The following is a 64,652-nucleotide window of genomic DNA, read 5'->3' as shown; positions in this document are numbered from 1 at the left end:
TGGACAGAGCCACTGCTGCTTTTCCTGGAGCTTTTAGGTCAGGTCGTCTTGTCCTAAAGACTTTTATTTTCTACCTGGAAAAGCTAAAGCTGGGTCCGAAACCCATCAGTGAATGCTGACACGGGTGCCAGTGTGTGCAGAGCCCCTTGGAATGTCACCTGTGTCCGCAGAGGCATGAAGAGAACAACTGAGGATGAATTTACTTCCCAAAAAAACCATCTTTTCCATGTAGCTTTTAACAGAAATGGCAGATTTTTCTGTTTTGCTGAGCTAAGATTGAGGGAAGGGAAGAAATTTTTTGTCATTGCTGCTTGTTTCAATTCTACTTTTGTTTCCCGAAGTCGTGCTTGTGGGTGAAACACACCCTTTTCTCTAGTGGGTGTTGGAAAAACCGTGTTTGGCTATTTAAAAATATTCCTGGTATTGTAACCACGTAGCTGCTATGATGAAATTTTGATGGGAAACACCCCTTTTTTACTTGTTTTCCCTGTTTCCTCAGTGCTAGCTCACCTGTTCTGCTCCTCAGCAGCTCCCTGCTCCTCTGGTAGCCTGGGTGTCTCTAGGCACGTTGCCAGGGCCGACTGCTTTGAAGTTGAGGCTCCCAGATGCCATGAGCTCCCTGGCTCTCTGCCTGCCTTGCTTGTCGGGGCTCCAGGTGTCTTGGGGTGGCTCATAAACACTTGTGACAGTTGAAATGTCAATTCAGCCTTGCTAAACTAAGCTCTTGAATTCCCAGTCCAGAAGTTTAGAGGCTTAGTTTTTCCTTCTCTTTCAGAATGAAAATAGTTTTCAGGCTGGATGTTCCCAAGCTTCTGTCTGAGGGGGAGAGGTAGCTGTGGATGGTTTTGCTTCAGGTGTGGGTTTTGAGGTCTTGTTTTTCTTCTCCAGCATTGGTATCCTGACACTATGGCCATCTTATAGAATCATAGAATCCTTTAGGTTGGAAGGGACCTCCAAGATCATCAAGTCCAACCATGAGCCACTAGGGCTCTAAAGTCCTCTGCTAAAACAGATCAGAATCTGTCAGGGTTGGAAGGGACCACAAGGATCACCCAGTTCCAACCCCTCTGCCATGAGCAGGGACACCTCCCACTAGATCAGGCTGCCCAGAGCCTCATCCAGCCTGGCCTTAAAGACCCCCAGGGATGGGGCCTCAACCACCTCCCTGGGCATCCCATTCCAGGGTCTCACCACTCTCATGGGGAAGAACTTCTTCCTCACACCCAGCCTGAATCTGCCCACTGCCAGCTTTGCCCCATTCCCCCTAGTCCTGTTGTTACTCGATAGCCTAAAAAGTCCCTCCCCAGCTTTCTTGTCGGCCCCCCTAAGATACTGGAAGGCCACAATACTGATGTTATGTGTTGTCTTAAAATTAAAGTTGCTGTAAAATACAAAATTCTCTGAATTAAGTTCATGAGAATGTGTCTACACCTTTGTGTTGTGGATGGTTTTCACAGTAGATGAATATGAACAGAACAGGCCCAGTGAAGGAGTGTGTACTGAGAAAGTACAAGAGCCAAGTTGTGGTAAACTTAAAACTAAAGCTTTATTTACAGCTCAGCAGCTTCAGCAGTAGTGAGGGATTTGTAAAGCAGTAGTGTCATGGAAAATGTTTTTCAAAGGGCATAAGGGAGAAAATAAGAGCAAGAACTTCTAATACTTCAAGCAAAACTCTCCCTCAGTAGTAACTGCAGTAACTGTGGTGAAGAATGAAGGGGTGTTCTTCCCGTGTTTTCTAGAAGCCTTTCCTGGCCAGGATGGCTCTGAGTGTGCCTGCTGCCAGCCCTGTTTTGGCCGGGGACCCGTGGCCCTGGGCACAGCCTGAGCTCCGCTGACCCCCGTTGCGTAACGCGGGGCGGTGCCTGCGCTCTGCCGCACGGGCTGGCGCTGGGGAGAGGGGTCACTGCTCCGGGCCAGCCTGCACACGGGCTGAGGAACGGCTCGGAACATGGACCAAAATCGAAGGCGACCACAGGGCAGCCTCATCAGCTTGTCAGGATAAGTGATGGATGATAGTCAGGCTGATGTCTGCTCGTTTGACAGTAAGTTGGGTTAGCCGTCCCGCTCTGTCCCCAGCTTTTCTAGCTATAGTTTTAGAACGATGTTTATCTGTGAATGTAGTAATGTTTTGAGCTGTTCTTCAGGTTAAGTTGTCTCATCTAAATAACAAAATCAATAATATCAATGTTCTTTTTGAAAAAAAATTATTACTCTATTCTTCACACTCAGAGCCTGTTCCTGTTCCAGCATCTTTTTTGGTGGGTGTGTGTTTATAAGTTTTTCTTACCAATTTCCTGGGGGGTGTCCTCTTGTTTTTATTTTTTTTTTTAAATCTTAGTGTTTTTTCTCCATTCTTCTGATTGAAGCTGATATCAAAGAATTCAGTAGCTTGGAGCAACCTGTTTCAGTTATGGCTGTGTTACTGAAACATCTAGGTTATGACATGAAGCTCATACATACTCTTTTCAACTTCAGTGGTTTCACTGATGCATTTGACTTAAACAGGTTTTCTTTTGAACTTCCCTGTGTATGGAAAAGCAGCAGTTGCTTCTCAAGCTTTACTTGTGAAGTCTTTTATAAATACTGGCTTACTTTTCGTTCCATCAGACTGATTTCTTTCCTAGTCCCAACCCAAACTTGCTGCAGTTGTATAAAATCATGCATTCTAGCATGCTTTGGTATGCAATATCTGTGTCACTTCCCAGAAACTTGTTTACTTTAATTTCATTGAGATTTATTTTTTAGTACTTTTAGTATCACCCTTTCCCTGTGATTTGGAGGTGGAGGGTGTTGGGCAAATCCTTTTAATTCTTGCATACCTAATAGAGGAGTAAACATTAAAGAGTGACACCCTGAAAAGATGGAAAGTAAAAACCTACTTTCCAAAAGGGCAATCTGTTACACTGCCAGCAGAAAAAAAAAAAAAAGGCCGTTGCTAACTTTTGACAGTTATAAAAATTTTAATGTAATTTGTTTTCTGGATGAGAAGAATAGAAATAGTGATCAGTGTGTAGACTTTGGACTCCTAGCTATGTAAATATTATGGTTGGCTTAGTTTCAGAACTGAAGTGTGGAAATCAAATGAAGTAGTACTTGTAAGAGACTTTTGAATAAAAATGAAGCAATTCTAGAATGTTACTTTGAATTCTTCAGTGTTTCCTATGCAAGTCTCCTGAGACTATTCATAAAAACATTTTGTCCTTCACCCATACAGCACTTCTAATGGGCAGACTTTCCTGTCTGCTACTTCTCTTTTCATCCTGTAAAAAAACAACAACAAAATAAAAGTGCTCTCAATTCTTGACTCTTTGCTTTCAAAGGAATAGAGCTCATTTAACGTTAAACCAGGAGTGGGTGTGATTATGCTTGGAAATCTTAAATCAAGACTTGGTCTAATATTTATGCTGACTTCAGTTTAATGTTTTCTGTGGAGCAGAGTGCTTCTGTGGAGACCCACCTTTTTTGGGCTGACAGAGAAATACAAATGGTTGAATTTTGCTGCTGTGTGAGCCTGTATAGTAAAGCTACTAGGTGGAAGCTGTTCCTGAGAACATCTGCCCAGCCTGTGCTCTGTAAGGCATGAGAACTCGAGCAAGTCATTGTAAGACAGATGAGTCAGGGCTGAATTTGCTGCCAGGCAGGTGCTGTGCTGTTCCTGACTGCATGGGTGCTTTCCCTGTTAGTTACACTTACTGTGTTAATTGGATCCATTTCTGTAGCAGGCATGAAGCAGAAGCAAACCAAAGGCTAGTTGGGTGAAGAGGAGTTTGGGAGTATAGCACCAACAGTCTTCACTAGGCAAGGTTTCTGGCTGAAGAACCCTAAAAAGGCACACGGCAGGAGCAGCGTTCAGGCACTTTGTTGTCTCACATCTCTCTTTATTCCACCTTCTTCATACTCCTCTTTTTCTCACGATAACTGTTTTGCCTGTATTTCCCTAGAATTGTTCCTCATAATGCTGCCAAAAGTGACTTGCCCAACCCCTTGTGGAAATATTTGTTTGCTCCTCAAACCCAGCAGTGAAATCTGCATTTACCCATGTATTTAAAATGCAGCTGTATTCAAAAATGCTTATTCCCAGTGTGGTGTCTCAACTGGATTGTTTGGGGTGGGAACAGTCTTTGTTCTCTGTTCCATATAGCCCAAACCTACACGTGGAGTTCAGATGAGGCAGTGACTTTAGCTGTCCTGGACTGGATAGTTCTGTTAGGAAGTACACCCTCTGCTCTGACTTAGTGGGGGCTTTGTTTTGGGTGGGTGCTGTGAAGCTGTGGTGGTGTGCCAAACCAGCAAGGCAGTCTGGGAGTAAGGTGCTAACCCTTCTGCTGTGGCTGCTCTTGGAACTGAGCTGGGTGTGGCTGGGTCAGAAATCCTCCCTGAAAAGAGTGAGGTACAAACTCTTCTGTGAAGACAACATGGAGTGGCTTGCACAGGAAGGTGCACTTGGGAAGCTCAGAGGAAAATCAGGCAGTGATGGGCAATGCTCATTTAAGTGCCTCCAATTCTTCCCTGGGTCGTTTCTTATCTGGAAAACAAGTATTACTGCTAGAGGGGGGACTGTAATGCAGACCAAAAAAAGTTGCCCAGAAGCCCAACTGCAGTTGAAGATGGAAAGAATTGCATCAGCCTTAAGGTCAAGGAAGCTGCTGGTCCCACCCGAGTCTTGTAAAATTAACACTTCTGCTGGGAAGGTGTATTCCAAAAACTACAAGTCTGGATCAAAGCTTATTCACCTGCATGCGAGGACCCAGGTCTCCCACAAAGTTGCATAATTCATTAATCTGAACTACTTTTTTTTTTTTTTTTTTTAATTTTACTTAAATCATTATGCTGTCATGCTAGAACTCTGAGGAATTTGTTTTTCTCTGTAATTGGACCCTGAAGAAATATCCAGGCTCTGAGCTGGCAGGTTTTCTGGGTTTATTTTCGGTAAATAAAGTACAAATTCAAGTGCTGGCCTTTAATTTTAGAGGAGGTTATTGTAGTGGAAGTGGGCTGCTTCCATTTTTTTTGGCCAGTTTGTTGGTGTGATCTGAAACTGCAGAACATTCACTTCAAATCTTTGAGCTAAAGTTACTAAATGTGATTTTCTCTCTTTCTTGTAGTAATGAATGTTATAACAATAGAAGATTATAAGAACAGATATTGGCCAAAGTTGGACAGTGCCATAGATCAGCTTTTAACTCAGAGTCCTGGTGACTACATCCCTATCTCCTATGAACAAATATACAGGTAAGAAAATCTTCTAAGTGCTTTTTTCTTTAAATGTTTATCTTTCAGCCTATGCATATATTGTATTTTATATTTATGAAGAATGTCAAAAGGTTACACAAAGTACAATATTATTTAGTTGGTTGGAATAGACATGTATCTTGACATCCCATGTTAACAGGAATAAAGGCTAAAGAATTACAGTGCAGAGTGCTGAAAACATTAACATTAAAGTCAGCTACACCACAGGTGCTTAGTGTAATTTAGTAAGAAATGTATTGGTCTCAACATCCCTTTCCTCAAAGGGGGAGAGGAGATTGGCAGGGTAGGTGTTTGACGCAAAGCTTCAAAAGGCTTCTCTGTCATGTCTAGTAGGAACCAATCTGGTGCAGTAGAGATGCACAAGTAAATAGAAGCAGCTAGTGCCAATGTCCATCCATATAAACTGCCATTAGTGTTCTGCATCAGGTAGATTTGGACTGATTTCCCCCTCGCCCAGCCATCCCACTGCATGTGCAGTTAGAGGCTGTCTGAAGGACTAATGCAAGATTCAGTCCTTTGTGTCTCCATTCTTGTCTGGAGAACATCTAATTCAGACCTGGCCTGGAGCTGCAGTTTACTTTGCTTTGAAAGGGATCTGGTAGCACAGCAGGACTGTCCTGCAGACTGAGCTAGTGCACAGTAGTGGGGACAGAAGGGGATTTGCTTCAAAAACCACACTGCTGCTCCAAACCAAAATGCTAAGTGCTTTAGAGACCTGTCAGTTTAAGAGATTGACTAAAATGAAGACTTTTGTTCTGCAGGTGACAGGTATCAAGGGTGTTGGTAAATAGGATAGAAACTGGGTAGCTGCTGCTGCCTTAACTGGCCAAGATGTTATTAGAGCTAGTGGCCCTTGCCAGCAACACAAGTAGTAGCACTGCTGTCTTTTTTTTTTAACAATACTCTATGAAATGACACTGGCAGCACAATCACTGATTGCTGGTTTTAAAGACTTTCCGCTCTTTTCTCTCCTGCCCACTTGCTCTTAGCCACTTTGTCTCTCCAGTTTGAAACTTTGGATGAGGGAACCAGATCCAAGAACAGCAGGTGTTCAGTTTTCCCTCTTCACTAAACTAAAAAACTTTTAAATAAATTTCTTCATTCCTCCCCAAACTTTTGGAACTGCTCTTATCAGGATTCGACGTGTGTAGAAATAATTGAGATGGTAAATTTGAACTGAGGGACATTTTGTGGCTTTAGTGTAAGTAACCAAAATCCTTTTCCTAGCTTGAAATCCCCAATTGCAAACAGGCATCAGTTAAGAGTTAAGCCAACATCTCCCCATAGTCACCTCTGATAAAGAGTAGGTGTGCAAAATCAGTGCTTTAATACCTAGAGTAGGTCTGTACCTAGTTAGGATTTTCAGATTACTGCAGTTTTCTTTGCTATCTTTTTACCCCTCAAGTTTTATTTATGAAAAGGAATAATGGGTTTAAAGTTTCTCCTAGATGACCCTTATACATCAGGGTGACACTTGATGCAGCATCATGATGATGCACAGATGTCTGTTGCATGTATTTGACCCAAACAAAAGATTGTCTGTAGTTCAGTGTTACTGATACAGGTACTGTATCAGCTCTTTAAATTTTCTTTTATGTCTGTGGGTGTAGTTATTTTGGATGCAGCCTCTTCCAACTAGGACATTTTTTTAATTTTTGTTTTTTTTAGGGGGTATCCCTTTACTTGACTTACAATGTAGACAAAATAAATTGAGGATGGAATTAAAATTGTTTTTTTTTTTTTTATTGAATTTAATGATGATGCTTACTTGGAATACTGCAGAAGGTCTGTAGCAGACTTGAGGTTTAGATCATCCCTGCCTCCCTAGGCTAGTTCTTTAGTCTGCAAGTGGGGTGTTTTTTGAAGTGGTTCAAACAGCTACATATCTCTTATATTTACAGTGAAGCTGAGCTGAAAATACAGTGGTCTTTTTGATTGTCTTTGTGCTGACTAAAGGAATCGGGGTTTCCATAATGCAAACTCAAAATACATTAGATACTCAAACTACTGTATTTGACCTGACCAGTGGTCACTGTAGGTGTCTGCTCCACAGCAGTGAAAGCTGGGAGATAACTTCAGAGGTGTGTATGCAGGTACTTACTACAGATGAGTTTACCCATAAGGTATCAACGTGTCATTAGTGACTGTTTTCATCTGTGAGTCCAAAGCCTGCCTCTGCATAGTCACTTCCTATTAAAAGGGTTAAATATATTGACAGGGAAGGAAACTTGGAGGTGAAGGAAACTTTGAGAAGAGGAAAATGCAAACAGCTAAATTATATTTCTGATAATGTTATGCAAGCCTCCCAGGTACAATGTGATTAGATTTCTGTTCTTCAAAACAACTTACAGGTCTCAGATCTTCATTCCTCTCACCAAATGTTTACCTTTTAGTGTCCTGCTTGAGTCTTCCTTTTGCTAGTGTGTTTGGTTATGCTAAAGGACCAACAAGCTGCTGACTTCTTTTGGGTAATAGCAGGGCAAGGGTGATTCACAGAGCCAGCCCACAACTGGGAACCGAAAACAGGATCTGAAAATGGGGAAGGAACCTCTAAATAGAAGTGTTAAAATGAAGTGTGAACACACTCTGCACATACCTACGAGGACTAGTGTTTGACTACAGAACGTGTTGCAGGAGCAGGTCTAGAGATGCTGTATGTAGCACTAAGCAGAGATACACGTTAAGATTTGGTGTAGTTAGATCACTGCCAATGGCACAGTCAGCTTGTGGAAGTGGCCATGGACTGGTTAGTTCTGGAGCAAACCCTGTCTGTTGTTACCTAGCTGTCTGGTTTCTAAGACATGAAGATCAGTCTGGCTTAACTTACCAGTGTTTCTCACTTTGATTGAAATTAGGTTGGTGTTTTTGCTGTCACGGCATCATACCAAGATGCCTTCGTTCTAAAACAGGATCCGCTGTTAGTAGAGTTCATGTGGGAGGAGGATGACTGTTATTTAAATAAATATCAAACTACAGATACACAATTATTTTTAATATAGAGTAGTAGGAGTGGTGGGAGTCTTTTGGTTCTTAAGAAATAACATGGTTTTCCAAATGAGCAGGCTTTGCATAGGGATGAACACTGTACTTTGGGGGCTTTAGAAGCTGTCAGAGGGAATAAATACAAACTTCTAGAACTTACTGATAATTCACTGGTAAAACCTTCCTCAGCAGACTTTGAGGGTGGCAGTTACTGAGTGGGAGCACTACCTTGGAGTTGGTGCTTAGTCTCTCACTTGCACTAGAAAATTCCAATAGCCCATAGTCCCCAGCTGTTTTAATCCCATTATTGCAGTTTGTCCTTGTGCCACCTTCTCAGTATAGAACTGGAAGACCCTGATTCCCCTACGGAGATACAGTGCTGCTGTACCTTAGCTTTAGGCTCTGTTCAAAGCCTGCAGAATTCAGGTCTGGGATCTGGACCTTGCTGGTTGGTTTGCACGTGTCCTTGATTTTTGGCAACTAGCGTTTGAAATACTGACTTTAAGGAATGGAAGCACTCAAGAGAAGTAACAGCTGCATGGTACAGATAATGTCAGTGTTAGTCCTGATGGTGATGACTACATTAATGTAACTACTTGCTGAAAGTAATGTATATATTTGTTTTACAACTGTGGTAAATGTTTTCAATACATAGCCTTACTTTGCAGATGTATGTTACTGCAGTATGAGAGCAATAAAATGTTTTTAAAAGCAAAGGTGACACTAAAGAGCAGAGTTAACTCAGCTAAGCCATGGAATGTAGCATCAACATTTTGTTGCTCTTTCTCTGCTTCTTTGTTATCAAAATTTAGGGTTTTCTTAGAATTTAAGTAACAAAGGATGGGGTAACATGCTTGAGTCTGTAACTTCAGAACTTCTGCCTTTTCTTTTTAAAACGCTAGTTTTTGGTGCAACTTCCATGACTGCTTGTCAGTGTTGCTCTTCTTTTAATAAGGGTTTTGCTCTAGAACAGGCATATAATCATTAAACCTCCTTATTTTAGTGGAGACTTAATTCACACAGGAGAGACAAAAGCCAGAATTAGAAGTGTGCTGTTGACAGAATTATCCTGGCTGTTCTGAAGTGCACTGTTAAGAGGACCCGTAAATTAAAGTGGGGCTGGGGAGGGGGAGTGGGATGGACACACTGGGGCCTCCAGGGGAGACTTAAGTGTCTGCTGGAGCTCATTCCAAGTGTAGGGCTGTATTTAAAAGTTCATCAGTCGTTCAATTAACTCTATTATCCTCTAAATTGAGACTTGAACAAAATATTTTGAAGTCTGTTACCCTTCATTGCAAACTGTTGTGAGTTCATTGTTTGTTCCTATATTTGTTTCTGCAGTTGTGTGTATAAGTGTGTATGCCAGCAGCATTCGGAACAGATGTATAGTGACCTAATAAAAAAGATAACTAACCACTTAGAGAGAGTCTCAAAGGAGCTGCAGGTAAGAAGCTGCACAATCTCATTCTGTCTTTCCCGGGATCTGTGGTTATACCAGAGCAGCATGTAGATGGCCCATGGAGGGGATTGCCATTAAGACTGGTTTATGTTGCCTTAATAAATTGTGGGCTACTTCATTCACAAACTGGCTGTTGGACAGAATACCAGCTGCTAGATCCAATTGCATGGTACTGACTAGCCTTAGAGATCTGAACCATGTGGAGAGCAGTGGCTTTATATTATATAGAGTAAAAGATCAGAGAATGGGAAATCTACAGTATAATCTAGGATGTAAATGCTTCAGTCAAACATGATCTGAGCACATGATGTGGATGCTGCCATCAAGGTCTTAATCCATATGAATGGTTTGTGGGCCTTGTGCATCACAAGCAACACAAAAAGGAAAAAATGCAAGTGAATAAAATATAAATTGTGAAGTATAAATTAGGAGTTATATTGCATATGAAACTTGTGCTATAGTTTATTCTGCATTTTTCTTGCCTATCTCTAGATGTCAGTGGTTTCCAGCAATCCTAATACAGTTTGTGTATCTCTATCCTCTGCATTTTATTTGTGCATCCATGTTTGTTCTCATGTGTGTCCCTTGTTGAAAATTCCTCTCAGGCTAGAACCTCCACACATGTTCTTGAAATTGTCATTGCTGTAGCTGCAACACTGTTTTATTTCTCTGCAGCTTTTGTCACTTCCATAACTGATGTTTGAGTTCTGTACTGACTTGCAGTGCATCAGGTAGAGATGCCTGAAATACAGCAGTGCTTCTATAACAATTGGTAACTCATTTCTGTCCGTCAAAAGCAGTCTTACTACTCTTAACTGCGTCAGGTACTTCTGGCTACTTGTGCTTTGCCATCAGAATCCAGCACTGTGACCGCTCTGACACCCTTCTTGTTGTACTCTTTTCCTCTTGATGCTTTTCCTTACAAGGAAAAACAACCACCCTGCATTTAATGGGCTTTGACAATCAAATAACAAGGTCACCTTGAGCTAGATTCTTTGCTTCTTTTCTCTATTACAATTCCTTTATTCCTTGTGGAGTGACATCTTCACCGTTCTGTAAAAATTTGTTAGAATAGATGGACATAGTGTTTGAAATAAAGCCTTCACTTGGTTCTGCTGAGCTGATGCAGCCTGTACATTTTTCTTCTGCTTGTGAGAACTAAGAGCTGTTGCAGCTATACAGGTTTGGCCAGTTTTTCTGACATATCCCATGGTGGTGCACTGCATTGCTTTGCTTTGAATTCAGCGATACCCCAAATCCTTTACTCTGTAGTAGTCCCTGATTATTTTCTCTGAAGTTCCAAAAGTGACTGAGGCAGCTACTTTTCAAGTTTGCTTTAGCCCACATGTGCATTAAATGCTTCTGCCTGAAAAACAAGGCTGTGTACTGAACATCAGCTGTTGAAAGAACAATTGAGAAAACTATTTAATGCAATCTTTGTCTTGCAAAAGTTTCCTTATGTAGGTTAGACACACCTTGTGACAGGTGGCAAGAGGACTATAATATATCATGATACAATCTTTGAGTGTACTAAGTTTTATCTGTCACGAGCATGAGTTTGGTTTTGAATGGTAAATTGTATCTTTTTGAGATGCTTGAAGTAAAACTCGTATGCCTTAGAAAATTGTTTTAGCTGTGAATTGTGAAACTTGCTCTTAAGAAATTACTTTACTACAATATATATTATTATCCTGATAGTTCCTTGATCTTAATACATTTTGGTGACACTCAGTCATGGGTTTTATGTTGAAAATGTGCTGCTAGATATTTACCCCAACAACAACAAATTACTTTGTAAATGCTGGTTACTTGGAAGGTTCTGGTTCATGTGGGCAAACAATAAAAAAACCTCATATGTGTGAATCGTTTTAATGCACAATATGAGGTGTTTTGCTTTCTCTGACAAACTCATTCCTCCTGCCAACAATATTTAATGTAATTGCAGAGTTGTGTTTAATTGTCAAGGTGTGACTTGATGCAAGATAATTTATTTTTTTTTATGTGCAGAGATGCAAATGTAGCCCAACATAAGCAGGAGTGTTGGTTTGTGTTAGAAAGCAGTTAATCATGAAAACTGAAGTGGCAAGTGCAGTGTCTCATTCTGGATAAGTCAAGCAACATCTTTGTGTGGAAGTGCAACAGTTCAGTTGCAGAATATTGGTGGATTGCAGAATATCTGCATGTAACCAGCATGCCAGAGCAATCTGTTTCCTACAAGAACCACGCATCGACAGCAGAAGCGATAGAACTGTCAGATACCAGCTGGAAGTGGGAACACACTCCCTGTGAACACACTCCCTGGTCATTCCCTGTGTGACTTGTACTCTTCAGACTGCAAGACACCTTGTGTGGCATTGGTGTTTGTCACCATGTGTTCTCCTGAAGGTCTGCTTCTCAGGTCTTCAGCTAAAAAAGCCAATATAATTTTCAGTGGTGGCAGAGGGATTATGAAAATGTGGGTGGCCTGATGTATTCTGTGTGTTAGACGTTGGGTGAAAAGCAGTGAGCGTTGCCTGCTGAGTAATAGTACATTTAGATGAGATGAATTGCTTGTGATCAGACCATCAGCTCTTTCATATGGGGCCTACTCCATCCATAGACTTTTCTAACTCCCTCCTTAATAGGTGTGTAAGCAAATGATCCTCTCTTCAGGCTGTTTTAGTTATGGAGAGACTCTGAGCAAGGATTACCTTCCTTGCTTGCAATTGACGTCTGACAAGCTTCTCTGCATTAGTAAGAGTGGGTTTTGCCATGTGGAGCTTCCAGTAACTGAGAATTAATTTTCCTTAATTCTTGAGTTGATCATAATTTTGGATTTTTCTCTGCTGAAAAAAAGTGTCTGCAGAAAACAAATGAACATGTTTCCTGTTGCCTTGAGGTCTGTGAAGCTTTTTGTATACCGATATTTTTCCGAGATTCTTTATTTAGAAACGTTTTATTGGTAATGGACATAGCCCATTATGTTGTGGTTTAAAATAATGACAGCTGTTTTTGTGGGTCAGTGCTGAGTTGTTCAGATGTGTGAGATGGGGTGCGTGCACAGGCATATGCTTTCAAATCAAATACATCTCTTAAAATGAATAAAGCTGTTTGGCACTAGTGTTTCTGGCTCACCTTGTTGCACTCTGATAAAGTAATTTAAAATCAAGTACTGTGCCTATTATGCATCTCCTCAGCAAAAGATACTGGAAAGTACTTTGTGCATTGACAATTAAAATGCACTTACCCACAACAAAAGCAGCTTTCTTGTGCAGGTGTAGTAGAACGTTTTCATTTTAGTTAAAATAATGTAATTCCTTTAGGAAATGACTGAGAGCTGATAAGCACTTCTTGGTCACGTTGCACCTTCTTATTTAGGGAAAAGAGAAAAAGGGATCTTTGAGTTTTGTGTTGGATTTTGGTTTTTTTTTGGTTTTGACCAGAAACAGTTGAATTTGGTAACATAATTTTTATGTTCTTTGAAGTTAATAAGTGAGGATCAGTCTTTCTCTGAGTAAATAAACACTTGTTTGTCTGCATTATTTCTATTTTAAATGAAATAGAAGTGGTAGAGCTAAATTACCAGAATTTTTTGCTTAAATTCCCTCTGTCTGAAGGCTTTGGATAAATTTGGAGCCATTTGATGATAGTGTACTTTGGCTCTTGAACATAGGGCTTGGGGTTTTTCTTCCCTATTATGTCTTGAGATACGTATGAGTGGGTGTGTGTAACTTTATCATGAACAATATATTTTTTGTTTATAATGAACATGGCTGAACTGAGCAGTTCCTGGTGTTGGTAGATAATTTGCCTGGCGGCTGGGTGACCCCCAGGACCTGCACGTTGAGAGCTTTCACTGTGCAATGCCAGAAAGCTGTCCTGCCTCATATTAATCCTTACAACTTCTCAGCCTTCTGTCTCGTCAGCTCTCAAACCAGTCTGTGCAGCCTACAAAAATACCTTCTCACCTATTGCTTCCTTGGAAGGGTATACATTGGAGACAGCTTACTGTAAAAGCCATTCCACTCTTTTGAGGACTGCCAAACCTTGGTAACTGAGTGCCTCATATCACGTCGCTGTTGGTTGCCATCTGTTCTTAGTTATGTCTGTTGTGGACAACCTGTTCCTTCCTTGCCTTCTCCTTTCTTCCCTTCTGGCTTACGTTTAACCTTCCACTCGTCCCTGGTGGTTGTCTGGAGTTCAGCCATGCCGTGGTGAGGAGCCTGTCATTTCCTGCCCCAGCTCCTTCTGAAACGTTAATCTGATTAATACAGATGCCTTATGCCAAACTTCAGATTAGGTTCTGAACTTGCTTGTTTGTCTTTTAGAAACAGTTGTGTAACTTCCAGTATTACTCCTGATTACAGGAGTAAAGGCATGAAGCTTAAATAGCTTGTTATGTTTACCCTGTGAGCTTCGCCTGTAGTCAGGGTGGTATAAAAATGCATCCAAGTAATGCTTTGAGGGACTGGTTAAACTGAACTTCTGACTGAGGGCAGAGCTATCTAGAGTACCAGCTCCACAGCAATTCTTTATATTTACACTTTAAGGTTATTTTACTCCAGATTTTTTTGCAGATACATTTTACTTTCCTTCCAAGGGACACTAATGATTACATTACCTCTATATAGTGCTATACTGCAGTTGAGTAGTTATGCCACTCTCTAAAATAGAACTTTTGACAATATCATCTGTGGATGTTTTTTGTGTAAACTTAGTAAATCAGGTTGCTACTAAGCTATGATGAGACTTTAGTGATGTACTTGTGGGACATAGTTGCAGTAGCTTCTCAAACAGTTCAGTAGATACCAAATGTGCCTCCTTTATATTCTGCCTATAGAAAAGGTCAGAAAGAAGTGAAAAATGGAAATTGAGAGCTTGCATTTCCCAACTCTCTTCTAAGTATGTTAAATCACTAGTGTTTCTTAAAGTCCATTTGGATCACTTCATGGTCAGTCTGTTTTTTAAAGAGGAGACTCAGACTGGTCATTTGTCTGGTCTGTAATATTGAAAAGGGAAAAAAAAAAAAGACTCAAAAAAACCAACCCACAAAACATCCAGTGGTGTAGGCATTTATCCATCAGTTATGCTGGGGAAACGTTGCTTAATTTTGTGTTGAATGAGTCTTTACAGCTGTGAATTACACTGAATTGAATCAAATCAAATGACTGATCAGTGTTAGGACTCAGATGGCCGAACCCAGAAGTGTTAGAAATGCGTTTATCTTCGTGTGTGAACATCAAAAAATGGTGGGTTTTGACTTGAGGTAGAGGATGGGGTCACCATAGTGCCAGAAATGTCATTTCTAATGGCTAACCTGAGAAAGGCATCCTTCCCTGCAGCTTTTTGAAAAGGCTTCTATTCCTGTAGCCATTTTTAGTTCCTCGCCACACTACACTGGGTGCTTCAGAGCCTGATACAATTACAGCAAGATATAAATAAACACAGCACAAATGAATATGTATTAACTAGATGGGAAAGGTGCTGAAGGTTTCTCACTACTAAGCAGAGTTTTGATGGCCCTTGAATACAATAGCATTTTGCTTTACAAACATGTAGAATGGAAATGGAAACACGGCCTGTGTCTGCTCTCTTGCTCTGAGACAATTATATGAGAATATATCACCCTGCTGCACAGCTCTGATCAGTTCTGAGTGCAGGCTTGAGTAGGAAGACAGTCAGTCTTTGAATGAGTTGTACTTTGATTTGATGTCTGTTTTTTTTCCTGTAAAACATTTTAATAGTACCCTTTCGTAGTGAGCTAGACGTGGGCCATCGCATAAATTGCCTGCCAGACAAAGTAAACAAATTACATTTTCTTGAGAAAGAACAAAAAGTGTTTTGAAAGATTCAGACCACTTACATGAATAGCAGGTTAATTTGGGTAGCTGTAGCCATTCTCTCTTTCCACTTGGCAGGCGTGGGAGGGATGCTGCAGCATGTATGCTGGCGTTTGGACAGTGAGCAGGTTCCCAGGAAAATAGAGCTGCCTGTTCACCATAGGAGCGTAAGCTTTACCGACTGTTTCACTGATTGTGCCAGACAACTGTTCATAAACAGGTTAACTTTGTGTTCCTCAAGCAAAGAACAGTTGTCACCGTTTGTTTCTGGAAAGCTATGTCTGAGTTGTCATGAACCAGCAGCACGTCCCCTGGTTCTGTTTGTATGTTCAGTTAAAGAATGATATTCAAAGTGGTTTTCAAACTGAAAAAAAACACATCTTTTTAATGTCTATGGTTCCTTGCCCACAGGTTCATTGAAATGCCTAGATATTAGATCTCAAATGAGGAAGGGTAATTTAGTTACTATACTTGGGTCTCTGATTGCTTGTTTTGCTTGAAGTTATCTGTCTTACATGTCATCCTTTCTCAAATGTGTTTTCTTGTTGCTTCTCATTTCACTTGGTGCTGAGATGTCCACTATGGTGTGTAAGGAGATTAAGTTCTTTAGGATCATTTTTTTTGCAGCAGCAGCCATAGTATTTAGTGCCAGGAAGCAGTTGTCTCAGAACCAAGTAGCTGATGTTAAGCAAGTGTGACTGCATCACAGTTTGAGCGACCTGGCCAAACATTCGGCGCTCCCATAGATTGACACACTAGATAGTTGCTACTGAAAAACTGTTCTTAACCTTGGCAGTGGTAGGTGAGAGCAGATGTAGGAGAGGTTTAAAGCTGTCTCTCCATATAGTGTCTTAATAAAAACCTAAACCAAACTGAATTGACAGTTTGATAGGATTTAGGATGGGTAATAAAGGATCCTTTCCCTTCCTGGGAAACCTTAGGCTAGCAGTATATTTTTCTTTTAATAGCTTCTGTAATACTTCCCTCAGGTAAGACAGGAGTGGATTTAAAGACTTAATACTTTCTGGGGGGTTGTAAGAAGTAAGTGTCATGATTAATTCCACCCCTCACCCTGTAATTAAAATAGCTGAATGTATGTGCTATCTTTTTTCAAACAGGACCAAGAGTGAAAAATGTCAGCCTAAGCAGTTTCTTTGTTTTTAATAGTTATAGCTGAATAAATACAGACTTTAAATGTAAGTTCTACTCTAGCCATTCAATAGAAAAATCTTAGCAAAGTCTATTTGACATCAAGCTGGGTGCCATGCACTGGGTTTTACTTTATAAAATTGTCTTTTATATAAAGCTAATCCCACTGCAGTTGCTGTCTTACTCATGTGAATGTGGAGATGTGGGGAAAGTGGCTGTGCTCAGACAAGGAATTGATGTCCATCTAGGAGCTTTGAGTAGCCATACAGTAACACCTTGATGAATAGAAAAGAGATTGTTCTGTTTTCCACACACAGATCACAATGATTCATCGATGAGCTGTGAAAATACTGTCATTGATTTCTGTTTGGCTTGAGGTTTTTGTTATTTAAAAAGCAAGCAATAATTGAGGAGAGTTTGGTTGACAAGCTTGGGTTTTTTTTTTTTTGGCACCAGGCAGAGTCGGGTAGCGTGTGCTTTTCTGTTAGTGTCTGGGCTGTTGAGTCTTGACATGAAACACTGGCAGAAGAATAAAACAAAGGAAACATCTCATGCTGATAAAGCAGTTAAGACCATGATTTTGCATTTCAGAGATTAAGGCCTGGTATTTGCCTGACACTAGTGAGTGCTTCATTTGATGCTGTCAGGACTTTTCTTGGCTTTTTTCGGTCTTTATCTACAGCAGTAGTTTTCCTCTTGGTTGCAAGGTGGTGGTGATCAACAGGTATCCTTCCATGAAAGGTCTCTTGAGGTTGTTATCAGGAGACAGCTGGATGTGCAGTTGTTCCCTCTTAAAATGTCTCTCTTAGTGTGACATAGGCTTTGTGAGGTGAGCTGGCAGAGTTTCCATCCTCAGTGGAGGAAGAAGATGGTAATCCTTAATGTCCCCTGTAAAAAGTGGCAGACTGGCTGTTACACCATCACCTCGAGTCTGTTTATGGGATTAAATCACATTTTCCAGACAACTTCTGTCTTTGTGTTTGGGTTTTTTTTTTTAATGAAAAGTATAAACTGTCAGTGTGAGAAAAGTGGTGCCCTGTGTCAGGCTATGATCTCCTTTTGTCTGACACGTCCTTTGAAGTAGAATTTTTCTTTAATCTTAGAAGCTTTATACCAAGTCTTTACAAATCAGAGATTATAACCACATGTAAAGCTGAGGTTAAAAAGGAGTGAAGCAGGAATACATACTGCTTAGAAATGCAGATTTCATTGCATGTTATTTGCAACAAATTATACCTGTAACTGTATATGAAAGGGAGTCCTTGGCGTTCGTAGCTACTTTTATACATTGTTGGCATTTAGAACTAAAATTTATTTGGCCACCCCTGAGAACTGCATCTGCAATAAGATTAAAAACTTATGATCAAAATAAGGAATAACCATATATAACCTTTGGCAACAGCATGTGGAATAACACTTTTATTCCTTTGCCAGTTTTGCTTTCCTTGCTGAAACGTCTGCTTTGTATCGGTGTTTGCTGTGAAAACTATCTGTGTGTCCATTAAGCATATTAAGGAGGGATGCAAAAGAAACTAGAGGAAAAAACTTGCATAAATTTAGAATATGTAATAGAGCAGAAAGTCAACATAAATTCTAACTGTCCTCTTAGAGCCCCTGGTGAATGTCCATACACAGGTTGAGATATCTACTTCATAAAGATAAGAGCTTTAAGTTCCAACAAGGTGGTCAAGGTGCAGCTAGCCTTGAGTGTTCCTCATTATGCAGATGATTTGACTTTAGAAAAATCTTTAAGCTTTTTTTCTTGCAAGGTCCCAGTAAAAACATAGTAAAACATAAAAACTGTGTCCCCCATTAAAACAGTAGGGACAGCAGGAGGGGTTGGGCCTGTGGCAGAGCACTGTATCTGAGTGGGTTTGGATGGAGAGGGGGATAGTGGAGGAACATGTTACCCCAGCTCCACGTCCGTCCCTGGGTGTGTAAGTGCACTCCTGAACACTGTCTTCCCCTCCATCCCTCCAGATAAATATTTATGAAAGAAACAGTGGTTATTGCTTCCCATTTTTGTGGTTCCCTTCTCAATTTAACTTGCCTTGCTGCAGAAGAGAGCTTTTCAGCTTCCTGGTTTCCTTCTTTGGGAAAGATGGTGTAGTACACAAACTAGCAGTGCTGTCACTGTGGGCTCTACAAGGCTTACTATAAAGTTGGGACATACAGGTTTTGTGTAGCTGTTTTGTTTGGGGCTACAGGGGGTGATGCTGTGTAGATTTGTGGGTCTGGAGTGCAGGGTGCCAGATGTGGAGTTTTATCTGACGACATTGCTTTGTAGTCCCTCCAACTCAACACCCTAGATACTTAGGTGGCCTTAGGTGACCCAGCAAAAACTTAAAAATGTTTTCTGTGAAGGACAGTGCTCCCTGGAGCTGGGAGATGTGCCACTTGCCAGCTCAGATGCAAAGCAGCAGCTTAAATTCCACCCTGCTGTCTTGGGATAGAAGCCTGCAGGGGGGTTGGAGCACATACCTCAGCACTGCTGAGATCGAATTGTGGATTCTAGGAGTGACAGTTCTTTCAAAACGAAGGTCTTTCATAAGTGTTTTTATTTGCATATGCTAAATGCTAGTTTGTTACAGGCACGTTGTATTTCTTACTGAATGGACCTTTTGCTGGGCACTGACACATAGTCCTAGGCAAGAACCAGTTACTGAAGAAAACTGCTTTTGCTGGAGGGAGTTAGAGCAGAAACTCTGGAATGATGTGTGGCTTGCTTTGTGTGGAACTAGTGTATCAAATACTTTGTAGCTTTTTGAGTTTGCTATGAAAGCATAGCCCATGCTGTTCCAGATCTTTCTCTTGTTCAAATTACAACCTGACTTTTACGGTTTCTTGCAGGCCAGCCCTCCAGATCTCTATATTGAAAGATTTAACGTAGCTCTTGGACAGTATATGGGAGCATTGCAGAGCATTGTGCCTCTTTTCATATATATGGTAAGTTTTAGAAAATTCTTTTCAAATAAAGTATGTCCATACACAAGATGCTGACTTAAATGAAAAAAATATAATGCATCTATAATTATTTTTAACTTGTAGGACTTAAAATTCATGCCTGGTTTTGCTACCACAGTGTTGATCAAATTGTGTGGGGAGAGGAAGGAGAAGCTGTGCTTTTAAATGCAGAGTTTTGCAATGGGTTTCTGCCCTAATATTTCTTTCCTGGGAGTGGGGGAAATGATTTTTATTTGGGTTATAAAAAAGCCTTCCCAAATAATTGGGTCATTATATCTTTTTGAACAGGGATAGTTTGGTACTTAGTTTGGGCAGGCTACAAAGATGATTATATCTTGCTTTTAAATGACAGAAATTCAGACAAGACAGAAAGAAATGACTCTTGGAAATGTCTGTGTCACTAAAGCAGTTTAGAACATTGGCTGCAGACAAACTTAGGTTCCTAGCACTGTCAGGCATACTTGCAGGGATTCAGAAACTGCTGGCTAAAGGTCATGCTGATGTTGTAATTTATGAAGTCTTCAATAACTCTGAAGAAGTCTATAATTTGCATCATTCTTGTCAAACTTTTTTTTTTTATGGTAATGAATTTAACTTAAGCTTGAAATTCTTCTACCAGAATCCATCCTTGCATTCCTTGCACTTGCATCACTTAGAAATAAAAAAAGAAAAAAGGAAGTATTTGTTGGGAAAAAACTTTTTCTTTTTTTAGTGAAAAAAAAAAATACTCAAAGCTGATTAGATTGAATCTTTTCAAAGTTCTCCTTAATGGTAGCTTTTAGAAGGCTCTTCTGTGTTTCAGTGAATGTATCTGAAACCAGGTAACTTGCTGCAGTCTTTTAGTGTCATGTTACCATACAGGTTTGTTTCATTAAAAGAGGAACTTGCCTTTCTTGAACTGGGTATCTTCTAGCCTGTTCTTTCATCTAGTTATTACAAAATGGAACCCAGTTGTTCCAGCTTCACGTGTAAGCTAAGGGATATATTCCTAGTGATCATCTTTTTCTCCTGGCTTCTGTCATGAAGTGCTGGGGAAAAAAAATAGGAAGAGGCTTTTCCCCCTGTTGCATTCAGATATTTTTAGATGCTAGCCATTTTTTTTCCACCTATGTGTACTTAACTTGTTTATTACAGGCAGGAGTTGAAGCAGTCTCATAATTTAATATCCATTTACAAATAGAGATAAGCTGTTGAAGTGTGTACTTTTATTGAATGCTCAGTTCCATCACAGAGTTCAAAGTCTATACTTAACAATTAAGACTGCAGTAGCTAACATTGAAAAAATGCTCCTGATAGACATATGAACAAGCAAATTTTATCAGTATAAGCCTTGTCTGTATGACCAGACAAGGTATAATTGCTAAATAGATTTCCAAATCATTCTTTGTACACAGTGATGCTGTGGTGGTTGTATTTTCAAATGAGCAGTGCTTAATATCCCATTTTTTTCCTTTCAGAGTCTAAGTCTAACTTATACCTGAACATAGTACAAATGGTTAATGAGTAATAAACACACCTGGAAAATCAATAGTTACATAGTAATTTTTTTTTTTTAGGACAAAAAAGTGAAGTACTCTATCATGTTAAAGGAGAAGCTTCTTTAAAGCATGGCTAGTGATTTGTTCAGGCAGTAAGACTCTGTTCCTGCAAATGCTTCCTCATTTAAGTGGCTTAATTGAAATTAGGCCTGAGAGTTAGTGACTTGTGTTGGTTCCTCCTGCTGCCAAATGCAATGCTGATTTGGCTCAGCTACATAGTTGATTTTGAAGGCTAATGTCAAATTAAGTCTCATACTTTTTCTTTGAAATAATTTATTAATCAGTGTTGTGCATGGTGTGGAAAATATCTCTAGAGAAGTCAGGATGAAAAATATTTTCTTATCTTAATTTTTTTTCTGTATGAATTTGAAAGTACTTGTATGTACAGCCACTCCTGCAGTTTTGCATTGTAGCATCTAATCAAGTTTTCTCTTGCAGTTTCCTTTATTTAACGAAGAAAATACAATTAAAAAACAATTACAAGAGGTGAAAGCCTAATTATTCCACAGTATAAATTAGAGCTTTGGAGTTTCTTTAATAGGTACTTTCAATGTATTTTTAAATGAAGAGGATTAAGTTGTTGAATTCTGCCTTTATATCAGAGGTGGCAGGGCTTTCCCTTTTTGGTAGTGTTGTGATGGCTTTAATTAGGAGTTTCCAAAGCTCTTAAGTTACAGTGGTAAACTTTGTTCTGACAGGATAATTACATTGCTGCTTAGGAAAACTTTTAATATACATTTAAATATTTTTTAAAAATCTCTGAAGCGAAGGGAAACCCAAAGGGTTTCTTAAAAACTTACTTTTAAAATTTTGCCTTAGGCTTAGTCCTGTGTGTTTATATGTCAGCAGCAGCACTTTTCTTCTTTCTACTGATGTGTGCCAAACCACGTTCTTGTCTGTGAATGGTGGGAATACAGGAAAGGTGCTTTCTTAACCTGCTTGTATATGGTGACCAAGGTAAGCTATGTTTCTGAGCTCACCCTGAGTGATGCCTGAGAGGGCTGACTTTGCAATTGAAGGAGTTTTATTTTTCCTTCTCTTGCTAGGAGCACTAGTGGTTTTCTTTTTCATGTGGTGATGGATTTTTTCAGTCTTGTGCTGCTTCAGCGGACTTCTAGAGAAATCGTGGAGGCCCAAAGCACTTCTGTCACCAAAAAATTCTGTGGGTTTAAGCTCCTTCAAGAGTTCCAGGATGTAACTGCAGATAAAGCAAATTAAACTGGAAGTCAGCATAGCACATAGTACTTTATTCTGAAGAATAATTCCTTGTGAATAAATGTTTGCTTTGTAAATCTAAATGAGATTATTCTGGATGCTTATAGATTGTACTTCTTACAGTATGCTACACACATGAATAATAATCATATTTCCACTTCAAGAAAAATTAAAATCAGCATTGAGATGATATACTTCTTTATAATGCATTCTCAATTGTTAATTATGCATAGAGATGTAGCTGAAAATCTGTTATCTTTTGGCATTAAATGAACTGAACGTTTGTGAGCACTGTGGTTTTAGGATAGTTCAGAATATTTTCATTGCCTCTAAAATATTACTGTCCTTATTGGGTGGAATTGCTTTTCAATGCTTATCAGCTAGAGGGCATTTTGTGTGTCTGTATACAGAAATATCTGTATACAGAAATATCCACATATATATACACTTGCATATGATACACTGTTTTCTTTTTCAAGTATGTATTGCTCTCCTCTGAATGTTGACACAATTATGTGTCTTAACATTTGCCAGATTGCTTTATGATATGGTGGTTTGTAGAAGTGCTTCTGTCATGTCTGACTTTCTCAGTTGTTGGTATCTGCTTACCATTAATTTCCCTGCTAGTTAGACCTGTAGGTGATTTGACACTTGTCACTAGGCTGTACCAATATTTCTTGAAATCTTACACAGAAAATTTTCCTGTTTTTCCACTAATGTAAGAATAGGGAATGTAGCAGCCCTTCTGCTATTTCCTTTCAGCACTGTGGATTGGAAATGAAGTACTTATACTAGGTGATTTTTTTTACTTTTATATTTTAAATATTCTCTATTTAAATTTTGCATGTGTAACATCTGTTTGGGAAGATGTTTTCAAGTGGACAAATGTGAAGAGTATTTTACAGTTCTAGGTATAACTACTGTCTTGTAACTCTTCTCCTCATAACTTTTGGGATTTTTTGTTGCTTGTCTAGTTATGAAACTTAAGGTGTAGGCTTTTCAGCTCCTAAACAGAAGAAAAGCATTACAGTTTGCACGTGTTGTTGCCAGCTGCTTTCAGTGTAAGAAAGTCTGGGGGCTGGGAAAGGAACAGCCTGAGTTGTTCCCTTAGCTGTGTGTGTCTCATCTGTCAGCTCAGAAGAGCAGTTTGATGTTGCCAGGCTTGGTTCTTGTCGTGCTGAGATGCTCTGCTCATTCCTGTGGGTCTTCCACCAGTGGGCACGTGGTGCTATGTGGTCAGAAAGCTCAAGGTGGAAGTGGTTTGGGAAGTTAGGTCTGATGAAAGACTAGTATGGGGTGTGGTTGAACACTTACTAGAAGATGTGTATGTTCTGTTGTGTTAATTTTTTTACAATGGCAATTCACTATTGACCCAAAACACTGTAAGTGAAGTTAATCTGTTTCTTGTAAAACAGGTTATTCTGTCTGTAGAGCCTTTCTCTGTCTGTTGAAAGAACAGGACTGGGTGAGAGGGGAACAGCTGAGTAATAGCCCTTGATAAAACCTCTACAGGTAGGACAGCTTCAGGGAGAGAGTTGGCAGAGGGAAGTTGCTAAATTTTTATTTTTAAGATTGTTCATCACTGCAACAAGCCTAAAGTTCAACAAGGACATGTGTCCAGCCCTCAGATTGCCTTTGTTCCAACAGGTTCAGTTTTCATTGCTGAAGGCTTGTCTTGAAAATTTAAGTGATTGCTGCATGAACAGTTTATTATGGTATGTGTAGAGGTTTGGTAGTGACCAAGAGAGTGGGTTTCACAAAAAAATGTGAAGATTGCTCGCATTGTGTTCTGAGAGTTTGTTCCAATTATGTTAAATACTGTAGCAAATAGGAGAACAACTTTAAATAAAGTGTAGAAAACCTTTCTCCCTTAAGAGATTCCTTCCCCCAATAAATCTGTCAGATTACTGTTCCACTGTGTGATTCTTAAATTGATATTCTGTTACAGTATAACTCTTTTACACAAGTTGTCCAGATGAAAACAGTTGTTCTACTTCCATGCTAGTGTTGTAACAACAGGAGATTGATCTTGAAACAATTATTTTTTCCAGCTTTTGAAACCCACCTATAAATAAAATACAGACAAGAGATCTTACTGTTATTTGCAGGCTGGGAACTAAGGAATAACACCAAACAGTCCATTAGGTATAGAGGCCCTCAAGGAACCCATGAATACATTTTCCTTTGAGGGTTGAAGAGGTAAATGTATTATTAATGCTGAAGTGGACAAGATAATAGAATCCTGAAGATTTTAATGCAGTTCAGTTTTGTATAGATTTGTATGTATCACTTACTTCCACTGTTGATTAATTCAGAGATTATCATTGAACCACAGAGGTGAATAGCTGTACTGATGTGTCTTTATTGTAACATACCTATTTTAGTGGCTTAATCACCTTTAGACATTGATAAATTTTTTTTGTTGCTGTTATAAATGTTATGTCCAGCCCTATTTTGATGTTAGAGCATTTATGAAGTTCTAAAATAGAATGGCTTTTTCTAGAAACTCCCCAGTCTGGCTTGATACAGAACGATATATGTAGATAAAGGGAAAAATCATGCATGCCTGTATGGAAGGAGGTTTGCTACCAGTAGTACCACATGCATTCTTAACCCTAATACATGGTTTTTTTGTTGTACAGGAATGTTCTATTTAGTATAAATGCAGTCACCAAGGAAGCACTTCACAGGCCACATACTCCACAGCTTTAAAGTTATGAACTATTTTTATTCAGGGGAAAAAGTAAGTTTACTTTATTTGCTGTTATGGAAAAAAAAAAAAACAACTTTGAAAACTTTTGTCTTATTTTGCAGAATAAATTTTACATAGAAACCAAGCTTAACAGAAACTTAAAAGATGACCTTATAAAGCTGTTTACGGAACACGTTGCAGAGAAGCACATTTACAACCTGATGCGTAAGTAAACTGATTGAATTTTTCTTAAAATGGGAGCCTGGAAGACAGCAGTACTTTCAGATACTGCAAACATCCACAGCAAACAGGGAGAAAATGGCAAATGCTTAGTGAACTTCAATACAAATGCCTTTTTAAGGCACCCATGTGAAGATGTGTGGCACCCTAACTTGCTTTTTTAAAAAATGTGGCTTTCTATGAAGTCATGATTTTCTTGAGTGTCTGGAGGAACCAATATATATTTTCCTTTATGACTTGTGATTATGACATAACAAATGTTTTATTGTCCTGTGGCTTATGCTGTTACTCTTTAGTTTCACTATCAAAATGCTGACAGGTATCATTAGAAATGTGTTGTGGTCAAAGACTTGTCATACTGCTGGGATTGCTGTCATGATGTACTCAAGTGCTCCTTGCTTGTTAGGGAACTGCATAATGCTGATGGTGGTTTCTCTGTTAAGCTAATGGGTTAATGCAAATTGAATCTGCTTCAAGTGATATGCTTCCCATTAAGTGCTCCTGTGGTGAACTGCTGAGTTTGCATTCAACCTGCCACCATTGATGTGTGTTTGTGGGAACATAGGGACCTTGCTCTTGTCCTGGTTAGTTCCTTGAGAGGGCAGTTAGTACAGGCAGAGGTGGACAGAGTGCTGGGAGGATCACAACTGTAGGTGCTTTGTGCAGCTGGATAGTTCCCGTGCCCAGTGTTGAGTTCAGTATCTAGCCTGGTGTATTCTTTTCTGTGACCCAGACCTGCTGCAGTGTGTGTTTTCATATCTGTGCTCCTCTCCTCTTTTCTGAGGTAGTCCCTATCTGTATGCTAAATGGAGACCAAATGGTGGAGATCAGAGCTGAGTACGTTCCTCCTTTTGCCTTTACTCGAGTAGTAAGGGCTGAGGGAAAGGAGCTTTGCTGTGTTCTTTAGAGTCACTGAGTTGGCTTCCTGGCAGAAGGGTGGGTGAAGAAGGTGACTCCACTAAGGTCAGGGAACATGGTAGCCTATAATAATGGGAGATCATCAGCTCTGATGCAGTCTTGTTCTTGCCATCTGGAAAAGTCTACCTAAGAAGAGCTTCTAGCCTTAGAATCATAGAATCCTTAGGGTTGGAAAAGACCTCCGAGATCGAGTCCGACCATCAACCCAACGCTGCCTTGACCATTAAACCATGTCCTGAAGTACCACATCCATGCATTTTTTTTGAACACCTCTAGGGATGGTGACTGTACGGCCTCCCTGGGCAATCTGTTCCAATGCATCACCAATCTTTCAGTAAAGAAATTCTTCCTAATATTCAATCTGAACCTCCCCTGGTGCTTGGGTTTCATTTCAGTCTTACTATCAGTTTATTAAAACAACACTATATTTCTTAATTTACTCCTGAGTAATATAATATAGACTCACACATATAAACTTCTAACTGTGATCTGACTTGGTTACATGTTGGAGAAGAAATCTAAATTGAATTAAAATATCCATAAATAAATTTCTAAATTTGCTAACAGATGCCTGGGAAATAATTGACGATGCATGGCATGTGATATGGTACTATAAAGGTACTGAAAAAGTTCTAATCTTATGTCATTTTCTGCTGTTCTTTCTAGTTTGCTGAAATTCAGACTGTAATATCTAAGAATATTACCTTCATTTTTATAACTATAAGAGCTCTATCAAAATAGGATTTAAGTCAGTGCTTGTTAACTACTTCCTGATGTCACTGCGAGTGTCTGATATTGTTTCCTGATACTTGATGTAGATTTGTTTCAACAGAAAAATGATTTTTTTTATTATGAGGGGAGAGAAAATAAGGTTTTGAGTGGACATGCCTAGGACATTCAAGTCAATTAAATTGCGGTCTATGTAGAGAAATGGAGTCCTGGGGTTGTATTTTGAAGAGATGGTGCAGTTGCCACTTTGGTGAGAAGCAGCATGCCTTCCCTCTGGTTCAGGAAACAAACAACAAAATCAGTTTAGGTTTTGATCTAGACTTGGAGGACAAGAATAACATCTGCACTTGCTCTTGAAATTCGTTGCTATATTTCTCGTACAAAGGGGGTTTTGTTTGTAGTCTCTTGTCATTCTAGCAGATCCTGGAAGCTGGTGTTTCTATTTGAAGTTGTGTTCAGGAAGGACTGTAAGTATATTTCAGGTTTATTTGATTTAAGAAAATGTTCTTGCTCAACTTCAAAAGATGAGAAAAAAAAAAATTGACAAGCATTGTGGCACAGATCTCTTCCTTCGTGTTTGATCTCTCTCAAACTCCCACTGGCTGAGTCGGCTGTAGTCCTGGTGATGTGTGGGTGAAGGCAGGAAGATGCAAAATGAACTCCTGGTACCATGCTCTCTGTGGCAGAAGCACTTATCTGAGCACTTAGTTGCAGGAAATAAAGAGATTAAGATGTGAAGTCATTATTTACAGAAGACGTATTGCCTCAGTGAACTTTATTTCAACAAATTTTGCCTGCCCAATCACACACTCGTTTCCTTTTTGAGAAAGGAAATTTAAAAAAAAAAAAACAAACCAAAACAAAACCAAAAAAACCCTACAAACCCTCTACTATCTAGAGCACTTCTGAGCAGCTAAAATACATAGTTATCTAATACACAGATCCATGAACACTGTTGTATTTGTGAAACACTCTTACACCCACATATTAAGGCAATGCTCTTCAAACTAAGGTGGATGTGTTTGAGCTTGGTCAATTTAACCTGAGTGGTTTTTTTCTTACAAAGGCAAAGCTGGCTCCTGCTGATAAGGCTGCTGTATTAAATGGCTTGGGAGAAATTGCTGTGTGCAGAACTACTTAACTGACTGTAGCAAGCCAAAGATACAGCATCTTATTTGCAAGAAGCGTCAGAAATGGGGTGGGGGAAGATGCAGCTGATACCCCACTGTCACTAGTGAAGGGAGGGTGGAGAATGCTGTCTTTGTGCCCGTTGGAGTCCCGCATGAGATGACTGTAAGCAGGAAAGAGCAGGAGTGTGTTTTCTCTCTTTATGCAGCCACTGTCTCTTGGTGAGTTTGACCTGGGTTTCCTGGGCTGTAATTTGAGTGCCCTGGAAGCATCCTGCGTGTTTGTTCATGGGTCTAGAAGAATGGCAACTGCTGCAGATTTTAACTGTCTTCAGTGGTGAAGGTGAATAACAGCTTCTGAAACTTTCTGCTTCCAGTACTTGCAAATACTCTCTGCCATTGAGTTTTACCTACCACAAGTAACTGCTGCTGTTCTCTTTTTGGATATTGGCAGCACAGTCCCCAGAACAAACTTGCTGTTGAATCTAACAAAAGGGAAAAGCTAGTAAGAGTATACTGTTGTTTTGGCTTGGTGGATAGATGCCTGGTTTCCTGTTACAAGCTTGCAGCTGTCCTGCTATCTGCCCAGAAACTAAAGGAAGGCAGGTAAGTGCTAGGCTGGAGCCCTGCTCTGGGAGGGTTGATGAGGTTCTCGACATCTCAATACCGAGAAGAAAAACAACAATAACTTAAACTGGTCGTATAGATGGAACCAGGTTTAGGCAGCAGTCTGAGGAAAATAATTGTCCTTAATCTTTGCTTACAGTGGTGTTTGTGGGCAGAATAGGGTGTGTCAGATTGATGACAGCACTTCCAAATAAGTGTCAGCCTTAGCCTATCACTGTAGTGTTTCAGCCAGTTATACCTCTGTGTACCTCTTCCTTCCATGTCAGCGTTTTGTGTTCAGGAAGTGCTTTCTAGTCCTGTAAGAGCAGTGTACTGGTAGGTATCATTCAATACAAGCTGGTTCTTCACAAAGAAACATTGACCTGTACTTCTGGACAGAAGTTACCCAACTAGGGATTCAGGTGAACTCTGTCAGAGGGAAAACTGCTTTCTTCAACACTTCTGGTTTGTGCTTATTGACGAGGGTGAGCGGTGAATATTTGCATGTTCCCGTCTTTGATCTACTGCATCAGGAACAGATCATAGAGACATCTCCTTTTAATCCAGATGAAAGGAAACCTCTTGGGCCATGGCCAGAATGCTATGGGATAAATAGGACCCAAGACTTCATGAGTCTTAAAAGTGTTATCAGAATCCAAGGTGATAACATGGGTCTGTGAGTGAGGCAATTCCTTGAAATTTACTGATTCAGAACTAGGGTGTGGGCTTGAAAATACATGAAATACAGGCAAAATGGTTGCTGAGGATTAAAGCATTAGAACTCAGCTTCTTGCTGTCTCAGGCTTTTAGTTCATGATGTGTGTCAATAAAATTACAGAATTAGATCCTGAAGCTGAACATAACCATGTGGTTGTCTGTCTGTACATTCAAATAGTATGTAGGCAATTGTTGAATGTAGTTCTCCATGTCAGTGCTTGAGTGAATTCAGAGCTAAAACCAAGTCCAAAAACGTATTGTATAGAAGCAGCAGCTTTTTGTCATGGTTTTCCAAGGGAAAAAAAAAAGTGTAAAAAGTCTGGTGGAGGGGGAAGAATCACGACCTATTTCATTATGTTTGCAATTTCTAATTGGTTACTGGAAAAAACTTCTCTGAAGTTTCTCACGTATGACAGCTTTGTTTCTTTTGAGTTATGTCACTTTGATTCAGCTGTATTGAAGAGATCTTGCTGCTCCATTTTCTTAACTTTCATTTTATTGCTGGAATAATGTTATGGTTCAGTAGAAGGGCTGTTCATGTTGGGAAAGGTTTTCCTTTATAAAGATGTCAGGAAAGCTATTTCTGACTATGAAGTTGTGCAACTGTACCTTTTGGTTGCAGCATATACAAGTTTAATACAAAATTATGAGAATGAATAAAGTTATAACTCTTCGAGGTTGATAGAGTAGCAGGGAGCATGTTTCCTGTGAGAAATTTTCCAGTTTGTGTGGTAGGTAATCAGGAGAGGGTGCACTGCTCTGTGGGCACCCAGACCTACGTACTTAGCAGATGTGTTTTGTTGTGTGGACCTTCAGAAGCCTGTTGATCTCAGTGATGCAAGGGACACTCGTCTCTGGCTGTGTTCTGCTGGGACATAATGCCTGCCTTTAATACATTCTTTATTTACTTTTCGTTTGTGAATGTCCCAGCAGAAGAAAAGCAGTGCAAAACATTGAGAGGAGGATGGTGATTGATGCCAAGTTCATCGCCTGACTATACAGCTACAGCAGAGAACACAAGGTTTATTTTGGTGTTATGCCTCCCCCCTGGGAAGATAGACAAGGAAAAGATGGATTAGATTGGCTTTTCCCCTACTCTTGTTGGCATTTCTACTCTCCCCTGCCTCCATTTTGGCATCTGTCTCAAATCATCTGCATATGAGAAGCAAGCTGTCATTGCCTTGACCCACAAATGACAGAGAAATCCCCTAAAAATGGGGAAAAACACACTGGTTCTTTTTCAGCTTCTTACAGAAAGCGTTGCCCCCACTCTTTGTGGATGCTGCCCTTTTGGATTTGCATTCAAGCAGTTGCTCTTCTTTGTGCTTCTCATTTCCATGTCAGACCTAATGCTTATGTTCTTTAACGAAGCAGCAGTTACTTTCATAAACAAACTTGTTCTTGAATGGCTGAGATCAGTTGGATCAGAAGTCAGTGCAGCCCAGTGTTCTGGTCTTGGCAAAACTGCACAGAGCATCATTATAGGTTTGGTGCAGCAGAAGTTTGATGACCATGGGCTTATATCTTGAAAGGGATGTGCCCTGTAGAAGAGCTGAAGGTTTCCTTGCATGGTTTAGGCTACGTCTACGTTAATGAAGTAGTGTGAAGGGAGCAGGTCTACAGACTATGAAAGATCCATGTATTGGTGTTGAGGAGCCAGCCTTCACCTTTACATGCATTTTGGAGAGTTTTTTGACACCTGCTATTGCATGGTCCTGTGAACAGAGTACCAGTTCAAAAACTTCCAGTTTAATCTTGCCCAAAAGGGATTAAGTTAATGTGCTCCAAGGCAGCTCTGTCATATGAACCAAGGATCAGTAGCTGGGAGGGATGGGGGAATTTGCTTCTAAAGCACACTTCTGAGCTGAACTAAAGCGTTAATACAGAGTCTGCACTTAAGCATCTGAAATCACTATTCTTTTTTCTTTGAGACAGAGTGACTACTGCAAAGGCAGAAGCAGTGTTGTTAAAAAAATCCCATTCAATTGCTGAGGCTCTTCCCTTCTGTAATCTGTCAGATGTTCCTCAGCCCCTGGACACTGCTTGGTTTACTTTTTTTCTGTGAAGTATGCAAAATCATTATGAGAAGAAAACCTGCACAGCCTTACTCTCCTACCTTTGTAAGATTGTTTCTTGCTTTTTAAGTTAAAGAATGATGCAGAAAAATAAAGTGGTTGCTCGCTCTCCAAAAAAAAGTATGAGATTACCTGCCTGTGAAGTGACTTGCTCTCTGTCTTTAGAATCAGCCTACATGTCTGCATAGGCATAATGAAATGAGAAATTCTTCCTGAGGTCCTTAAACATGAAGCAGAGTAGCAGACTAGGAGAAAATACTGATTTGTTCAGCAGTGTATTTGTACCAGACTACAGTGGGGTTATTTTTTTTGTTAGAACTCCTCTATAACAAAAAGCTAATTTACTTTTTTCCCAAGCTATGTCAGTCTCTTCTTAGACCTCAGCAAGTGCCCCTATCAATCTTCCTCACACCCTGTGTGCTCTGCAGATCTGGTGGAATAATCAGGAATAACACACTCACCAGTTTAAGGCTGGTATCACCAATATTGCAGTGGTAGCTGTGATTTGACAGTGTTAAGTATTTGTGTTGTAACCATCCTGAAAACAGTACTGCTGTCAAGTGTTACAGAACACGCTCGTATTCTTCAAATAACATGGAATCTACACACAGATTTTGTCATGGAACAAAACCTGTCATTGAAGAACTAAGTTATTTTAAAAACTTGCAGCAATGTTTCTTATTTTTCTTGTTTCATGTTGATTAAGTTGCAGCACTTCCAAGGGAATTGTTCAATTAGAAAGCAGTCTCAAATAATTAGTTATATTTAATCTGTCTGCTTGATAAAGAAATAGGAATAATATTCCCATTTCAATACACCTTCATAAAATTGTAAACATTAAAATAATGCCTTATTTCCTAGTTATAGAAGTCCAAAAGTCAGTATTTCTATATTTATAGCTCTGTTTTTTCATATTCAGTCTTGTTACAACACTGAATATTTTCCATATGATTAAAACTTGGAATTATTTTGTAGCATTTTTTATTAGCTACTTAATAAAGCTTTTGGGCTACGTAATGAATATTTCAAAAGTAATCTATGGCTTCATTAAATGCCTAGTTGCAAATGCTTGGTAATAAACACAACTTTAAATGTTTGGCTTTTTTTCTAACCTATATTTTTATTCATTACAAACCTGTGAAGAATTTAACTTGCGTAAGAATTTATTTTTAGTTCTGCTTAAAAGAAAGTAAAAATGCAGAGTCATGAGGAGTTTGTAACTGCAAAATATGAGGGTTAAGCCAGAAGGAAGGTTGGTTTTCCTGCAAAAGGCTTTTGAAATTCTAGATCAACGGGTAACATGTACAAATTGTACCTAGGTTAAAGTAATGAAGAGGTAATAAATGATTCAACTTCAAAAGTCAATTTAGTAATAAATAGACATCAGGTAAAAAGAAACAAACAAACAAAAAAACCCCAACAAAAACAATGCAACAAACCAACCAAACAAAACCAAAGCAAACTCCACAATAAAACCACAACCCCAAAGAAAAACAAACAAACAACTTCCCAAAAAGCCTCATCCCAAAAGAGCAGTAGCAGAAACCTACAGCCACATGTCAGGGACAACAGCCACAGTGGTTCCCCTCTGATTTAACTGCAGTTGGCACGTGGGGTTCAATCAAGTGCATTGCATGGGCTGGATTTGAGATTAAAGACTGGGATACCATTGGAACCATATGCAAGGTGAAGCTGATGTTATCCCAGGGAAGAGAAGGGTGTGTGTGGTCAGGTGGACCTGATGTAACTGAGCTGAGAGAAAGGCAATTTGTTTTACTGTGGATGGGGCTGCCTGTGATGGGATGACATTCTGAAGGGCAGAACTGCCAGGTGAGCCTGTGCTGTTGAGGTTTGAGCTGGGTGCTGGTGGTGACTCCATCATTACTCCTCTGCATCCCTGTCTGTCTCACAGTTGAGTAAGAGCTCAAGATCTGTGGAAACACCAAAGTTATTATTCTGCAAAATAATAGAAATATTTCATATATAATGGAATTAAGTATCAAAGAGCACTGTTTATACAGTGAGTGAAAGATCTCTGGACTACATTGTTTTGCTTTGTAGCTTCATTAAGTGGTTAGTTCTGCTTCTGTTGAAGACTGGAGAACAAGAGCTGACTAACGCCTTACTTGTGGAAGCTGTTGGAGTTGCTTTTAATAGGAATACACTTTATAATTTTTTGAAGTGCATTGTTGAATAATTACAACTCTGAACACATCTGCCTAAGCCATACTAATGTATGATTTGTTAAAATACCTTACTTTGAAGTTCTATTAGATTATTGTAAAAGGGGGGGGGGGGAAATCTTGTCTGCTAACTTGCGAAAATTTAATTTTTGTTCTGGAAAAATTACATCTTTGCCAAGCTTAATCTAAATTTCGAAAGGAATGTTGGAAGGATAGAAAAAGATTTTTAGAATAGCTAATCCTTAGGTTTTGCAAGTGAATCCTGAGTTATGAACAAATGAATTTGAACTTGTAAAATAATCATCTGCTACTCCTGGAATTGCTGGGGTCCTGGATCTTGTCCCATGTACCCCCTGTAATTAGGAAGTAGCTTAAACCTTTGAGGGACAAGGTTCTGCAGGGTTACTGTGCAATAGTGGAGCAACTCAGTTACTCCAGACTCAGACCTCACTCCAGTATAGTTCATCCATCATTCCTCCAAAAATTCCTGAGGCCATTCTGGGTATTGTCTTACCTCGGTTCAACAACATTGGAAGGCATCCTGTATCTATCTGCCATTCCAGCATTGCATCATGGCATCCCATGCATTTCTTCCATGATTCTGCCATGAGTGATTTTTCAAGACTATTTGCAGGTTAATTAACTTCTTTGCATGTTGGTTACTTAGTCTGTAAGATGCAATATTAGTTCATAAATCCTGTGGAGGTGGTCAGGTAGTCATTTGAGGGTTAGTTTTGTGCAGCCTCGCCCTGTTCTCTTTGTAAATGCCATAGGTGGAGCTTCTGGGAGTAGGTAGGAGTCTCTGTTGTAGAGGCTCAGTTACTCTAACAAAGCAAGAGCCAAAGCCTTAATATATTAAGTCTTTTGTACGACTGTAAAATAAAAGAGGTAACGTCAGCATGTCTGGCACAGCTGTTTCCATTCCTTCTGTTCAAGTCACACTCTCTTTAGTAATAAAGGTTTGAATGTTTAGGTAGGTTTTACTGCAAAACTGGAGATTTATTTGTGCTTGAAGAAGTTTTACATCTTTGTCTGTAAACCTGCATTTAGATTTTTTGGATCTATCCAAAGAGGGGAGTCTTGTTTCTTCTTACAGAAATCATTCTGAAAGTAGGAATCTTACAGCAGTACTGTCCATTCTTCAGGTATTTATATCTACCTTCTGGAAAAGATACAGGCTGGATTGCTGACGATTCAGTGAATAGTATATTCTTTTAGTTTTCATTATTGAGAAACAGGAAATGCATGTAACTTCTTAGTTATATTGCTGTTGAATATAATATCTTTGTGCTTCTATTTACTGACTGTAAATCAGGAGTGATTTAAATTTCCACTGCAGCATGTAATATAAGCAGCTGCAGAAACAAAGATGATAAATATTAACTTCTGAAGCTTCAGTAGAGTGATGAAGAAGCTATTTCTGTAGGATTGATCTTCAGATTAATTCTTCCACTGATTTTATTAATGTAATCCCTTTCTAATGCCAGGTGATGTAGTCAGTAATCTAGAAAAGAAACAAGTGGCTGCTTATTTTACTTGCATTATATAGCAAATACATCTGTTCATGTTACCTCAAGGGATTACAAGTGAAATGAGCTTTGTGGGTGAATGTTACCTTAAACTGACTAATAACTGCACGTTTGTAATGGTGACCTACACTCAAGATTTGGGCTGTCCTCTTAAACTACTATGTGTACAAATAAGATCACCTTGAGCATGTTATGGGACCACTTGTGGGAGTGCTGTGAGGGTTTTGTTAGCAGAGTGGAAGGAGAGGAGTGCAGCATCTTGCACCCTTAGCATGTCTCCAGTACCACCAGCTAGGAGGAGTGAGGTGGGCTGCAAGTCTGGTGTGCTCATCACCAGATCTCTGATTGGTCTTTGCTGGTCTCTGCTGTCTACTTGTTCTGTGTTGCCTTTAAAAAATTGAAGGATGACAGTACATACAACTGTGTGCTCAGCGTAAAGGTACCATATTCCATTTCCATCCATAGGTGGAATAGGTATGAGCTGAAATTTTCCATTTACTTGGAGATATCCAACTAGTCAGATGCTCTCTAGTTAGTTGTGTAGTTGTGGGCAGCTTCTATAATGCTTGGGTCTGTCCCCAAAGCAACTCTGAATAGCTTCTTTTCCATAGTATGCCCTATACATACAGAGTTTTATATAAAGTAGATTCTGATATATTTTTAAACTGCTTGTGCTAGCTATAATTTAGATTCTCCTGGGGAGCACAGTTTCCAGTTTATCAGGAGTAAAATCAAAAAGCTCTGTTAATCAAATTATTTCTTAACATCTATTAAAATATTCAAGTGATTTTTAACTCTGGACTTCGTGGTCTTTAAGTCAGTATTAATTTTTAGGCTTACTCTATTTTAAATAATTTGCTCTAAATAGCTTTGGAACATAATGTGGTGTCTACATATGAAGAACATATTTAGAATTCTCTGGAAACTACAAATTATTGGTGTAGCTCATGCTGAAGTAGTTACAGTAATTATATATGTGTGTATACGCACATATATGTTTTATGGCTTGTGCATTACTGTCTGCATAGCTTCCTTATAAAGCAGTATCTCCTTTTTAATTTTGATTTGCACCTTTCCTGACTGCCAGGAGACTATTTGAAAAATCTTCAGGAAAGAGGCTGTAAATATATTACTGCAAAACAAATCAGAAGCTCTCACCCCCTCAGAGCTTCAGCTGAAAGAAGCGAGCACATTTAAGATTGTTCTTTGTAAAATAAATTCATCCAGAACAGTTGACTATGACCATTTTACTTAGAAATTAGAAAAAATACTTCCTTTTTTAATCTGCCTGTTACATAAGCCCCTTAATTAGTTTCACAAAGGGAAGAACATGCTAATGAAGATTTTTGCTTTTTATGGTAAGTACTATAGTGCCAGATGCTGAAGACGGAACTGGAGAAGCTTTGAAGTTTAAAAACATGCACCCTTTAGGTAGAACTGCAAGAGTGATTTCTGCTCTGTATAGTGGGCACAGAAAGCTGTGTATATGGCTTAACTCCTCTGCAGAGGCAAAAACACCTGAAAGGCAGCAGTTGGTTTAAATCATATTGATTCAGATGGATGTACAAACCTCAAATAAAAACAAGGCAAGCTGAAGGCCTGGCTGTTGTATTATAAGCAGTAAATGTGCTATTGTCAGGTTTTTCCACAAGAGGAAGATGCAGTTATTGCAGTGTTTACTACAGAAGAGACCAAAAAAACAAAATAGAAATGTTCACTTGTGTTTAAAAGAACAAACGAATTTTCTTATTTGATTTTTACTTTTTTTATCCTACTTGTACTTCACTTGTAGACATGCAGTCCAGTGTTGGTTTTATGGACAGGCTGCTAAATACTATAAAGTGAGGATTTGTGAATCTCCAGGTGTTTAGCACCCTCAGGATGAGAGTGCTTCTAAAAATACATTGTTTGCTTCAGTTCTGCATCTGAATACTTAGAGCCCACGCTTGCTTGGTTTTTCCTCAGAACTCCTCCTGCCTGCCTGAAAGCAAATGAAAAATAGTTATTTCACATTATCACCATACATAATTGGAATGCTTCTGTTTACAGGTGATGTTTTATTACTCTTGAGAATTAAGGTGTCACTTGGATACCTGGATGTTTTCACTGTGAGGAGATCAGATAGCAAAAAACTCACAAGTACTGTATTTCTTTGACACAAAAATGTATGTGTAAGAGCCTGTGGGTTTTTTATTAGATAAATGGCTAATTGTCTTAATTTTATTTCAGCTTTACTTTTGGAAGCTCAGTCAACGCCGTTTCAAATAACTCCTTCAACCATGGCAAATATTGTGAAAGGCTTGTATACACTACGACCAGGTAAAAAAAGTTTCTAGGAGCTTCTCGTGCTGTGGTTGTGGGATGTTTTCCAAAATACACACGTGGTCACCATCTGTCCCAGGCACATGGAACAAACTACTGTGTGTTGTGTTCTGTCCATCTTAATGTTTAGTTCTATGCAAAGGCCCTGGTTCTTTATATTGCACATCTGTGACCTGCACTAGATACCATTTGAATACCAAATTCAGTAAAAAAACCCCCTGACTACTCAACCCTCTACTCTGGAGACAGAGGGAAGACCTATTTCTTTTGCTTGGTACAAATAAAGAAGGCAATTGGATGAGTCAGTCATGGCAGAAGTTTAAAAGTATTGAGATAGTGAAGTTACATTGTGAGTCACACTTCAGACAGATCTTTGACATGAAATGAATGACTGTTTCTTTTATGAAGCCATTATTTTGTTGGTATTATTTCATGTAAGACCTTGATTTAACTTGTGAGTACATCATGACATCGTCTGCAACAGTTACACTGAGAGGAAAATGGCATTGCAGATGTTAATCAGTTTTGCACCAAAGCTCTGGTTCTGTAAATTTTGGAGAACTGAGTTAGGGCTCTAGCCTGTGTTTGAAAAGACTTTAGTAACAGAGTGTTCAAATTATGAATAAAGGGTACCTATTTCCCTTCCCTTTGCAGTTCTGATACTTTCTTCTTACTTTGGTGTCACTGAGAGGATTGTGTCTGAGGTTCAGTCTATTTTTGCTTTGCAATCCCCATTTATAGAAATAGAAATGAGGATGGGAAAGCTTATAAAAAAAATCCTTTTTTTTTTGGTAGTGTAATGTTTACATGTAGATAAGCCCAGAATGTTCTGGAACCTCCACTTACAACATGCATGGATAAAGCACTTTCAGCAAGTGAGGATGATTGTTGCAACAACAAAATTAACATTGTACCTTCACTTCTAGACAATACTAATTTATAAACTGTTTATAATACACAATGTTTATATACACATTTATAAACTGTTCTGTACCAAAGAAAGGAAGGGTATTTACAGAAGTATAAAAATACATTTCTTCTGAAAGCAGCTCAGTACAGTTTTGTTGTACAGCACTTAATATTGTGGGCGATGGATTTGTGATTTCCCACTTGTGCATTTCGAATGCTGTCTTGCTGTCTACTTCATAACACAACAGATACTGGTTTGGACTGGTATCATGGGCTTAATCAGATATTGTATAGTTGTTTTATGTATAAAGTATCTTTTAAGTATAAAAAATGTTCTTATAGTTGGTGATAGCCTCTTTCCACAGGTAGGTATGAAGACACAGGTGGCTGACTTTAAGCTTTTGCTTAAACAGATACACATTTGCTCTGATACCTGCTCCTCAACTTTCTCAGCCTCTGAGAAAATGAGGAACTTTAATTTCATTCCAACCAGAAGACCACAGGATAGACTTCTTGGTGTAAAAGGCTGTTCTTTGGTGATGGTGGTTCTTGAAGATGAATTCTGAAACCATCAGGGCATGAGTTCCTCTGAGGTGGTGCTTCTGACTCACTCTGTGGGACATGCTCCATTGCGTGTATCTTGGGGACTGGGGAGCAGATACCTGGGGAAGTCAAGCAGCAGATGTGGCCAGTGGGAGGTGCTGGGGGATTAGAGCAGCACTGGTAAGCATCTGTTTGGGCACTGCAGGCAGCAAAATGAGAAGCAAAGCTGATGGGGCTGGTGGCCATGGGCTTTCTCTTCTCTTTCTCTTCTACTTTCTCTTCAAGTTGGAAGTACTTGATGGCTGTTAGAATTCCTGCCAGAAAGCCCATATTCTAATTCTAGTTCCAGCACATAGTGGCCACAGTAGAAAAGGCTGAAGTCTGAGTGGGTTCTTGGGCTGTTAGTTAGTCCACTTGGATTTAACCTGAAATAATCTTTTCATCTCACCTGTAGTGATCTGGCAGTAGCATGAAATACCCTACCACAGTGTTTCATGTTGTGAGTTCCAAGTTAATTAGCTTGGCTAAAGTATTCAGTGGCAGTAATTATTAATTTTTCAGTGGCAGTACCACGTTCTATGTAGTACTTCTTTATTTCATAAAATGAAAAGTGTCACTTCATGGCTGTAGAGTTGCAGGGGGTTTGTTTTTGGGGAGGGAGGTTGTTGGTTTTTGTTAAGCAAGTGCTGGTGTCATCTGAGGACTCTGGGGACCTACAGGCCTGTCAGTCTGACCCTCGGTACCACCGAAGGTTATGGAGCAGATCTTGAGTGCTGCAACGTGGCACAAACAGGACAACCAGGTGATCAGGCCCAGTCAGCATGGATTTATGAAAGGCAGGTCCTGCTTGACAAACCTGATCTCCTTCTACAAGGTGATGCTCTTAGTGGATGAGGGAAAGATTGTGAATGTTGTCTACCTGGACTTTACTAAATTCTTTGATATCATTTCCCAGAGCATTTTTCTGGAGAAATGGGCTGCTTATGGTTTGGATGGGTATACTCTTCACTGGGCAAAAAACTGGCTGGCTGGCCAGGCCCAGAGTGAATGGGTGAGTGGTGATGAATGGAGGTAAATCCATTTGGGGGGCCAATCACAGTGGTGCTCCCCAGTGCCAGGTCTGTTTCATATCTTTAACAATGATCTAGACAAGAGGATCAAGGGCACCCTCAGTAAGCTTGCAGATGACACCAAGTTGGGCAGGACTGTTGATCTGCTTGAGGGTAGAGAGGTTCTACAGAGGGACCTGGACAGGCTGTATCAATGAGATGAGTCCAAAGGGATGAGGTTCAACAAGGCCAACTGCAATGTCCTGCACCTGTGTCACAACAACCCAATGCAATGCTACAGGCTTGGAGAAGAGTGGCTGGAAAGCTGCCCTGTGGAAAAGGACCTGGGGGTATTGGTTGACAGCTAGCAGAATATGAGAGAGCAGAGTGCCCAGGTGGCCAAGAAGGCCAATGGCATCCTGGCTTGTGTCAGCACTAGTGTGTCCAGCAGGACTAGGGCAGGGATTGTCCTCCTGTACTCAGCACTGGTGAGGCTGCATCTCAAATACTGAGTTCAGTTTTGGGCCCCTTACCCCAAGAAGGACATTGAGGTGTAGTGGAGCATGTCCAGAGAAGGGCAGTGAAGCTGGTGAATGGCTTATAGCACAAGTCTTAGGAGGAGCAGCTGAGGGAACTGGGGTTGTTTAGCCTGAAGAAAAAGAGGCTCAGGGGAGATTGCTTTTGACAACTCCCTGAAAGGAGGTTGTAGCAAGGCAGGGGTCAGTCTCCTTTCTAAAGTAACAAGTGCTAGGACAAGAGGGAATGGCTGAAGTTGCTCCAGGGGATGTTTAGATAGGATATTAGGAAAAATTTCTTCTCCAGAAGGGTTGTGAGGCACTGGAATGGGCTGCCCAGGGCACTGATGGAGTCCCCATCCCTGGAGGTATTTAAAAGCTGTGTAGATGTGGTGCCGAGGGGTGTGATTTAGTGGTGACCTGACAGTGTTGGGTTAATGGTTGGACTCTATGCTCTTAAAGATCTTTTCCAACCTAAACAATTCTATGATGAGGGAGGTTCGTGCATTGATTTTTGCTTGAATCTCCCATACACTGGTACTGATTATTCAGTGAATTTGCTGATTAAAGAACTCTGAAGCTTGGCAGGGACCAGGTAACCACATGTCAGAGTTGGATAAAACTTCTGATACGTCTTAGTGAATATATTTAGAAGCTTCCCTTTTTACCAGGATCAAGGTTAAGGCAACTCCTATAACCTCTGGAAAGTCTGGCTTCAGAAATGCTTGGAGTATTTCTTTTTCTTAGAACTTGTTACACAGTTGTTATAAACTCAACTGCCATCTGCTCGGTCTTTTGTGTTTCTTACCAGCCTTGAAGCAGCTTTAAGGTGGTAAACTGTAGCATGAATGTTCAGTGTAGTGAAATTAGCTTTCTATCCTGAAGCTGGACTAATACAGGTTAAAATTAGATGAACATTTTTCAATGTTCGTTATATAGCTTTGGAAGATTGATGAGAGAATTGTATTAATTAGTTTGAAATGGAGGGTGGAGAAGCAGGTTATGTGATGACATTACTGTGCTTTCAAGAATTAAGGCTCAGGGAAGAGAGGTGTAAATTTTATGGACACGCTTCCTGGGGTAACGTATTACAAATAAATAAAGGTTATAAAGGTGAGTTTGCTGTTCATTAGTGCCTGTCCTTGAGAGTATCCTGAGATTCAGCAAGCCCTGTGAGATGCAGGAAGAACTGAATTTGAGTTTGAGGTGGATGACCAAGAAAAAAAAAAATTCCTTTATCTACATGTAAACATCTGATTTTAACAGACTGATAATTTGTCCTGCTTTAAGGCTTGGTTTCTGTGGGTCTTGGGGGATGGTTTAGGTTTTTTTTGTTGTCGTTTTTATTTTGTTTTGTTTCTTTAAATTAATGTTCCTAAAATGTATTTAAAATAAAGCAAAGTTGCATTCATCAAATTTTTACAAAAGATATCTTCCACTTGTTTTGTTGTTTCTTTCTCCCTTATTACAGAATGGGTACAGATGGCACCAGCTTTATTTTCTAAATTCATCCCAAATATTCTGCCCCCTGCTGTGGAATCTGAGCTTCAGGAATATGCTGCTCAAGACCAGAAGCTTCAAAGAGAGCTTATGCAGAATGGATTTACTAGGTAATAATTATTAGTCTTCAGTAGTAATTGTACTGGGCAGTGCTGAAAGGTAAAAACGGATACACCTAAAAATATTGAAGAAATAATTAAAGAGTTAATAAAGAACCTTTACAACTCAGAAATATGGCCTTGTTTCCCATATGTTTTGAGCTCTATCAATCCTGCAGGTGATACCAAAAAGCAGATGGTGGCAAGTCTTGAAATATTTTCATGAAATGGGTTCCTTACATTTCATACCTCGCTGTGTTTAGATTGTGCTTCTGGTGCATGATCATGACCTTGCTCAGCTTTTACTTTGGCCTTTATTTTCTGTAAGCTGACTTTTTTTTATTATGCTCCTGCAAATATCAGTTGTTGACTTGTCTTTATTCCATTTTCAGAGCTAGTTATACAATCAACATATTTATTTTAAATAGGTGTTTCTCTTCTGAGTATTGAATTGGGGGAGGGAGAAGACAGTAAAAGAGAGAGTGGAAATGTTCATAAACTATATTGTTTACTCTGAGTGGTGCCTGTTGCTCTGTGCTCTTCTGTTTCACTGCCTAGACAGAAGCACAGCACTTTCACCACAGCACTGTGCCCCTCCTGCAGCAGCCTGACAATCCCCCATCAGGCTGGGGCGTCATGCTCTGTTCCCAGGAGGTTTGTTTCTGTGTGAAGAGGCTGTACATCTCCATCTTCCCTGCTAGCTGTGCAGCACTGAGAATCTGGTCCTATACTCTGAACATCCACTAGATGTGGATCTGTTGAGTGTTAGGTATACTCCTGGATATTATACTTCCATGTAGTGTTCCTTGAAGTTAATACCTGTTCAAAGCTTGGTGTATTATTGAGCTTCAAAACTCTACTGCTGACCCAAATGCAAATGGTATTGTAGACTTGCTCCTTGGAAGGCTTTTTGTGGAGGAAAATGATTTTTTTTTTTTTTAATAGATATCCATGAGTTAAGACACTAAAAACAAAGCCATAGGAGCTTGGGCTGAGAGAAGCAGTGCATTTGGCCCAAGAAACAGAATTTTGAGACTTTGAAACAGAGTAGGCATATAATGCTAACAAAAGAATGTAATGCACAGGACAAAACAAAAACTTTGAACGTTTTAGTTTTGTCTTTCAATCTTACTCTTTCTGTGGGTGGCTTATTATAGTTCTGCTTAGAACTGCATTTCACACCTCATAAAAAATAAAAAACGGAGTTTCAAGTAGTAGCAGTCCATATCTTCAAAAAGTATCAGTTTCAAACCCATTTTTCCCTAGATATGTGAAATAAGACAGGCTTGTCAGCTTGGTTGTGAGGTTCTTTGGCTGGTACTGTGAGGAGGATAGTGTATAAAAGGCTAGGAAGGGTCATAGGATGGGTGCTGACCATTGCAAAGGCTAGATGCTTCTGTGGGGCTCTCTTGTTAGAGACTTGGTGGGATCTCCAGAATACATTTTAACAACTGTTTTATGCAGAAAAGTGATTCTCTAGCACTGGAACTAATGCAAATCCATAGGAAACTGTTTCTGTCCTTTGTGGTAGATGAGGACAAAGAAGAGATTAGGGCTTGTGGATGGCTGTACAGGGAAGAACTAAGAAAAGGTTCCTGTATCACACATTGTTTGCAGAATCTAAATTAGATTAAGAGTTCCTCTGCCTTCTGACTTTCTGCAGGGCTTCTGTGTGCTGGACACATGAAGAGTTTTGGTGTGCCTTGCAGGTTTAGAAAATTGGCCTACCCTAACCAGTGTTTTTGTGCAACTGCAGTTTCTACGTAGCTTGCTTCCAATTTATTAATCAGAAATGCAAAATAAAATTTTGCAGTTGAATAAAGGTTAGATGGTATTTAGCCTCCAATTAGTCTTTTGCACAGTCAGTTTTATATGATTGTACTGCCAGGGAGTCAGTACAGTCTGGTAAACATGGAGGTTAAATAAAGTCTTAGAGTCTGTCTCATTAAAAGGAGACAGGTAAAAGAAAACTGAAGTACAGGAAATATATTTGCTGTGTGGCATTTTGCAGTGGTATTTGAAATGCATTTTGCCTCAAAATATACTTCAGGATGTCATATGCTTCTTTCTGTGTTATAAATATAGGTTATATTTATTTGTAACTTTTCAGAATTGTTCAGAAGTCCTACTCCTACATAGATGTATAGATTTATATGTATAAAAGGGTTGTTTTTCTCTTCTATGAAGTAGTGTCCCAGGTCTGTTCTCTTCTGGTTTAATATAAAATGTCATGTTCTCTAATTGCACCAAAAAATGATGTCTTTGCTGCTGCATTTCCTACAACAGTAACTGTGAGGAGCACAGCACAGTGAGGTGGCTTCAGGAGAATTAATGACATGTCAGGTTCTAGTTGAAATAGTCATCAACACTGTTAAATACTATTGCTGCAGAAAAATGAGAGCACGAGGCAGTTGCTTGGCAGTATTTTTCTTGTGAAAGACCTTAATCATGGCATACACAGCAGGTCTGTCACCTTAAGAGTGGTTCCAGGGAAGAACACTTATTATCAGAAAAAACATTGATTTCTACCAACTTCCAGCAGATAAATGTGGAATTATAACCCCTGTGATTGAGACACACTGCAATCTTCCTTATGTAACAATATCAATAGCATATCTGTCATCACAAGAAACTTGTGAAGCAGCAAGATTTTCCTGCTTCAAGAGTTTGTGTGCACAAGGATAAAACGAAAATAAACGTTTTCCAAATAAATGGGAATTTGACTGGGTTTTTAGGAGCACTTATGTCATCCAGTGTTTATACAACTTTAGTTAGTTATTTAGATCTTCTGATGAAGAGGGAATGCTGTCAGCTCAGACTTACTTGGCGTCTGGTTGCTGGGCTTTCAGGAGCTTCTTGCCTTTTTATACTGATAGATGCAGAGTTTTTTTTCACATAGTTCTGTAAAATTTGATTGTGGAGTTTGAATTAAGGGAAACAATTTTATGCATGACTTCAAGACCACACTGCACATGAACAATTTTCCACATCTTCATTTTGAAAAAAATTATCTTGTCAAACCTACTATCTTTAACAAAAGGATGAGGTATTGAATCTGTAGAGCTGGTACTTTTGGTTTAGTAAATTAAGAATCCTGCTGTCATGTTATTGCTACTTGGTTTGAATTTTGTTTCTCAGATCTGAGAAGCTGATGATTATACTGAGGTATTTCACTATTATTTTCCCTTTTTTGAAATCGTAGAATGGTTTGGGTTAGAAGTGACCTTGAAGCTCACCTTGTCCAACCCTCCTGCAGTGAGCAGGAGCATCTTCAATTAGTTCATGAAAGAAACAAAAAGTTAACATGAAAATACCTATCTTCCCCTTCTTTCCTAGAGGTGACCAGTCACGCAAGAGAGCTGGAGAAGAGTTAACTTACAGTAAGTATGCATCTGACCCTGGCCTCCAGTGCTGCAGCCCCTGAGGGGTTGGGCATCCAGGTAGTGGTGGACTTCTGGGTTCCTAGGGGTGAGGAGGTGTCAGAGGCAGTGTCTCCACATCTAGCTGTCCCTCCACCAGTGTAACCTTTACCAGTCAGAGTAATAATATGAACTATTCTATCTACAGAGGCTAGGGTAGTTCCACTTCATTTGAGTGGAAGTTGAGGTCTTTAGGAAAAAGAATATAGTTGTCCCAAGTCTCTTCCTGGTCAGGGTACTCATAACAGGCAAGGAAATGACCCAGTCCACCTCTCATATAAACCACTTGCTGGTGATGTGTGTTTCTGTCTGTTGGCAAAACAGAGAGTTTGCTTTTCAACTTGGAACCCACAGTTCCATGCCTCACACAACCTGGGATCCACCTGTGCTGAGATGCTAAAGGCAGTTTTTGGCTACAAATGCTGTGAGACACACAGCAGGGAAGTTCTCTTCCATTGGTAGATGAAGTCTCTTGCATTGTGTTTAACTGTGAGGTTCTTCACTTTGCTACTCCCTGAATTTCCCCCAGTATAGATCAGGGAGTGCAGGGAGGAGACACAGGGAGGAATGGTGTTGCCATTGTGTGGTTGCTTTACTCCAGGCAGCCCTAATTTTGGGTGCAGCCAGGCAAAGGTCTCATCTTCTGTGCTGACTGAATAGTTGGCTAGGAGAGAATCTGTTCCCATACATTCTAGGTTAGGATTGAAGTACGGGGTGCTGAGTGTCATTAAATGGCCTTAAGGGTTGGGGAACAATATCTGTCCTGGTACTGTTGTTAACTTTGTTTTACTGCATTCTTCCCAGCAAGTTTCCTCCTGTGCTTTCAGCTCTTAAAGCTTTATGATGAACCTTCAGTCCAACCTGCAATGAATGAGTGGATGTTTACATGATATATCAGCTTTGCTTTACACTGTTAATGTTTTGCAGGCAATACTGGTTTTTTTGGGCTGTTGGGAGAAGGGGGCAAAGGACTTAAGGTGAAGGCTTAATATGAGAGAGTTTCTTGAACTTTTTATATCATTTCAGATGGCTCATCAGCTTGTGCAAGCTCCAGGGGGTACAGATAGTGAATATCCTGGATCAGCTTCTGTCCCTAGCCAGAACAGACACTGGAGGAGCACAGGTGGTATCCGGAGCCTCCTTTGGCAACTGCTGATACTTGAGCTCTGACACGAACTATGAGTCAAAGAAGAGTTTGGGGCTTTCTTCTTTATATAATATGTCAGTTGCTGCTACAATTGGGATGACTTTGAAAGACATGATTCCTTGGTCTAGCCTATCAACAAGTTCATCTTATGTGACTTTTGTGAGGAATGCACCTTGAAAAACAATCCTTTCAAAGTGGAAATGGGCAGCCAAAATCAGCAGCTTCCAAAAGCATTAGAATGGAAGAACCTTTTTTGCACTCTTTTCTTAATATTAAGGACATTCTTAAAACTAGTTAACACGTCAGTGTATTAGTTTTTAAACTTCAAGGTATTTTCTGGAGCTTTTACTTAATATGAATAAAGTTTCATTATTTTGCAGTATTTGTTTGTTAGTTTAAAAATTGTCACCTTTTAAGAGTTGGTCCCATATAAATGTATCTTCTGTCAGGGAGTTTTAAATTGCAGATTTTTCTTTTATCTCTTTTGTTATTTGATATTTTGAAATCTGTTTTCCTATGTGTTCGTACTCTGTGCCTTCAGCTCGTGCACTTTGCAACTTTATAGACCATATTTTGTTACTGCAAAATGTGTTCTTGAGGAAAAACTTGACGTGAGCAAACATGCTGCAAAGTTGCACTTTTCTCTTGCGTTAATGGGAGGTGAATTTAAGGAAGAACTAAAACCTTTAACCTGTCACCATCGCTAATTGTGACTCGGAATTGTGTCCCCTTTGATTTTCCATGTGTTTTAGTGTTTAATGCTGGGACCAACTCTTGCAGAACACCTCTCATTGACTTTTCATTGGCTTCCATAATTGCAATAGATTGAGATGTGAATTCCAGACTGAATGAAATACTAAGATGTGTTTTATGCTGTGCCGTGTAGAAACATTGTGGGGAAAATTTTACTGGTCTAATAAGTCTGCAGAGTGCTTCTCCTTCAGCAGAAGGCAGATTTGCACCTGGCTGATGAGCCAACAGCGGTACCCGTCCGTGGTCACTGTGTGTGGCTCCTGTGCCATTTCTCCTGATGCAGGGACACAATGGGGACGTGGCAGTGGGTGTAGTGAGAGTCGGGGGGCTGAGTGATGTAGGGCATGCATGATGTAGTGCACTGTGTCCCCGTTGGCCTCCCGCTTCCAGGCTGGTGTAACCTTGGCTAGAGGTCTGGCTGAGCCCAGTTGCAGGAGATCTGGACCCAGGGTCTAAATCCTGTTGATTGTGACCTGGGTTTTGGTTGATAGCATAGCTAATGCAACTCCTTCATGAGGGGAGAGACATACTTGAAAAGCAGTTTGACTACAGGGTTAGGTTTTTTTTATTACCCTGCATTTATTTTTATCACCTTCAGTTATGAAGAAAAATGAGTTAGTAACAAAAAAATCTTTCTGAAGTGAAACAAAAGTTTGTTCAGTTTTGTCTTGCATAACACATGCCTGTTTTAAAAAAACCAAACCCCACACACAACCGGAACACAATCCCCTTTGTACTTGTGTGAGTTCATGACAAAATGCAGGAAAAATATAAAAAGTAGATGCGGCAGGGACAAAGTTTATTTTTCTTTTCGTTTTGTAGCCAGGCTTCATGCAAATGAACTTAATGTTCTCATTTTCACATCAGGCACTTGGGCAACGCTGTTAAGTTTGGAGGGTGGGGTGGAGAAATAATGAGAAGGACGCTGCTGTGATTGACAGATTCCAATCTGATTTGCCTATATATTTCTTTGCATATTTGCAGAGTGTATTTAATTTTGAGGAAGTTTTTCTTTTAAAATCAAAAATGGATGCTTTAGTATTTTGTTTTCTATGTAGAACAATGCCAGCAGTCTAATTTCATCCCCAGCAGTGGAAAAACAAACCACTCTGAGAAGGAACTTTTCAAGTGTTGATAGTGTTTGCTTCAACTGTGCTACCAGCTACTTAAGTTGAAGCAGAATTAGATAAAAACAGGGGGTTTGAAAATTTTGCTGAAGTTGCAGTGAAGAAGCTAATGGAGTTTAATAAGAAACAAAAGTGATTTGCCAGCTTCCAGATTTGTATCAGTTTTGTTTAAAGCCAAAAATAAAACCTCTGTTAGTGTCCTAAGCTTTAAAAAAAAAAAAATCACTGTTTGCTGAAATGACAATATTCTGGAGTTAAGAGTAGATGCATTAACCTAATTTGGTTAAAGTTTGTTTACAACTTCATTACTGTTCTAGCCTACATAATACAGTAATCAAGCTCTGTCATCTTTGTCAAACGATCACAATTTTTTTTTTTCTGTTCTTAGAGTGATTTTGCTGGTTCAAGTTTGTAAATAACACATAATGCTTTAGCTTTGTGTTTGAGGCAAAGGTTCAACAATCTTTTTACATGATTTATGTTGGGGACACAAACTTCTAGAACAATAATTCCATCAAAAGGTGAAAGCATTCCTGTCGGCGTGGTCACTTGGTACGCACTGAGTCGTGCTTGGATGCTTCTCAGTCCTGTGTCATGTTCTCACTCGGCCACCATACCTGAGAAATCTGTTTAAGCACTGTATTATGTTGTAAATTTGGCATTAAAATTCCTGTATGTTTTGGCATTATTAACATAATGCTGAAATCCTGTTGATCTGTCAAAGACGTTATCATTGCGACGGAGCATGAAGCAGAATACAACGCACTATACTAAACTATTTTATTTCTCTGTAAACTTGCATTTTACTTACAGTAAAACTAACTTGGCCAACTTGAGCACTGGTACTGTAAAGCCACAATTACCAACAGCATGATCCTAACTGCAGTATTTAATTTAACCAAATAACTTGTGGTAAATCCGTTGTATCTGTAGCTTACTCTGTTAAGATTAAGCAGTAAAGTTGGTTATACAGTGGGTGTCCTCTTTATGTTGCACTGGTTCTATAGCCAAACTTGCTACATTAAACTATTTTTAGATTAATTTCATTTCTTCATTTGGGAAGTTGAAATACTTAAATTCATCATGCTGACTACTGCAGTAGTAGATGATGGTCAATATATGGTCAAGATGGGCTGATACAGAGGGGAGTCTAACTAGGTAAGTACTCAACTCCTCTGCAGTTGGGTCTCCTTGATGCCCTTCTCCAGTGGTTGAGGAAGTGTTTGTGGATGAGTGCTTTGAAGCAAAAGTTTTTGACTCCTGTTGCTTTATAGAAATACAATCAGACAGATTCATCCCTTTTAATTTTTCCCTAATATGATTCTTTACTCTCTACAGGGTAAAAAACAACCAACCAACCAGCAAAAACTAGAAACCAGCCACAAAGGCCGTGTTCTGAATGACTGAAAAATGTTTTCCATGTATGCTGTGACAACCCCAGTTGAAAGGACTGTTCTGTAGAACTATGGAATAAAAACCAACTGCTTCAATTTGACTTTTGTCTTCAACTCAGCTGCAGCTGAGAGAAACCAAAGATATTTTGAGGGCTTGATGTGCCCCATATAGCCAGAGGGCACTTAGTTCAGCTCACGATGTGTGAGTTGTGGTACCTTTAGGATCAGTATAGTTCTTGACCACAACAAAAAGGCCCTGCTAGGGAGAACTGGTTGGTGCATGGGTTAGTGTACTTCCCTTTCTGCTTTGCAGGAACCATGTGATAACGTGGGGATAGTCACTGTGCTGATGCTACTCTAGGTAAAGATTCCTTTTTTTGAGACATGTCTTATTCTGACCACTCATTTAACTCGAGGTTGCTTTTCACAGCTGAATACTGTAAGTAGGTTTTTAAATGGTGGTATGTGCTTTCAGCAGTGATATTTGCTGTGCTGCTCTGAAGAGTTCCCTCACTGCTCCTGGAGCACCTCCACTGGAAGCCTTTCAACAAATGTTAAAGGTGACTGTGTCTCTGTGGAGGTGCTTGCATGGCCTCATACTGAGCAGCGTTGTCCTGGGCAGGAAAAATACAGAAGGGCTGGCTTTGGGTGTCACCCTTGCTCTGTGCTGGGGGGCTGTGGTAACAGCTCTGTGCCTCACCAATCCAGGGTGCAGCCTTCTCTGTGCTGGTCCTTTGGCCAAGGGGGAGCAGGGGAGGGTGGAGCCCTGCACTGCACTTGCTTTGCTGGGCTGGTGCACGCAGGTCACGTCAGTGCTGTAGTGTGTACTTGTGTCCCATCAGGCATGTTCTCAGCACAGAGTGTGATCTCAGTCTTTAACTACTACAGCTTTTGTGGGAGGAAGTGGAGGACTTGGTCCTATTCAATCTTTTAATTTTAGGTAAGAGAGGAGAATTTGCAGGTAGAGACTGATCTTTCCTTATGGAGCTTTCTTGGGAAGTATTCTCTGGCTGGTAGAGGAGAGGAATCTTTCCTCCAAAGAAAAGGACTATGAGTCACTTGTTGCTGATTTTTGTCATCTGGTCTCCAAGGCAATGTGCTGTAAGACAGTCAGTCACTGAGCACACTGCTTATAGCACTGCAAGACTCCTCGGGTATGGATTTCATCTAGGTTAAACAAAACATTTTTGTTAGACTTATAAACTTCAGATATTGATAATCATGGAAGGTGTGAACGAGGAGTGGACTTATTCTGGTAAGTGTCATTGCACTAATTACAGGTCAGGGGAAGTTATTTTGTCCCTGAGGATGTTACTTACTGTAGTATAAATTGGTGTGACACTGGCCCAACAAGGTATTTTTATACCCATGGCACCTGTTGAAAGGAAAAGGTTGGAGAATCTAAATTTCATCTTTATGAGCACTGAAGTACCCTGGCTTTGAAGAGGGGGCAGAATCATGTGTGTGAGGAAGCCCTTGCCTTCTGTCAGGCGCAGCAGATCAGCATTGCTGTGTTAGCAGGACAAGACAAACTTGCTGATTTGGCCTCACTTGAAAGCTCCTTGCCAAAGTGCTGCAGGGAGTAGAAGGATTAAACCCATGTATCTCAACCTAACTTGAATGACTGGTTTGAGGGGATTCCAAAATTTCACAGGCAATGAGTACTCGGAAATCCCTTCTGCCTCTCTCTGTCCCTGGGATGCTCCAGATACACTTGGTTCATGATCCTCTTTCTGAGCTTAGGCTACTGATCTAATTAGAACAGGAAAGTTGAGTCCACTAATGATGACAACAGAATAAATATAGTCGCACTTACTGCTGCCTTAGTGTTGTTTTTCAAGTAATCATTCCTTAAAAAAAACTTAGTTTCTGAGATTACTTGGGTTATCACCAGTTTGTACTAAGAAGGCAGCAGATGATTTGTTTGTACCATTTGCCATCTATCAGCAAACCGAATGATTTTGTACAGAGAGCAGTTTGTAAATGAGTATCCTGGGATGGCCGGTAGCTGTTGCCCTGGGGGTGAGGTGCATTGTCAGAAGAGCACCTGTTCAGGCTTCAAGATGGGCAGAGGTCTGAACGTGCAGATGAAGAGCTAAGGTGGTCCATCTGCTTGGGCTCATGCTACTGTCCTCCAGAAGCGTACAGTGGCCATGAAGTGAGCTGTGCTGTGAATGTGCACCCAAAAGTCCCTAAACCATCAATTGCCATGGGAGAGATGATGGACTTCATCTCTTCATAGTAACTTGTTCCTGTCGCACAGATGGCTGAGCAGTGACATGACTCACATTTGAAACGGTTCAAGGCATGAACTCTTAAAATCACAGATTTGTTCAGGTACCCAGTGTAAATTCCCTATATGGTCAATGTGAAGTGAAAGATCTCTCCAGCAGGTACTACACAGATATACTTCAAGATTTCCATTTTTAGGTCTCTTTTACTAGTTATGGTCTGCTGGTACTTGAACCCATCTCATCAAAGGAGCTGGAAGCAAAACTTGCCAGATAGGACCCATCCTACCTGTGCAAGAGCAGAAGGAAAACAGGCCTGTTGGGTTCTTGATGACTTTGTAAAAAGTCTTTATTGAGCAGGCACCTGCTGTTCTCAATTGCTTGGATAGCCTGAGTCATTCAAGGCATGCAGTTTTGGTGTTTTAGTCTGTTGGGGTGAATCTTAGGCAGAATTTAATCTGAGCCATAGAACCATTGCCCTTAAAATACATAGGTGCATCATACCTGGCGGTTATCCACTGGTAATCTAAATAATTTAATTATCCTGTATATTCTCTCAGTTACAGCTTCTGAAAGCAGGTTCTAGTGATAATAAACTTTCCAGTTATGGCTCCAGTCTCCTATTTCAGAGAATGTCATAGTTACAGATACACAGGAGAGAAACCTGTGGAGTAAAATGGAATTCTCCACACATTTGTTTCATGTTTCCCTCCAAGGATGTATCATGAATTGAAAACCCCCACCCACAATCCTTCCTCTCATTCATGTCTTGGCATAACAATATTTTATTCTTTCTTTTCTAATAATTCCCAGTGTTGAATTTGTCTTTTCTTAACCAGTGGATATGAAGTTAATGGGTTTTGGAGCTGTTTGTTATAATCCCAAGATGTCATGGGTGAGTAATAGTTGTCTCCTCTTTGTGGAAGTACAATTAGGATCGTGTTTTCCCAAGGCATCATTTTGTCATCAGTGTAAACGTAAGTAACCTGGATCCCTCACCCCACTGCTTTGTGAAATGAAGTCCTGTAGCTCTTTGTAGTCAACCCTCCTCTTTATTTCCCTGCATGATGGCACGTGAACTTCACATCTCACAGTTCATCTCCTTTTCAGCTTTTTATGAACACAGCAATTAGCGTGGCCCCAGTGCTGGGGTATCTGCTGGTGACCTCTCTGTTGTGAGCTTTCCAGTGACAATTTATTTGTTTGGAAAAGCTTCTCTGTTATCTCCTGGTGGCTTTGTAACGAGTTTGATGAGAGGGCTCACCAAATACCCTGTGGAAATCTGTATCAAAGGATCTCACCTGCCACATGTTCATAGAGTGTACTCACCTAGATTTGTTGCTGTATGAAGCTATATATCCATGCTATAAACTGCTGAAACAAGCCCCATCACTCATATTTCATAGCTCACCATTTTAGCAGATAGGTATTGCTGGACAGATTCAACTTTTCCAAACTGACATCCCAGATAATAACAGTTCCAATGGGAATTTGACATATCGTGCCCTGATGAATTGGGAATTATCAAGATGATTTCCTTGGGTAGAAACAAACAAGACTCTTAGCACGATAGTATGGATTTTAACAAAAACTTTCTGCAACTCTTTCTTTGCTGCTATTTCTCTGAACTCAGGCTAACTGGCCATCAGTCACTTCATGATTTCCTAATACATGAGAAGAAAGCAAGCAGGCTTCTAACTTGTCGGCTCCTTTTGTCTGCTTGCCAACACAGCTACTCATCTCTTAAAAATCTACTTGCATCTCAAGATCCCAACCGAGCAAAGGAGACTGAGCAGAGCAGTCTGGCAGCAATTCAGCTGATCTGCCTGAGATTTAACATCCACAGTGGCTGCTGCAGCATGTTCTCTTTCATCCAAACACAAACAGAGGCTGGGTGATGAATGGGTTGAGAGCAGTGCTGTGGAGAAGGACTTTGGGGTGTTGGTGGATGGAAAACTGAATATGAGCCACCAATGTGTGCTCACAGCCCAGAAAGTCACTTACATCATAGACTCCGTCAAGAGGAGTGTGGCCAGCAGGACAAGGGAGATGATTCTCCCTCTCTATTCTGCTCTGGTTGGACCCCACCTGGATCACTGCATTCAGTTCTGGAGTCCTCAGCATCAAGCAAGACGTGAGTCTGCTCAGGTGGGTCCAGAGAAGGGCTGTGAAGGTGATCAGGGGGGTGAAACACCTCCTTTATGAGGACAGACTGAGAGTTTGTGTTGTTCAGCCTGAAGAAGAGAAGGCTCTGGAGAGACCTTATAGCAACCTTCTAGTACCTAAAGGTGTCTACAAGAAAGATGAGGAGGGACTGCTCATCAGGGAGTGCAGTAATAAAACTGAAAGAGGGTGGATTTAGATTAGGTGATGTAAGGAAGAAGTTCCTCATTGTATGGGCAATGAGGCACAGATTGCCCAGAGGCTGTGGATGCCCCATCCCTGGAAGTGTTCAGGGCCAGGCTGGATGGGGCTCTGAGCAACCTGGTGCAGTGGGAGGTGTCCCTGCCCATGGCAGGGGAGTTGGAACTAGATGATCTTTAAGGTCCATCCCAACCCAACCCATTCTGTGATCTACAGGGCACTTCAATACCTTGTTGAAATTGCCAATCATCACACTTCTTTGATTGTTACATTAAAATAAACCAGTTAGTGAGGTGTAAATTTCAGGAATCACCTTTGAGGCTTGTTTACCAGAGCCACTGTGCCCCTCCTGAAGCACTGAATCTCTGGGCTCCTTTGTAAGAATCCAACACTGTGACTTTTTGCTTCCCAAGCCTGCATGGGACGGGCACAGCTGCTCTGAAGGTCTCTGCTCACCTGGGTCCGTATGTGTTGCAGGTCTCCATGGGATGTAGAGGAAGAATGGGGTAGAAAGCTGAATCCCAATGGGCAAACTGCAATACCAGTCTCTGGCCAGAGTGACTGTGCTCTTGGCTAAGAGAGGGCACTTTTCCATGGGCTCCCACGTGTGGAGCTAGGTGCTGAAGAAAGGGTGCTGTGCAGAGCAGGGTTCTGTGGTGTTTGTGTAGCTGCTGCTGGTGGGAGAGCTCCTGGTCACCATGCCTGGGCTGGGAGTGTGTGTTGGGCTGGGGGGGATGTTGTTATTTGTACCACTGAATGGTGCTTGTGTTTCTATTTAGCAACTCTCAGGACAGAACAAACCTCCCCTGTTAAATTGATTTAGCTACTTTGCAGCCAGTCTTTGGTTGTGTTTGAAGTATTTCAAGAGCTTTATTGAATTTTAAAAGCATCCTGAAAGGTAATGCATGTGAAGTTAGCTCCCTGTGGAGCTAATTTAACTTTCTGTTGTCTGAATCCTCAGAGTGACTTAGTTCAGGCTTACTTCAGCCTGATAAATTCCTCTTGTGTTGATTACAAACAAATGCTTTGACTGTTATTATTTTTTTTTTTTTTTAATTTTATTTCTCCCATGGGCTTCATGCCCACAGAAAAAAAGCCCAATGTATTTGGCTGCTTTTAACTGAGCCATTGTGACTTACTTTATTTTTATATCAATCAAATTAAGGCTAATAAACTGAATTTAAAGCAGAAGAATTATATTAGCACAGAAGAAATAATTCTTCTCTTGGCTACATACATTTCAGAAAACAAATGGTTCAGCCCTAGACACTAGTCTCTGAGGATTTTCAGAATCATGAGGAGCTAATACCAAAACCCCCAGTCATGTTGAACATGGCAAGTCATGAGCAGAAAGGAGGGAGCACTTCACCACTTGTGGGGAGCCCTGGGCTTTGATCCCATACTAAGACTGTGCAAAACTTGTCTGTGCCTCTGTGGGCACAATTTCAGCATCTTTTGTCTTCTCTAGTGTGTTACCTGAATTGTGTCTGACCTTTGGAGTTTTCTGTGTCGTTGTTAAATATTATCTTTATTTTGGGTGTCCAGCGTCTTCTGACTTGGAGATGCTGAGCACTTTCCTGTCTCTGTCTTCCCTCCTAGTCCTGGGGCATGGTCTTTGGGCTGCTCTGTGCATCTCTAAAAGCAGATGCTGTGAGGAGATGAGAAAGGATGGGACAGAACAAGACTACTCGGTGAGGGAAGGGTGACAAGGCAGGTAGCTGGTGCCTTTGTCCCTTTCTAGGGAGACATAGCATGACCTGAGTTCCCCTGGGTTCAGCAATCCTGCTTTAACCACACAGCAGTCTGTGCTCTGGCTGTCCCAAGGTGCTCTGAAGAGCCTTTATGCTGTGTTAAAGCTGCCTGGATCCCTTCCCTTCTGAGCTGCTGCCCTTGAGGGCTGCTCAGGAGCTGGCCGTTTATCCTGAGCAATGTTCCCCTGCAGCTGGGCGAGGCTGCTGCTGTCAAAGCAGCTTCATCTCTCTCTGTGGTGTGCAGGGTGTACTGGCAATCATTTAGCAATGCTGCTTGGTAATTCTTAATGGTCATATTGCAGAAAAGATGAAAATATTGGCAGCTCCGTGTTTCAAAACAGATTGAAAACTTAAGTACTTCCAGTGTCAATACAATTGTTTTATCAGGAGTGGGGGAATTAATGTAAATATATTTAAATATTCTACCAGCAATTCTGGTCTGTTAGTCTCTAGGTGTTGCTATGCTGTCAGTCAGGTTCTTCTGATTTGGGGTTCTTGCAATGTATGATTTTATTCTGCTGTCACTTTTTTGTAGTCTACTTCAATATGTATGAGGTTGATGTCATTTGCAGGTGTCTTCTCTCTCTGGTTTTATTCTGAAGCTATCCAAACCTGTCACACCTGCCTTTCACTCAGCTGTCAGAAAGGCGTATTCCTGCTTGGTGGAGGTTGAAGAAATGAAAACCACCCAACTTCCAATAATCTGCTTGATTACTGAAAGATACTGAGAGGGATTCCTTGGGGATATCTCTGTGCTCAAAGATGGGTTGAATGTGTCTGGCTGTCAGGTAGCACCAGCTGTTACGTCAATCTATCAGAGGTTTGTTTTCACTGCAGAGTAACATTTTTCTTGTCCATATTTTAATAAGAAAACTTATATCAAATATCTTAAAGCCTAGAGCTGCACACAGAACTTGCACCACAAAATGAAGGGGCGGTTTTAAGGAAAAGAGTCAAACAAAGTGAAGAGTGAAGGGTGCTGATGTTGCAAAGAGAGACTGAAATTCTGTCCCCACTAAACACAGCAGGGCTTTCCCTGCAAACTAGCAGATGCTGTGGTTTAGACCTGAGGTGTTTGTGCAGCAGAGTGCTCAGCTCCATGGCTGCACCCCCTCTGGTGCAGGGAAGGAAACAACATTCAGCCATTCCTTAAATTATGCACCAAATAGGGATGTTGTGTCAAACTGTGGCTTAAGTGAAGGGTCCAGACATACCGAAATTGGGTAGACAATAAATTGGGCAAGATGTTAGAGTCTACCAGGGTCTTTGACCTTGGATAGTTTGTGACAGATCATTTCCTTTACCAAGAAATGGTGAAGGAGATGCTATGGGCTCAGTTTGCTTGTGGTGTTTTCTGAGCATTGGTGATTGAAGGGTGGAAAGGTTCACCAAGACAAATGGCCCTGCTCACAGCTCTTGAGGGGTGGGGGCACTGAAAAGGCTGAAGAAAATACATCCTGTGGCAATAGGAGTGCAATATCTGCTGCGTGTTTGATTGCAAGGTGTATTTTGTGCTATTCCCTCTCCCCCTGACAGCAAATATGGTGCTGCTGAGGAGCAAATGGGGTAAATGCCCAATTGCTTTGGGCAGAAGAGATAAACTTGATCAGATCCTGTCGGGCCTCTAAGTGCATGGGTAGATAGATTTCTCTGAGCTAACAGCTGCCTGGCCTCTGGGAAAATATAAGGAAACCTGTGTGTTTGAGTAGCATAATATTGCACAAAACGTTGTTAAAGGTCATCTGATCTAATGCAGGCATGCAGGGGAGAGCAAGGCCTCCTGGCACACTACTTAACAGTGAGAGGTGCTGCTTTCTAACCCACCCGAGCTGTTTTCTTCCCTTAAAACAAAAATCCGAGTTGTGTGCCACATGGGAAGCTTCCCTGCTCTCTTTCTAGCAAGCAGAAGCAGTGTACAGATCTAGGTGTGCTGAGTGCACCTTTGGAGAGGAAGGATGGAGGAAAGTGGGGAACATCAGTTGTATTTCTGGTCGTGTCTGTATAGCAGGCACCCAGAAAGGGGACTGTGGTCACCCAGGTTGACCCTGCTTGTCTGTTCTCTCATCAAGCTTCTGTTCCACATCAATGAGTGCTTATAGAGCCTGGAGAAAGAAGCCAGTGCTGTTTGGAGCAGCTTTGTAGAGTGAGCTTACCAACAGCTTTGTGAGTCTTAGTAACACTTTTGGCTGTTGCCCTTACTGTGGGCACATCAGTCCAGCAGCAGCAGCGTGCTGTCTGCAGGAATGGGGACTGAGTCCAGCTGCTCCTTGCAAGCCTCCAGATGCAGTGGCTGCCTGCATGCTATGACCTTGAGGTGGCCTTTGGGAGCACTACATGGTTCTTATCAAGGTTTTTCTGTAGTTCTCTGTGTTTCAGGTAAATTTCTCCATAGCACATCCCTGACCCTGGGAGGTGATAGTACCTCCTGGGGAGAAGCAGCATTCTTCACTTTGTGAGTTGGTGAAGGACTTCTGCTGAGGAGCAGGGACCTGAGCCCACATCTCCAGAGTGTAAAGCTTCTGCCTTGAAGCATCTTTCTTCTCTGTAGCTTTCCCCCTCTTGCATGCCCTCAGGCTCTCCCTCCTGCTGCTCAAGTACTCTGACTATATCAGCCATCACCTGTCCCTTCCCTGGCTCTATCTCTTCAAGTACAGCACAGATATGTAGAACGGATGAAGTTATAAATTAGATTGATATAATACCATGGCCCTCAAAAGGACATTGACTTTTGCAAATCACACAGTGTAGGTCCTGCAGGAAGGAATCCTCTGATCTCTGCCTGCATCTTTGGGCTGTTGTGGTTTGAAAGGCAATTAACCCACAGAAGTTGCTTCTAGTTCCAGTGACTGTACCAAGATCAAAAGCTGGTCATTACTTTCAGGGTCAGGAAATGGGTGGATACCTTTGCAGGAAACTCCCAATGGCTTTTGATAAATAACTTTATGGCTGTAGCATAAAGAGACTTTTTGTTCCAGTCATAAGGTCTTTTCCGTTGCTTAAAATCAGATTTTGCTTGGTGTAATTCACTGAACTCCACAAAGTGCAGTTATTCACTAACATCAAAATTAATGCTAGTGTCAGTGTAATGCAATTGATGAACAATTTTAAAAAGCATTCAGCACTTACATTTACGACAGAATTACAAGTTTAGGAAAACATAAAAATCTAAGTCTGCTTTTCCTCATAGAGATTACTGCTCTGACAGACCCTTGCACGATTGCACAGATCCTTCCAGAAAAAAGGAAGGAGGCAGGAAAGTCCTGGTTCTGCCATGGTTGCTTGCCTGCTGTGAAGCCAACAGGGCTGCTCAGAGTGTAGGAGGAGCACGTGGATCTGCTGGGGGCCTGGGTCTTGCTTCCCAGCTGCTGTGCACTGACCTTTGCAGGTACTGAGCTTCCCTGGTGGAAGTCTAGCTGTGTCTGAGAGCTGAACCCACAAGGGCTGCACATCCTAGTGCTGTTCTGTGCAGCCTCCAGTCCTATTTGCAGGTTGGCTTTTCTGGGCCATCCTTGTTATCACGATACTGATTTATGCTTTGCAGTCTCTTGACTTGCTCTTTCTCTGCTGGCCCTTCATCTCTTTGGTTGTTGAGGGACCCTGGAGATGTGAGAGCTCCCCATGCTCTGAACTATTGACTCTACACAGACTATGGAGGTTGGAACACAATTTTTTTCTGAGACAAACTGCAGTATGGTAAAGGGGTGGGGTGGGCGTGGGGGCATGCAGAGGGAGGATGCCAGTAATTTTGGAGACTTGAATTTGACTTCTTGCTCCACCTCGGCCATATGTAGTCACTTCAGTATCCACTTCAATTGCTAAAAGAATCATCTGAGTATGGAAATGCTGCTGAAATCAGTGGAGCTCAGTGTCAGATACTTTTTAGGCCCCTTTTAGCCTAGTCTCTAGGACTCCAGAAGCTTTTACGCATACTGAGGTACTTTTAAAAGGTGACTTCTGGTCATGCTAAGCCTCCATTCCTCACCCACGAAGACACAATTGCTTTTCCTCATCTCAGTGTTGGTAATTTCACAGAGCAGAGTACCTCTCTGTCTCTCTAGCAGCTCAGCTCCCCATAGATGATGCCACACAGAGTACAAACACAAGCTTTTCTTGCTTCATTAAATAATTTAGAAACTTGAGGAAATCTTTGTGAGATTTCGATGTCCTCCCTGCCTTGTATCACGGTGTCTGGGTTGGGCTGTGCATTCCCTGTTCCACAGCAGGGTTTTGATGAAGACTGCACCTTCTAAATACTGCAGGAGGTGACAGCTGTGGCTGGTGCTGCTCGTCTCCAGAAATGGTGTTTTTGGTGACAAGGTACCTGTTTCCTTCAGGGGAGCAGTGGCACAGCACAGCTGGCCCTGCTCAGGACAGCATGTTCATTCACTGGAACTGTCCTCTGCCTTTCTGCCTCATTGAGGGGTGTGGAGGTGGAAACTGCTGCCAGATGAACAGATCCTGGCCTGACTCTGATGTCCTCTCACCGCTCCTGTGCTGCCCAGTTGATTTGCCTGCTCCCCAGTGGTTTCCTAAGAATGTGATAATAAACAGTCACCTGACAGCAGGAGGAGGTATTAGGCCATACAAGCTACTCCTTCCTTGCTCTGGGCAATGCAGGAAATTAAGAGAGTTGGATGTAATTTCCACCAGTAAAACTCCACAAAAGTATATGCAACATGTGGACAGGGATGCCAGAGAAGCTGATGGGCAGGTTGCCCACTCCTGGTCAGTTCAGGGGCCAGGCTGGTGCAGCCTCTTGTTCCGTAGCTGGAGGAAGGCACTGTATAGTGAGATACTCCTTCCCACCTACTATGAGGAGCATGACAGGTCCTGCAGTGACCTCCAGGAATTTTTCTAGAGGGGTCACATCATGATGTTCAACCTCTGGTGGCTTGGCAGCCTTCCCAGTCCACTCTTGGCACATGGGTGGGAGTTTGAGGAGATGGCAGTCTCCATACCTCTGGTTTGGGCAGAGAAGCTGCTGAAGTTTTTCTGTGGGATGTGCCCCTCTCGTTCCCAAGAAGGAGACAAAGCTACAGCTCACTGTGGAGTGCTGCTGGTAGGAGTCACTTCCTCAGACCTAAGCCATAGGGTTGCTGCAGCACCTTTAGATGAAACAAGCTCTCTGAAGGCCGACTGAGCCTTTCACAAAGCCTGTCTCATTGAATCCTCTCATTGCTGGGTTTCTCACTGCCTGCAGTACAAAAGCAACAGCAGGCACCAAGGCTGGCAGCAAGGCTTCCTTGAGTCCTGGCTTTGTTCCTCTTTTGTATTAACTCCCAGTGTGAAATTCCTGTTTACTCTCTTGTACTGGTCTTGGGCCATCTTTAAGGGCTTCTCTGTGTGTACTAACATCTTTAAGTGATGCTTTTTATTCACTGCCAACTCTGTAAGCACATGATTGATATTCAAAGTGATGGTATTGGTGCTTTTACTTTCTCTTTGTTTGATCCTGAAGTGAGCTGGTTCAGAGAACTGAACAAAGAAACAACCCAGCAAAACCAGGCAAGAGAGTGGATTTCTGCTGTGTGCCTCCCCAGAACCAGCTGCCTGCAGAATCTGGTAGATGCCAGGAGATACCACCCACCTGTACAGGAGAAGGGCTCTTGGGAGCACTAGTGCTAAAGTCAGCTTCATAGAATTATAAAATGATTTGGGTTGGAAGGACCTTAAAGACCATCTAGTTCCAACCCCTGGCATGGGCCGGCACACCTCCCACTAGACCAAGTTGCTCAAAGCCCCATCCAGCCTGGCCTTGAACACTTCCAGGGATGGGACAGCTACAGCCTCTCTGGGCAACCTGTTCCAGTGTCTCATTGCCCATACAATGAGGAACTTCTTCCTTATGTCACCTAATCTAAATCTACCCTCTTTCAGTTTTACAACTACACTCCCTGATGAGGAGTTCCTCCTCATCATCTTTTCTGTAGACCCCCTTAGGTACTGGAAGGCCTCAATAAGGTCTCCCTGGAGAGAGGAGAGTAGGAGAATCACTTCCCTAGGCCTGCTGGACACAGTTCTCTTGATACAGCCCAGGATGCGATTTGCCTTCTGAGCTGTGAGCACACATTAATAACTCTGTAAGCTTAATAAAAAAGCCCCCCCCTTTGCTGCTGAAAAATCATGTTTTCAGGCTCCTGAGGGATTTCTCCATTTTTTGATGGCCAGGGGCATCGCTGCTTTTCTTAAGAGTCACATCACTGCCAAGTGATATTGGTGATGATCCATGCCGTGGGAAACTGCTGACTGCTGCTCCAAGGTCTTGGTGCAAATACACCCTGTGCCAGCCAAAAATGATTCACGAGGGTAAGAGCACAGTTTGCTCTCTATGGTGGGTCCTTGTGGTTTTGTGACTGAAAGGCAGCCTATAGAAACGTTGGTTCTGCAGGCATCTTGTCACCACACACACAAAAATATGGCTAATCTATTATAACACTGCCTTCAGGCACCTTAAAGCTGTCTATCTGGATACCCAGAAATCAAGCCCAGAACTGCTTTGGTTTTGCTGAAGCCATTTAAAGAGTTATCTTTAATGAGTCAATTCTTTTGAATTCATTTTACCAGCTCTCTGTTCACAATCCTTCATTGTGGTGGAAAGATGTTGTAAAATTACTAGCTGCACAATCGTAGCCTTAGTAAACTTCATGTTCTTGATGGAAAGAAGGTAAGCAATAGAGCCCAGAGGCCTCACCTTCTTGATTTTCATTCAGAAATTCTTAATTAATTGGCACCTAGGGGCTTGCATGGCGTGACATGACTTCTATACTCCAATTTTGTTCATGGAATGGTCTGGCTTTTTCTTTAAATTCCTGAAATTCAGAGAAATGTATCTTTGTAAAACTCATTTCAATTCTATCATTAATAAATGTACAACTCTATCTTGGGCCTGTAGCTATGATCCTGTGCAAACAGAAGCAGATGAGAATCATTAGCTAGACGGTTGTTTGATCAAAGGCAAGTTGAACCCTGCATTGAAAATCCAGCATGATTTCACCTGCTATTGAGCAGTGCCCAAGTGTATACCTGAAGTGACAGCTTAAATAAACACAGAGAGTAACCAGAGGCCATTAAGTTCTTTGTGATTCAGAAATGTGTTGGTCTGCTTTAGAAATTTTACAATGAGCAGTCATTAGTAATTGCCATGAACTGTCTTTGGAGCAAACATTGTTCCAGTCCAGTGTTCCTGATTTTGTAGCGCTGACTACAAATTCTTCCTTTCTATTTTTTGGCATTTATATAGTATTAACAAACTTCCTGGTCCCATGCCTCTTACTAAAGATGCTCTTAAAATGAGTGACACAAATTACTGTTGGTTTCCCATTGGCTATGAATTCACCCTTCATTAGGAACTGCCACAAAAGCAGTGCTTGCTTTAATCAGCTCTAGTCTCTTTGTTTGGAAAGGCTTGCAGGGTTCACTGGCTTCCTCAACTTGATCTGTGCTCACAGTAATGAGGCATCAGGCTAATGAGACCATTGCCATCACAATTACCAGCTTATTAAATCCTAATTAGGGGCCCAATTCTGCTAGGTGCTGAGTGCTGGTTGCAAGTAGCTGAATATTTTCATGTCCCCATTTTTGATCTCCAGTTGAAAGCAGTACTTGAAGAGTATTGAAGCTCCCTATTCACACAGAAGGTCTGTTTCAGTGCTAATAGGGTAATTGACCCTAATGATGTTGGCTGGTGTGTAATGGCCAGAGCTGCCTTTCCTTCCTCTGAGAAGCCTGGCATCAATGCCGTTGTTAATGGGCTGTGATTCACATGGCAGAAGGCTGCGTGGTGCCGAAGGACAATATTTCCTATATAATGTTCTGTGGCAGATTGTTTTCTGCACATTCATGCACTAGTGAAAGGAGTTTGCAACTTTATTGTTCATCAGCGCCAATTAAACGTAAACTCAACGTTAGCCAGACATGCTTCCTCCTGAATAAACAACTCAGTCCTGTCCTCCCAGGCTGGACATTTTTCAGTGTGCAGTGTCTCTTTCAGAATTTAATTTCCAGATGACCTCCCCGCCGCCTGCTCGCTGTTCTGCAGGAGTGGCAGAGCTGAGCAGGTAGTGTTGGCACAATAACGAGGCACTTGCCACAAGTGCAGTCAGGAGCATCCCTCACGTCTGCCATGGGCTGGTTGTTCTGCTGTTGTTTCTGTCAGGGGAAGGCTGTGTGAACTCGATTTTCATCCTGTGGAGATGAAGTTTTAGGCTCTCCTTTCTAGCCGGTGCAGTTCTAGCTGCTAGGAAGGAAATTAACTCTGTCCCAGCTGAAAGCAGGACAATGGCAAACGTGCCTTTGCAGCACTTGCATAGTTTTACTTTCTTATGCTGTGCCATTC

The 64,652-nt window shown here is 40.9% G+C and overlaps 1 protein-coding gene across 1 annotated transcript; it reads left to right on the top strand.

Moving 5' to 3' along the window:
- Positions 1-4,433: 4,433 nt before the first annotated feature.
- Positions 4,434-47,076, top strand: CACUL1 (CDK2-associated, cullin domain 1; the record flags this gene model as incomplete). The annotated part of the gene is made up of 9 exons (XM_008938615.1): positions 4,434-4,516; positions 5,106-5,232; positions 9,577-9,679; positions 19,513-19,608; positions 25,194-25,296; positions 37,425-37,514; positions 42,005-42,143; positions 45,468-45,511; positions 46,577-47,076. Coding segments are annotated over 9 exons (826 nt in total), but the record flags the coding sequence as incomplete, so codon positions are not given.
- Positions 47,077-64,652: the final 17,576 nt, after the last annotated feature.

Source organism: Merops nubicus, unplaced genomic scaffold (genome assembly GCF_000691845.1).
Source record: "Merops nubicus isolate BGI_N331 unplaced genomic scaffold, ASM69184v1 scaffold204, whole genome shotgun sequence".
Lineage (NCBI taxonomy): Eukaryota > Metazoa > Chordata > Aves > Coraciiformes > Meropidae > Merops > Merops nubicus.
The sequence above is the reverse complement of the archived record's forward strand: the minus strand, read 5'-3'. Positions and strand labels throughout refer to the sequence as shown.